This window comes from Anomaloglossus baeobatrachus, chromosome 5 (genome assembly GCF_048569485.1).
Source record: "Anomaloglossus baeobatrachus isolate aAnoBae1 chromosome 5, aAnoBae1.hap1, whole genome shotgun sequence".
In the NCBI taxonomy this organism is placed as follows: Eukaryota; Metazoa; Chordata; class Amphibia; order Anura; family Aromobatidae; genus Anomaloglossus; species Anomaloglossus baeobatrachus.
Window position 1 is genome coordinate 112,734,297 of NC_134357.1, and position 72,089 is coordinate 112,806,385.

A 72,089-nucleotide genomic window follows, 5' to 3' on the forward strand; every position below is an offset into this window, starting at 1 on the left:
AGGAAAGCTGTGAGGACATCATATTGTATGGGGGTCATTTTAGGGGAATAATGATATGAGAGGCATTAAACTGTGTAGGGGCTCAGCATCATAATTTGTGTGGGGTTTCTGTAGTATCAGCACACTGTCCATGTGTGAGGGAGTGTGGGGTGAATTTGTGGGGGGAATTCACTATGGGGGACCATGCATTATGAGAAGCATTTTTAAGGTGTTTTTGAAAGGCTGTGAAAGGGGTATAGTAGTGGTTGAAAACACTAATGGGCTTCAGCATTGGCATAATTACCATGTCCCTTTCCCTGATTTTAAAAGTATGGAGGGGTGACCCGGCTTACTCTGTTTTTTTGGGGTGTGTGGAGAATGGAAGGGGGGCAGTTAAACCTTAGCTATGGAGCCTCGCAGTGGCGTAAAAATAGTTTGATGGCCCAGTGATGCAAAATTTGCACCTGCTCCAATCATGCCACTTCCTATGACCCTGCAACTCCCTGGTAAGCTACATTCGGCCTATACGACAAATCTTAAGACTACAAAACGGACCCCCATTTTAACATTAAAAAATTTTTTTTTTTTCCTATTTTCCTCCTCTAAATTTAGGGTGCGTCTTATAGTCCTGTGCACCTTATAATCCAAAAAATACTGTAGATATGCACAAATACTCTCTGGCCAATATTACAAACATATACACACACTATGGCTCTGTCTCACCAAGACTGGTGTTGATCATGCCAGTCTTAAGGGCGTTTTACACGCAGCGACATCGCTAGCAATGTCGCTACCGAAAGCACCCGCCCACGTTGTTTGTGCATCACGGGCAAATCGCTGCCCGTGGCGAACAATATTGCCGGTACGCGTCACACATACTTACCTTCCTAGCGACGTCACTGTGGGCGGCGAACAACCTCTTTTTTAAGGAGGAGGTTTGTGCGCCGTCACAGCGACGTCACACAGCAGCCCGCCAATAGAAGCGGAGGGGCGGAGACCAGCCGCATTAATGACATGCCCACCTCGTTGCCGGCAGTACACAGGTACGTTGTTGTTCGTCATTCCCGGGGTGTCACACGTAGCGATGTGTGCTGCCTCAGGAACAACGAACAACCTGCGTCCAGCACCAGCAACGATATTTGGGAAATGAATGACGTGTCAATGATCAACAATTAGGTGAGTATTTTTGGTCGCTCATAGGTGTCACACGCAACGACGTCGCTAACGAGGCCGGATGTGCGTCACGAATTCCGTGACCCAAACGATATCTCGTTAGCGATGTCGTTGCGTGTGAAGCAGCCTTTACTCTTGATGAGGAGGCGTGCTAGTGTAAAAAAAAATGCCTTGAGTGAAAAAAAAAAGTTGCAAAAGCTGAAAATTGTAGTGTCATTATTTGTAACTTTTTTATGCCAATATTTGGCAAAAATATTTATTCTAGACGCTATAGGTTCAGCTGGAAATATCACACATCACAAGCACAAATGAAATGGAAAAAAGTAGATTCTAAAAAATCATTAGCCTAGATTAGATATAATGTGACTTGCTAACACGGTATCAAATATAATGAGCTTAGGGGTGCTTCACACATAGCGAGATCGCTACCGAAATCGCTGCTACGGCACGGTTTTGGTGACGCAACAGTGACCTCATTAGCGATCTCGCTGTGTGTGACACTGAGCAGCGATCTGGCCCCTGCTGCGAGATCGCTGCTCGTTACACACAGCCCTGGTTCGTTTTCTTCAAAGGCGCTCTCCCGCTGTGACACACAGATCGCTGTGTGTGACAGCGAGAGAGCGACGAAATGAAGCGAGCAGGGAGCAGGAGCTGGCATCTGACAGCTGCGGTAAGCTGTAACCAAGATAAACATCGGGTAACCAAGGTGGTTACCCGATATTTACCTTAGTTACCAGCCTCCGCAGCTCTCACGCTGCCTGTGCTGCCGGCTCCGGCTCTCTACACATGTAGCTGCAGCACACATCGGGTTAATTAACCCGATGTGTACTGTAGCTAGGAGAGCAAGGAGCCAGCGCTAAGCAATGTGCGCGGCTCCCTGCTCTCTGCACATGTAGCTGCAGTACACATCGGGTTAATTAACCCGATGTGTACTGTAGCTAGGAGAGCAAGGAGCCAGCGCTAAGCAGTGTGCACGGCTCCCTGCTCTCTGCACATGTAGCGATGTTATGATCGCTGCTGCGTCGCTGTGTTTGACAGCTAAGCAGCGATCATAACAGCGACTTACAAGGTCGCTGTTACGTCACAGAAAATGGTGACGTAACAGCGACATCGTTGTCGCTGTCGCTATGTGTGAAGCACCGCTTAGATGCACAGGCTCAGCAAAAGAGTATCAAACATGATAAGCTTAGATATACAAGCTCTATTATATTTATGAAAGGCCTAGATACCAAGGCTCGGCAGTTCAATTTTTACATTGCATCGGATTAGATATTTAGGCTTGCCATCACAATCTCAAACATGATAGACCTAAATATATTAGATAAGTAACACTATCTGTGTCATCATGAGGCTTGAGATAGCAGGTGAAGGGTGTTCCCATGATAGCAGATGTAATCCAATGGAAAAAATACCAAAGAAGTATCAGAAGAATATAAAAATAAAACAAAAAACTTTATTTAAAAACAGAATGTGTTTGGCTGTATCCAACCTTCTTCAGGTGTCTGGAGGTTGGTCAGTAAACTGGGATCATATATATGCACTCTTCACCTGGTATTTCAACCCTCATTACGCACTGTCTGGGCTCTTTGAGGCCTCTTTGACATGTTTTGCATGGTCCCTGGTATAGGTGCGTATGTGTGTCTGTGTGTCCGTGTGTGTGTTCAGCATGTGCTGTCAGTTGTGCTAGCCATGTAACATCTGCATAGCACATGGATAGCATGAATTTTTATACTTACCTGTCCATGGTGCTGATGTCTCCGTGGTGCTGCTGCTTCCGGTCCTCGGTGAATATGCGATGAGCATAATGAGTGGGGGCAGTAGCGGCAAAGACAGCAGTGCTGGGGAAGGTGAGTGTAGAAATTCATTTTATTTCAAAGAAACGTGATTTTCTTCGGTACATGTCACACTGATGTCACACGGATCTCATGTCTACACGTGGAGCACATGGACACATGTATGTTCCACATGGACACATGGTCCATGGGAAAACACGCACGTATGCGCGAACCCATTGATTTTAATGGGTCTACGTGTGCCCATGTCTCTGGTGCGTGTGAAAACAGACGTCACACGTAGCGGAGACACGGATGTGTGAAGGGGCCTTAGAGGAATTTCCTTCAGTACACCAGGTAGGCTGCACCTATTGGATTTATTTGATACATTTTCAGGAGTTCTGCCCAAATATCCACAACTCCATCAGGTGAGCAAATGCCGTTTTAGATTTTTATCTCTCTTTTTTAAACTTACTAAGTGCCATTGTCTCTCCTTTACATACAGAGTTCTCTATTTTGGTTCCTTTCAACTTTTTTTTAATTTCTTTCTGCTAAGTGGCAAGTCCGAACAGTAACACAGATTTCCCTGATAAGTCCATGTTTGGTGTGTGTGCACAGACACTAGGTGTCTGGTACGGAGCCTGAACTTTATAATTGGGGTTCGCCCACCACTAGTGATATTATTATTATTACTACATCTAATTATTACTAAACCATAATGGAATAGGACCATAGGATAACCCCTGCTATGTGCTGTGTAATGGCTGTGTCTGACTGTACAGGCACATGGTCTGATCATGCCACATCTCCTGTGCTTTAAATAAAGCTGCTTTGTTTTGGATACTTCCTAGTATTTGGCTTTGACAAAACGTTATTGATACACATAGGTGTGAATTACATGTAGTTGAATTACATGTAGTTTTTATGTGTTTCCATGGCAGAAAGACACTACGAACGCATATGCTTTTTTTACCTCCAGTTTTTTTTGCATCTAATGCAAGTGTACTGGGAAATCTGCACTAAAAAATTCAGTGTACCTGCAAAAGAAATTGACAAATTGAAGATTTGAAACACACCTGCAGATCAGTTTATGCTGAGCAAAAAAGTAACACAGTGGACAGGATATTTCTATAAATCCAATCAACTTTGCTGGAACTGTAAGATGCTACTTTCCCTTTTTTAATGCAGCAAAAATACACAGTGTCAAAAACATACCAAAAGCTCTTTGTGGGAACATAGCCGAAGGGGCACTTTGCACACTACGATATCGCAGCTGCGATGTCAGTGGGATCAAATTGAAAGTGACGTACATCCGGGAACACAGGCGATATCGTAGTGTGTAAATCCTTTATGATACGATTAACGAGCGCAAAAGCGTCCAAATCGTACCATCGGTGTAGCGTCGGTCATTTCCATGATTTCGGAAGGACCGATGTTACGATGTTGTTCCTCGTTCCTGCGGCAGCACACATCGCTGTGTGTGAAGCCGCAGGAGCGAGGAACATCTCCTACCTGCGTCCTGCGGCTCACACCGGCTATGCGGAAGGACGGAGGTAGGCGGGATGTTTACATCCCAGTCATATCCGCCCCTCCGCTTCTATTGGCCGCCTGCCGTGTGACATCGCTATGACGCCGCACGACCCGCCCCCTTAATAAGGAGGTGGTTCGCCGGCCAGAGCGACGTCGCAAGGCAGATAAGTGCATGTGAAGCTGCCGTAGCGATAATGTTCGCTACAGCAGCAATTACAAGATATCACATCTGCGACGGGGGCGGGGACTATCGCGCTCGGCATCGCAGCATTGGCTTGCGATGTCGTAGTGTGCAAAGTACCCCTAACAGTCTCCTGCACTGCCTCAATGACTAGATGTAAGACGTTGCAGAGAGAAAATAACTACACTTTCTCCCTGTAGCTGCTGTTATAGTTAAGCTGGCAGATGACCACAGTATTGGCAAGTAAATAACTTTTATATAGGTAACAGATTTCCTTCAAAGTATATTCAACCTTGATGCAAGGGTAGGTAACATGTTCTGTTTAACTGTCTTGTCAATATGACTTTTTAATGAAAAAAACCCAATATGGTTTTCTGCTAATTATTTTCCTCTAATTAGTCTAATCATTTTATTCTAGAAGTCTCATAGCAGAATATTTTAGTGTGAATTAACCACCTGTTTTCAGAAAATTCCATCTCTTTCAACAGATTCATTTTTTTAACAAAATCTGTGTTTAATATTTCTGTGAATCCTATGAATGGTATAAACAAGAATATCACAATAGCATATGAGAATAATTCAGCTTACCTCTGTAACATGCTGACCACTGAATAGACATGCTGAACCACACAAGTCCATTAAAACCAATGGATTACATATTGATTTCAAAAGGATGTGAAAAGAACAAGATGAACCATTCATATTTCCAAAAATAACATTTAATCTTGTTTTGAACCAGTCAGAGATTTCAGACCGAGAAGAAATGTCGAATAATACATAAAGCTGTAGCTTTTTTACATTTCTGCATTGTAATTGAGGTAGCTAGCTCCAACATACTTACTACCGTGTTTTTCCAAAAATAAGCCCCCCCCCCCAAAATAAGCCCTAGCAAGGATTTTCAGTATTTTCGGAGTAAGGCTTAAACATAAGCCCTCCCCCGAAAATAAGCCCTAGTCGCGGTTCAATAATGGAGTGTCCGTGCAGCTAACAAAAGTTACAGATACTACAGGACACTTCATTATAGAAAACGGGCAACCTGCAATCATACTCCCCAGATGCAAGAGCAGAGGACCTGCAGTGATCTCACACTCACACACACACACACACACACACACACACAGTCAGATTGCACACATCACATCACACACATACTCACTACATCCAGCGACACTGATTTCTTCTAGCTGGCAGAATCCTGAGAGGCTGTGCAGTGGAGCGCAAGGGCCTGCCGTAATGCTAGTGTGGTGCCCCTGAGGCTTCAGTCGCCACAGAGTATTCCACCTTATTTTAGGTTCGATATTCGCCTCGGGTAAGGAGGGGGTTAATCACCTCCTTCCACATTCACACCTTACATAAAGCTTAGAAGCCAGCCTTCTCACCTGGAACCGCAGCTACTGACTCGGACTCTTGATTACCGGCGCCACCGCCCCGCGCCTCGGCGCAAACTGCCATCACTACTCCCCTCATCATCCTCTCCGGGGCACGCTCCATCTGTAGAGAATGATACCATCTCTGGCTGCTACTACCATCCACTCGGAAGACAGCGACAGCAGCGGCGGCTAAATCCCTGGCCGCATACCACAGGTGGTGTCACGATATTCATCCTACTACTACCTCCACCATCTTCCTTCCTTATTGATGTACACCTCGAGACACAAAGCCACGACATCCCAGACCATCATACAAGCCCGGTGACGAATAACTCAGGTACGAGATTCCCCGTGCCTAACAACCCCTGCTCCCTGGGTGCTACACAAGCTTACAGGACCTGCGGACATGTGACTTCCTTCCATCATTCCCTGCGGCCAGAAGTATTCTGTAAAGCTTGATGTAATGTGTGTGTGTGTGTGTGTGTGTGTGTGTCAGTGTCAGTCAGCCAGAAGCAGTGGAGGACGGCATGCAGCACCCACCGGAGATCACAGGGAGGACCTGGGAGCCACGCAGACGTCCGGGTCTGTTAAGTATGAGTCTCCTGGGAAGTGGGGGGGTCTGCTTTTTTGGGGGGGTAAACTTACCCCCAACCATGTTTCTCCAAAAATAAGACCTCCTCCAAAAATAACCACTAGTGCTTTTTTGGGGGGCAAAAAAAGTATAAGACAGTGTCTTATTTTTGGAAAAACATGGTAGTATAGCTGTTGGTAAACTGGGCTCATTAGAACAGGGTAGGAATGCTCCCTCTTGAGTGACGTTGACACAACCCTGCTAAATTTCAGCTCGAACTATGCCTCAATTTACAGAAATTTCTGAACAGTTCTGAGACAGTTGTGAGAAATGTTGGATTGTTGTCTATTTACCTGCAGACCTATCAAAAACCACTGATTATGACTAAAGGGGGCTTTACACGCTGCGACATCGCTAATGCGGAGTCGTTGGGGTCACGGAATTTGTGACGCACATCCGGTCGCATTAGCGATGCCGTTGCGTGTGACACCGATAAGCGATTTTGCATCGTTGCAAAAACGTGCAAAATCGCTAATCGGCGACATGGGGGTCCATTCTTAAAAATCGTTACTGCAGTAGTAACGAAGTTGTTCCTCGTTCCTGCGGCAGCACACATCGCTGCGTGTGACGCCGCAGGAACGAGGAAGCTCCCCTTACCTGACTCCCGGCTGCTATGCAGAAGGAGGGAGGTGGGCGGGATGTTACGTCCCGCTCATCTCCGCCCCTCCGCTGCTATTGGGCGGCGGTTCAGTGACGCTTCAGTGACGTCGCTGTGACGTCGCACGGACCGCCCCCTTAGAAAGGAGGCGGTTCGCCGGTCACAGCGACGTCGCCGGACAGGTAAGTATGTGTGACGGCTCTGGGCAATGTTGTGCGGCACGGGCAGCGATTTGCCCGTGTCGCGCAACAGATGGGGGCAGGTACCCACACTAGCGATATCGGGACCGATATCGCAGTGTGTAAAGTAGCCTTAAGGCTATGTCCGCACTTTGCTTTTTACCTGCTTTTTTGCTGCTTTTTCAACTGCAGTGTTTAATGCCAAAATGGATGTGTTCTGCTTTTCAAGCAAAGTCTATGGGAATTTGGGTTTCTTGTCCGCACTATGCTGTTCAAAATGCTGCCTTTTTGTGGCAGAAATTTGAGCAAAAACTCTGCAGTTCAAAACGCAAATGGCAAAATCAATTGACATGTTGCTTCTTTGAAAAGCAGAGTTTTTGCCCAAATTTCTGCCACAAAAAGGCAGCATTTTGAACAGCATAGTGCGGACAAGAAACCCAAATTCCCATAGACTATGCTTGAAAAGCAGAACACATCCATTTTGGCATTAAACACTGCCTAAGGCTATGTTAACATGTTGCATTTTTGCGGCATTTTTTTCTGCAGCAAAACGGTCTCTCTTGGCAGTAAGAAAAGCTGCTTCCAAAAATCAGGTTTGCTGCATTTTTGGGTTGTCATTTGTCTACAGTACATGTTTAAATAAAGTTAGTTTAATTCAGCACAAAAGCAGTGACGTTTTTACACTTTTTCATTTCTTTAAGTGGTGAAAAATAGCTGCAAAAAGGCTGAAAGAATTGACATGCTGCTTCTGTTTCTGGAATCTCAAAGGTTTGCTGGTACTGTAAAAACCAGCTTTTACTTTGCATTAATTTGCGTAAAACTAGTGAAAAAAAAATGTAAAAAGAAAGCAGCAAAAAATGCAATATGTAAACAAAGCCTTTTGTGCACACGATGCAGATTTGGTGCAGAAATTTTCTGCATTAATACACCTTCTGACAGAAAAACGAAAAACACATGCGGCTTTGGTGCAGTTTTTTTTCCATGTGTTCTGTTTAGTCACGTCAATGGCTGGAAGGGATATAAAAGAACACCCCAACAATTGACATGATGCAGATTTTTTTTCTGCATCAAAATCTGCCCCAGAGTGTGCAAAGCAGTAATCAAAGCAAAATGTGGCTACTTTGAAGAACCTAGAATATAAGACATATTTTCAGCTGTTTCACACTTTTTTGTTAAGTATTTCATTCCACATGTGTTAATTCATAGTTTTGATGCTCTCAATGTGAATCTACAATTTTCAGAGTCATGAAAATAAAGAAAACTCTGTGAATGAGAAGGTGTGTCCAAACTTTTGGTCGATACTGTATATAATATTCTAATTTTCTGAGATAATGACTTTTGGTTTTCATTGGCTGTAAGCCATAATCATCAACATTAACAGAAATAAACACTTGAAATAGATCGCTCTGTGTGTAATGACTCTATATAATATGCGTTTCCCTTTTTGTTATGAATTACTGAAATAAATTCAATTTTATATGATATTTTATTTTATTGAGATGCACTTGTATATGCAAACTGCTGCCCCTGATTGAATAGTGCAAGGACTAGAAACTATGTAAAGTCAGGTCCCACCACAAACTCTATAGTAAACGGATTCACATTTTTGATATTTAAACCACTCAATATGTAATATTTCCATACCAAACATTTTTACAGCTTTGGATGGTTCTGTCATGGAACTAAGTGGGGAACAATATATTATACTGTATAAGGGCTTGTGTGCACGTTGCATAATTTCATGCGTTTACGCAGCGTCTAGCACTGCAGCGTAAGCACATGCGCCCTGCGACCCCACCACAATTTATGAAGATTGTGAATAATCAGTGCGCACGATGCTTTTTTGAACGCAGCGATTTGAGTTTCAAAAATGTGACAAAATCACTGCGTTTAAAAATGCAGCATGTCACTTATTTCGGACGCTTTGGATGCTGCTCCCACTCTGTCTATGGGAGAAGCAGCATCCAGAGCGCATGAATTCGGCATTTATTCTGCAGAAACACTCCATCTGTGCCACCCCATGCCAGCAGCCGGCACTGCTCGGATCCGGGCCTGCTGGGGTAGTGGCTCGAGGGTCTCCGGACTCGGGGGTCTCGCGGACACGCTGAATAAATGGGGGGACGTAGATAGACGGGCTAGGCCGTATTAAGTTCGTGACACCACCCACGGTGTGTGGTGAGCTGGGACACCACCGCTGCTGTTATGGGGCACCCGGGGGAGATGTATTGGCAGCTGGATGTTAACCACTGGGTAGGGATGGTTGCCCCGGGACCCAGGGTCTGTTGCAGGGCATAGCCACGGCAAGGGGGATGCTTCATTACTCACAGTCAATAAATCACACAAGTCTCTGGTAAACCAAGGTGCTGGTGGCCGGCGCCGCGGCCGGTTGCATTCGGATCCCCCACCCGGGCTGGTGGTCTCTATCCTTTTTCTCTGCACTGACTTTGTGTAAGGTGGACTTCCTAGTCTGGAACTCAGGAGTCTGCTCCCGGCTGGATGTGGCCTAAGGAGCCATGCCCGCAGACACTGGCCCGTGGGATCTATGGGCCTTGGCGGTGACCTCTTATCCCTATCGGTGGGCTGTTGTCTTCTATGAGGGACTTTGGGTGGGACAGAACCTTTAGTCCTGGCCTCAATCGGTTAATTAACCAGCCCACTTGTTTCCGGTCCTGGCTTCAGGGTCCGAGTACCCACCCTTTTTGCTCTGGTTTCTGAGTCGGTTCCCCGTGTCGGTACCGGTGGGCTACAACCCTGTCCCGGTCCACCTCGGTTCTGCCGAGCCGTCTTCCCATCTCCTGCTGACGGAGACCACCATCTGCCTCCTAGCCAAAGGCACCAGGGCGCCTACCCTGGCACCGTTCAACTAGAACTTTCTCTGCTGGAGCTACACTTAGCTCCAGCCTACACTCCTCTCCAAACTGAACTACAAACTGATCTGCTTGTTTTCCCGCCCCGGGCTGTCTAGAAACCTGGGTGGGCATGTCCTACCGCCTGGTCACGCCCACTGGTGTGTCTGTCTTTCCCTAAGGGGGGGTGACTAGGGTTTTAGGTTGGCTGTGTGTTTCCTAAGTGGGGGAAGGGTGTTATGCAGGGGCCTATCTGTGACTACCTGGTTTTGCCAGGGCATCACACATCCATTATACAGTGTTTCTGCAGCGATTTGAATCGCACATGAGTAGAGATGAGCCAGCCTCTAAAGGCTCGAGTTCGGTTCGGTTCGGCGAACTGTTCGACGAACCTCTCGAACTCCATTGAAAACAATGGGAGGGCAAACACAAACACATAAAAACACATTATAAATGTACACATACAGTTAATAAACATTGCCATAACACTTACAGGTCCCCGCAATGCGTACTATGCGCTTTTCCTTCTGATAATCGCTGCGTCCTCCCGGTAACTAGCACTGATGATAGGACCTTCCGTGATTTAAAAAAAAGCATGTGACCAGTCACGTGTCTATTATCTCATTGGCTACAGACTGGTCACATGGCTATGACGTCATGCTAGGTCCTGTCATTGCACTCTCTTGTACACGGTGATTGTTCCAGCATCTCCGTATACCAGCGAAATGCTCTGCCACATTGTCGACTCCCCGTTCTGCTTCCCCGTTCCGTTATTCACCAGCTACCACAGCCGGTCAATAACGGAGATCACCATTGCTATAGCAACCCGCCTGTCAGCGGTGACATCACCGCTTACAGCCTGCAGCCTCTGCTCAGTAACTGAGTGAATAGACTGCAGGGCACGGGGAGCAGCAGTGTCCTTCATTCCATGCAGCGCTGTCTGATGTAGCAGAGCTGTATGGGTTAAAGGAAAAAGAAGATAGAAGACCATGGATCGTGGAGGGGTGAGAGGGATTAATAAACATGGAGTCTCTAATGTGTCTGTGTATTTATTTCTATTAAAGTATTTTTTCTCTGTGTGGTGTCTTTTTTTTTAACCCTTTATTGGAGATTCTTAATGGCCGGGTAAAACTTGCCTGACATTAAGAATCTCTGACTTAATACTAGCTAGTAAAACAAAGCTAGTATTAACTCATTATTACCCAGCAAGACACCTGTCACCAGGGAAGCTGGAAGAGTTGGATACAGGGCCAGATGATGGCTCATCTATGAAACCGCCATTTTCTGGGGCGGCTGCGGACTGCAATTCGCAGCAGAGGGGCCCAGAAAGCTCGGGCTAACCTGTGCTGAAAATTCCAATCCCCAGCTGCCTAGTTGTACCTGGCAGGACACAAAAATGTGGCGAAGCTCATATCGATTTTTTTTTTAATTATTTCATGAAATTTTTTGAAATAATTAATAAAAGGGCTTCCCTATTTTTTTTGTTCCCAGTCGGGTACAAATAGGCAGCTGGGGGTTGGGGGCAGCCGTACCTGCCTGCTGTACCTCGCTAGCATACAAAAATATGGCGAAGCCCACGTCATTTTTTTGGTGGGCAAAAAACTCCTGCATACAGTCCTGGATGGAGTATGCTGATTCTTGTAGTTCTGCAGCTGCTGTCTCCTCTCCTGCATACACTAGTGAATGGAGCATGCTGAGCCTTGTAGTTCTACAGCTGCTGTCTGCTCTCCTCCATACAGACAGACAGCAGCTGCAGAACTACAAGGCTCAGCATACTCCATCCAGGACTGTATGCAGGAGTTTTTTGCCCCCCCCCAAAAATTACGTGGGCTTTGCCATGTTTTTGTATGCTAGCCAGGTACAGCAGGCAGCTACGGGCTGCCCCCAAACCCCAGCTGCCTATTTGTACCCAGCTGGGTACCAAAAATATAGGGAAGCCCTTTTTTTTAATTATTTCATGAATTTCATGAAATAATTAAAAAAAAAAATGACGTGGGCTTCGCCCAATTTTTGTGTCCAGCCAGGTACAACTAGGCAGCTGGGGATTTGAATCTTTCTGGGCACCCCTGCTGCGAATTGCAGTCCACAGCCGCCCCAGAAAAGGGCGCTTTCTTAGAAGCGCCATCTTCTGGCGCTGTATCGAACTCTTCCAGCTGCCCTGGTGATGGGTGGCTCGCTGGGTAATATTGGGGTTAGGGCAAGCTGTATATTATCAGCTGGCCCTAAGCCCGAAATTCATGGTGTCACGCCAATATTAGACATGGCCACCATGAATTTCTAGTACAGATAAAAAAAACACAACACACAGAAAAATATTTTTATTATAAATAAAACACAACACCATTAGTGACTCCATCTTTATTGAAATAAAGAACCCCCCTCCACAGTAATCCTGGGTCAAGGGTCCCGTGCCGTCCAATCCGGATCCAATATCATTTGATCGGTTTGCTGGAAGGCAAAGCGATCAGATGGTGTGTCAAGTTCAAGGACCTTAATCACATGACACAGCAGCTGATTGTATAAACAGCTTTCATACAATCAGATGATGCATCAGTGCAAACAAAAACCAAACAAACTACATACTTCTGTGTAGACTCCTGTCCGACAGCATCAGCTGATAGTTTAGCCGGCCGGGCGCTAAAAAGCCGGCTTCACTGCTCGACTTATAGTGTCAGCTTATTCCGTCAGGTGACCGCATCAGCTGATCATCGCCAGGTCTGAGAGAGAGAGAGAGAGAGAGAAAGAAGAGTGAGAGAAGACAGAGAGAAAAGAGAGAGAAAAAAGAGAGAGAAAAGAGAGAAAAGAGAAGAGAGAGAGAAGAGGAGAGAAGAGAGAGAGGGAAAGAGAGAGAAGAGGAGAGAAGAGAGAGGAGAGAGAGAAGAGGAGAGAAGAGAGAGAGGAGAGAGCGAAGAGAGAGAGGAGAGAGAGAAAGAAGAGAGAGAAGAGGAGAGAAAAGACAGAGGAGAAGAGAGAGAAGAGAGAGAGAAGTGAGATAAGAGAGAAGAGAGTGAGAAGAGAGAGGGGAGAAGAGGAGAGAAAGAAGAGAGAGGAGAGAGAGAAGAGAGGAGAGAGAGAGACTGACTGACTGAGACTGACTGACTGACTGAGACTAACTGACTGTGAGACTGACTAACTGACTGAGACTGACTGACTGACTAGCTGAGACTGACTAAGGCTGCTTTCACACTACGTTTTTTTAACATCCGTCATGAATGTTTTTTTAACGCAAAAACGGATCCAGTGCAAATGCGTTTTCATTTCAATGCATTTGCAATGGACTCGCGTTAACATGTTCACCTGCGTTTGCCACCGCACCAGGGCAATTCGGGATGAGCTGGGTGGAGTCCCGGGACTGTCGTACCTAATGCCTGCAGCAATGCCGGGCGGCTGCTGGGTGATATTGTTAGGGTGGTGGGCTCCCCATAATGTGGTGCTCTCCATCCTGACAATACCAGCCTCCAGCCGTGTGGATTTATCCTGGCTGGTATCAAATATGGGGGAACCGCATTTTTTTTATTATTATTTATTTATTTATTTTACTGCACGATATAGACCCGCCCGCCGGCGGCTACCATTGGTTGCAGTAAGACCGCTGTCACTCATCGTGGGGGCATGTCTGACTGCAACCAATCATGGGCGTCGATGGGCGGGGAAAGCACGGAATACCTGATTGAATAATGAAGCAGCAGCCATTTTCTAAAGAGGAAAAGACGCCGCAGATTTTTGACAGCCGTGCAGTGAGGCGCCCGTGATCGGTGAGTAGGAAAGAGAGAGGGATTGTGCTGGGGACGCAAGATGCATGCAGATAGCAACGTGTGCCCATAGCCTTACTGTGAAAAGCCACGCTTTTGTTGATCGAACCGTTCTCGAACCTAACTCAAACTGTCGAGCTCTTAGCAAAAAGCTCGAGTTCGAGCTCGAACACCCCCCAAAATCACTCGAACATGAAATTGGCGAACCTCGAACATCGAACATTGCTCAACTCTACACATGAGCTGTCAAATCACTGCAGAATTTTCTGCAGTGACACAACGCAACGTGCGCACAAGCCCTAATACAGTATTACATTTTGGAAAATTCAAAATCTAGTTAATTTCACATTTAAATATTTCAACATTCTTTTCATGAATTACAATTTTCAAATTAAACAAACAAGTAAAACATGATGGGGTTAGATTCATTTATTATGTTTATATCTTTTTTTAATTTCATGCTAATCTAGTCTAGATAGTCAAGTCATCATGACTTAAAAGACACCTGCACAGAGATGGGGCATATCATGATGAAGACACAATAGTGACAAAGTTCCAAGAATGAGCTTTCTATCTTTCTTTTATTGTTATTATACAGTGTGTGTCTGTATATAGAGCAGAGTGATGGAAAGTAACTTTCATCTTCAAGATCGTAACAAGGCCCAGGGAGGAAAATGGATACGTACGTCTTCAAAAGCAACAAATAAGCTACATATTAGATCTCTCTTATTTATTATGTCCCTCTGAAATTGCTGTGTGGGAAGGCTGGCTAGTTATATTTTTATCGCAGCTAATAATTTCTGAGGAGCGCTTTTCCTTTGCATTCGGTTTTATCTGTCCCGAAATTAATTTGTTCAAACATTTCTCGTAACAAGCACAGAAAACGTAAGCAGAAAGAAAATAATTTAGACAATAGTCAGAACAATTACAGGGTGAAGAGAGAAACTTGTGCCGTGGGTGTTTGCTGGATTGCTACCAAATGAGACCTCTCACAGGGAAACTTTTAGCAGTTCTCAGAATGTAGAAAGTTAGACGGAGGAACGTTCTGTTGCCAGCGTGTCATATATATTTACCATGTGGTTCTGTATGGAAATAAGTCAAGTGAATAATCTTTAAATACACAGCTCAAGAGCCAACATTTGTGTTGTTATGAACTGTAAATTATTTCTGGACATTAAAGCTGGTCTGTTACTGGGACCCTCATTGATAATAGGCGTTGTGTTCTTGTAATTCCCAGGCTCCCGCAACAGGCAAGCCTACGAGCCAGAAATTGTCCCAGGAAACTCAGTAGACTATCTACTAATTGTATTGCCACTGAAATGTGCTTGTTTGTAAGCTGATTACAATGTCAGAAAATAGAAGTTATTCTTCTACAATTAAATATAATTAATGTTGAGTAAGCATGTTCGGCACTGCTCAGTACCCAATCGAGCATCGGGGTACTCGGGTACTCGCAGGTGCTCTGATGTGTTGTCTATGAAACAACGACCACAAACCTGTGATGTCGAGCACTTAAGTGTAATGAGATGCTAGACCACTAGGAGTTGATAGATACCCTAGTATAGGGGATCTGCGGGGAAGTTGAACAAGCCAGGGGTCAGGAGTAGAGATGAGCGAACCGGTCCCGGTTCGGCTCGAGGTCGGTTTGCCGAACGGACGTCCCGTTCGAGTTCGGTTCATCGAACGTTCGACGAACCGAACTCGAACCGCATAGGAAACAATGGCAGGCATTCACAAACACAGAAAAACACCTAGAAAACACCCTCAAAGGTGTCCAAAAGGTGACAAACAACTCACAACACAACACAAACACATGGGAAAGTGACAAGACATATACTCATGCGAAAACAAAAGAGCTGGACAAGGAAAAAGAGGAGGACACACAGATATATGAGTATATGCAAGGAATCATCGATGCCATTACTGTGCAACTTGAGCCCTGCTCATTTTAGGCTTCCAATCTGGATAAATTACCTGAGATTGCCACGTACGCCTTGGGGATCTTGTCGTGTCCTGCAGCCAGCATTCTCTCGGAACCTGTCTTCAGTGCTGCTGGGGGTCTGCTGGCAGATAAGCACACGCGTATGTCCACTGACAATGTGGACATGGCTTTCAGAGGACTTGTCTTCCCCCGGGTCATCCAGGGGACGGGAAAGGCACACGTATTTTTGAGAGTGCTTCATGCAAAGCATCTTTTTCTTTTTCAAAAGGGGGGTCAACTGATGCCAGTCAAGTGGGGTGTGTGTGGCCCAATTAGTGGCAACGAGGGAGACTGTGGTTGGAGTCCCCTCTCTGTGTTTCTAAAAGAACCAAGATGAACAAGTCATGGCTCTCAGAGGACTTTTCTTCCCCTGGGTCAGCCAGGGGACGGGAAAGGCACGCGTATTTTTGAGAGTGCTTCATGCAAAGCATTTGTTTCATTTTTGAAAAGGGGGATCAAGTGATGCCAGTCAAGTGGGGTGTGTGTGGCCCAATTAGTGGAAACGAGGGAGACTGTGGTTGGAGTCCCCTCGCTGTGTTTCTAAAAGAACCAAAATGAACAAATCATGGCTCTCAGAGGACTTGTCTTCCCCTGGGTCATCCAGGGGACGGGAAAGGCACGCGTATTTTTGAGAGTGCTTCATGCAAAGCATCTGTTTCATTTTGAAAAGGGGGATCAACTGATGTCAGTCAAGTGGGGTGTGTGTGGCCCAATTAGTGGAAATGAGGGAGACTGTGGTTGGAGTCCCCTCGCTGTGTTTTACATGATTTTTGAAGGGCATGACATGCCTAAGAGGTTGAGTTTCATCATCTGCAACTTGTTGGCAACAGAAAGGCTGCCTTTACACCCTTTTGAGACCGAGGATTTTCGAGACCTTATGCCCATTGCAGTGCCCCAAGAGCCGATGGCCAGTCGTCACTCCTTCTCCAAGAAAGGCGTGCCCGCGCTACCACAGTAGGTCGTACACAACCTCACCGATTCCTTGAGAAACTCTGTGTCTGACAGGGTGCATTTCAACACAGATACTTGGACCAGTAAGCATGGACAGGGGAGTTACATGTTGCTGACTGGGCACTGGGTAACTATGGTGAGAGATGGAGAAGGGTTTGCTGTACAAGTCTTGCCGTCCCCACGACTTGTGTGTCAATCTTTCCTCTGTATGTACAAGTTCCTCCACTGCTTCTGCCTCCTCAACCTCGTGTGGGTCCTCCACCTCGGCCCAAACCCTGTGTGATCAGTCCACCCTTCCTTGTAACTGCGCCCAAGGAATCCCACACACCTCCTTACTATGCTGGCAGCACAGCTCAAGGCCATCAGGCAGTCAAATGTTTACTTTGAAATGTAGGGGAAATGTGAGACACCGCTGAGGAATTGTGGACGGTTACCTCTGGAGAGTGAGACCGAGTTTCATCAATGGTTGTCTCCACTCAACCAGCAGCCAGGGAAGGTCGGGTGCGACAATGATGCAAACCAGTCTGCGACCCTTCTTCAGGGCAATGTGGAACACGTGCCTTGTATGGCTCACGTGTTGAACCTGGTTGTCCAGCAATTTTTAAAATACCATCCCGGCCTACATGGCCTTGTGCAGCGGACACGCTGCTATGTGCTCACTTTCATCCTTCGCACCCAGCAGCTCAACAACTTTCATCGCTCCTGAAGTCTTAGGGTCTGGCGGTTAAACGCCGGAAATGCGATGTTCCGACACGCAGGAATTGGAATCTGCACATGTTGCAGCGTCTGTGGCAGCACCGCAGAGCCCTGCTGAAATACGGTATGATGTATACCCTGGGCTAACTTGATCCAGAGATGGTGCAGATCACGCTGCTGGAGTGGTGTCAGATCAAGGACCTATGCACCCTTCTACACAGTTTACAAATGTCGACGAAGATGTTTAGCACTAGCGATGCCATTCTCAGCGTGACAATTCTGGTCATCTACAAGATGGAGCACACTGTAAGCATTATTCAGAGTCAGGTGTTGGTCCAAGAGGAAGGGGAGGAAGTACAGGAGGAGTCATATGCAGAAGGGATAATAAGATGTACAAGGTCCATACGTTGAGCGGCACCTAGACGGCAGTCATGGTGGGGGATAGGGATTAACAAGGGCGCATAGTATCAGCAAAAATTGTTGAGGAAGGTGCAGGAGCCCATGAAGAAATGGAGGACGAACTGGCGATGGGCATGGAAGACTCAGCAGATGAGTGAGAGCTTGCTCACATTTCGGTTGTGCGAGGTTGGGGGGAGAGGGCAGAGGAAGGAGGCACGATTCTCACCTCTCTTCCACCAACACACCAAGGACTTGGTCCTCCTGGATGCACAAGACACATGAGCGCCTTCTTGCTGCACTACCTACAACATGACCCTCGGATTGTACGAATTCGAAGTAATGCTAACTACTGGGTTGCCACACTGTTAGATCCCCGGTACAAGACAAAATTTGGCGAAATAATTCCTGCCATAGAAAGGGACGCACGTACACAGGAGTATCTGCAGAAGGTGGTACGCAATCTTAGATCTGCTTTTCCACTAAACACCAGTGCTGCACAGAGTGAATCTCAATGCTTTGTCATGGATAGGAGGAAATGGTCTTTTACTTGTCCACATCTGAGGGACCGAGGGCTGGCTGCTGTGCTGAGATGGCGTTGAGTACGGTGTCCCTGCAGAGTTGCACTTTTGGTCATATACCAAATGAGTTGAAAAAGGACAAATGCTGGTGGAAAGGGGAACGGGTGTGTTGGAAAGGGGAAAAAAGTTTTTGTCCGTGGGTTTGGTGGTTAAGCAAAAGTAACATTTGATGAAGAAACACCATCTGTTACGGTGGGACTGGCAGATTTGGATAAGGTGGTATATACTATGTTACCGCTATATAACGAAAATTAATAAGAAAAGAAAGAGAAAGGTATATATCCCCATCAGCAGTCAATGTCCACCGTGCTCCCAGATGGAAAAGGAGAGGTTGGCAACTGGAAGGTTAGGTGGAGGATACAGATCTGTATGGCTATGAAACTAATAGTTGCCTGAACCGAGTTAGACGCCACTCGGATCTGGAGACTGGGAGCCCTGTTAGCGTCACAGGGTCCACACGCCCACCCAGCCCAGGAACTCCCTGTTAACATCACAGTGGCCATTCAGTACGCTGACCGTGTGCATTGGGGCCACACCTGTGGACAGCAGGCGCATCAGCAGCAGCAGGCCTGTTAATGCCACTGGGCTGCAGAAGCAGGACTTGTAGGACAGCAGCTGGTCTTAACCGTTCTGCGTTACCAACTGTGGTGGCCGCCTGCATCGACGACCTATCCCTGCCTACCTCTGGCCTAAAGCCGCAATGGGTTCAACACATGGAGGTGTGCTCTTTCGGAGCATAATAGAAGACTGTGCACCTCCTTGTTGGCTCCAGCCCGTTTTATAACCTGGGTCCGCCCCAAACCAGGGTGGACCACAATGCACCTCCTGGAGACAAAAGCAGAGTGACACGTCATGAGTGGCATAACTAGCGTCCTATTTGGAACCGCAACTTCAATAATGACCTCATGGCTGCCACGACACAAACACCTCACCAGTCATCGTCTGACCATCAATAATGAGGTGACAAGTCATAGGGGCGGGCCTCTGCAAGCCATTTGGGAGTGGCCTGGCCACATCGTCAGGACACCTGATGCCCTGTGGTCTATATGGGCCCCCCCACATCAGGGGCAGGGCCAAAGAGTTCATTACCGGACCTAGTTTCTGATGCAGTAAGTGCCTGAGCATGGTCAGTTGCATGAAATAGAGTCTCTGAAAAAAGACTATCAGCTTTAGCATGGTGTCTCGGCACAAAATAGGACTTAGACCCGGCACGGAATGCAAGTACCTGTGCAAAGAGGCTTTTCACACTAAGTGTGGGAGCATGCGCTGTATCCCGAAATGAAGACTTAGCCTCAGGAATGGCACAGTCAGGCTGAGCATACTCACTAGGCGAAACATTGTAGTTAGGCTGCAGCTGGGGTAAATCGGCACATGCATGCGCACTAGCTGCCTCTCCACACTTAGACGTGGAGGAGAAATTGCTCTTCGGGTCTGGACTTGGAGATGCTGTCTATGAACAGAAGGAAAAGCTAAAGAAAGCCTCACTTTCTATCCCTCCGAATTATCAAATGCAGCAATGAATTCCCTGAGTTTGCTATAACATTAGCGTAGCAAAATGTGCATGAGGGTGTCCTGCACAGGTGCTAGAAATAGCTTGGCACCAGTGGGGCACTAATGGAGTACAACATCCAGTTCTATGATGCCACTAAATGGCAGTATTTTTTGCTATCATTATAGCTTATTAAAAACAGAGCAGGAGGGTGTCATGCAGAGGTGCTAGAAATAGCTTGTCACCAGTGGGGCACTAATGGAATACAACAGCCAGTTCTATGATGCCACTAAATGGCAGTATTTTTTGCTATCATTATAGCTTATTAAAAACAGAGCAGGAGGGTGTCCTGCACAGGTGCTGCACATAGATTTGCACCAGTGGGGCACTAATGGAGTACAAAAGCCACTTCTTGTATGCCACTAAGTTCACTCAGTGTTTGCTAGTATAATGGCTTAGTAACAAGGAGTTTGAGTGTGCAATGCAGGCAGAGGTGCTGCAAATATTTTTGCGCTAGTGGGACAATACAGAAGTCCAACAGCCACTTTTAGGATGCCACTAGGTTCAATCAGTGTTTGCTAGTATAATTGCTTAGTAACAATGAGTTTGAGTGTGCAGTGCAGGCAGACGTGCTGCAAATATCTGTGCACTACTGGGGCAATACAGCAGTCTAACAGCCACGTTAAGGATGCCACTAAGTTCACTCAGTGTTTGCTAGTATAATGGCCTAGTAACAATGAGTTTGAGTGTGCAATGCAGGCAGACGTGCTGCAAATATCTGTGCACTACTGGGGCAATACAGCAGTCCAACAGCCACGTTTAGGATGCCACTAAGTTCACTCAGTGTTTGCTAGTATAATGGCTTAGTAACAATGAGTTGGAGTGTGCAATGCAGGCAGACGTGCTGCAAATATCTGTGCACTACTGGGACTATACAGAAGTACAATAGCCACGTTTAGGATGCCACTAAGTTCACTCAGTGTTTGCTAGTATAATGGCCTAGTAACAATGAGTTTGAGTGTGCAATGCAGGCAGACGTGCTGCAAATATCTGTGCACTACTGGGGCAATACAGCAGTCCAACAGCCACGTTTAGGATGCCACTAAGTTCACTCAGTGTTTGCTAGTATAATGGCTTAGTAACAATGAGTTGGAGTGTGCAATGCAGGCAGACGTGCTGCAAATATCTTTGCGCTAGTGGGACTATACAGAAGTCCAATAGCCACGTTTAGGATGCCACTAAGTTCACTCAGTGTTTGCTAGTATAATGGCTTAGTAACAATGAGTTTGAGTGTGCAATGCAGGCAGACGTGCTGCAAATATCTGTGCACTACTGGGACTATACAGAAGTCCAACAGCCACGTTAAGGATGCCACTAAGTTCAATCAGTGTTTGCTAGTATAATGGCTTAGTAACAATGAGTTTGAGTGTGCAATGCAGGCAGACGTGCTGCAAATATCTGTGCACTACTGGGACTATACAGAAGTCCAACAGCCACGTTAAGGATGCCACTAAGTTCACTCAGTGTTTGCTAGTATAATGGCTTAGTAACAATGAGTTTGAGTGTGCAATGCAGGCAGATGTGCTGCAAATATCTTTGCGCTAGTGGGACAATACAGAAGTCCAACAGCCACTTTTAGGATGCCACTAGGTTCAATCAGTGTTTGCTAGTATAATGGCTTAGTAACAATGAGTTTGAGTGTGCAATGCAGGCAGACATGCTGCAAATATCTGTGCACTACTAGGACTATACAGAAGTACAATAGCCACGTTTAGGATGCCACTAAGTTCACTCAGTGTTTGCTAGTATAATGGCCTAGTAACAATGAGTTTGAGTGTGCAATGCAGGCAGACGTGCTGCAAATATCTGTGCACTACTGGGGCAATACAGCAGTCCAACAGCCACGTTTAGGATGCCACTAAGTTCAATCAGTGTTTGCTAGTATAATGGCTTAGTAACAATGAGTTTGAGTGTGCAATGCAGGCAGACGTGCTGAAAATATCTTTGCGCTAGTGGGACTATACAGAAGTCCAATAGCCACGTTTAGGATGCCACTAAGTTCACTCAGTGTTTACTAGTATAATGGCTTAGTAACAATGAGTTTGAGTGTGCAATGCAGGCAGACGTGCTGCAAATATCTTTGCGCTAGTGGGACTATACAGAAGTCCAATAGCCACGTTTAGGATGCCACTAAGTTCACTCAGTGTTTGCTAGTATAATGGCTTAGTAACAATGAGTTTGAGTGTGCAATGCAGGCAGAAGTGCTGCAAATATCTGTGTACTACTGGGACTATACAGAAGTCCAACAGCCACGTCAAGGATGCCACTAAGTATACAGAAGTCCAACAGCCACGTTAAGGATGCCACTAAGTTCACTCAGTGTTTGCTAGTATAATGGCTTAGTAACAATGAGTTTGAGTGTGCAATGCAGGCAGACGTGCTGCAAATATCTGTGCACTACTGGGACAATACAGCAGTCCAACAGCCACGTTAAGGATGCCACTAAGTTCACTCAGTGTTTGCTAGTATATTGGCTTAGTAACAATGAGTTTGAGTGTGCAATGCAGGCAGACGTGCTGCAAATATCTTTGCGCTAGTGGGACAATACAGAAGTCCAACAGCCACTTTTAAAATGCCACTAGGTTCAATCAGTGTTTGCTAGTATAATGGCTTAGTAACAATGAGTTGGAGTGTGCAATGCAGGCAGACGTGCTGCAAATATCTGTGCACTACTGGGACTATACAGAAGTACAATAGCCACGTTTAGGATGCCACTAAGTTCACTCAGTGTTTGCTAGTATAATGGCTTAGTAACAATGAGTTGGAGTGTGCAATGCAGGCAGACGTGCTGTAAATATCTTTGCGCTAGTGGGACTATACAGAAGTCCAATAGCCACGTTTAGGATGCCACTAAGTTCACTCAGTGTTTGCTAGTATAATGGCTTAGTAACAATGAGTTTGAGTGTGCAATGCAGGCAGATGTGCTGCAAATATCTTTGCGCTAGTGGGACTATACAGAAGTCCAATAGCCACGTTTAGGATGCCACTAAGTTCACTCAGTGTTTGCTAGTATAATGGCTTAGTAACAATGAGTTTGAGTGTGCAATGCAGGCAGACGTGCTGCAAATATCTGTGCACTAAAGGGACTATACAGAAGTCCAACAGCCACGTTAAGGATGCCACTAAGTTCACTCAGTGTTTGCTAGTATAATGGCTTAGTAACAATGACTTTGAGTGTGCAATGCAGGCAGACGTGCTGCAAATATCTGTGCACTACTGGGACAATACAGCAGTCCAACAGCCACGTTAAGGATGCCACTAAGTTCATTCAGTGTTTGCTAGTATAATGGCTTAGTAACAATGAGTTTGAGTGTGCAATGCAGGCAGACGTGCTGCAAATATCTTTGCGCTAGTGGGACTATACAGAAGTCCAATAGCCACGTTTAGGATGCCACTAAGTTCACTCAGTGTTTGCTAGTATAATGGCTTAGTAACAATGAGTTTGAGTGTGCAATGCAGGCAGACGTGCTGCAAATATCTGTGCACTACTGGGACTATACAGAAGTCCAACAGCCACGTTAAGGATGCCACTAAGTTCACTCAGTGTTTGCTAGTATAATGGCTTAGTAACAATGAGTTTGAGTGTGCAATGCAGGCAGACGTGCTGCAAATATCTGTGCACTACTGGGACTATACAGAAGTACAATAGCCACGTTTAGGATGCCACTAAGTTCACTCAGTGTTTGCTAGTATAATGGCCTAGTAACAACGAGTTTGAGTGTGCAATGCAGGCAGACGTGCTGCAAATATCTTTGCGCTAGTGGGACTATACAGAAGTCCAATAGCCACGTTTAGGATGCCACTAAGTTCACTCAGTGTTTGCTAGTATAATGGCTTAGTAACAATGAGTTGGAGTGTGCAATGCAGGCAGACGTGCTGCAAATATCTTTGCGCTAGTGTGACTATACAGAAGTCCAATAGCCACGTTTAGGATGCCACTAAGTTCACTCAGTGTTTGCTAGTATAATGGCTTAGTAACAATGAGTTTGAGTGTGCAATGCAGGCAGACGTGCTGCAAATATCTTTGCGCTAGTGGGACTATAAAGAAGTCCAATAGCCACGTTTAGGATGCCACTAAGTTCACTCAGTGTTTGCTAGTATAATGGCTTAGTAACAATGAGTTTGAGTGTGCAATGGAGGCAGACGTGCTGCAAATATCTGTGCACTACTGTGACAATACAGCAGTCCAACAGCCACGTTAAGGATGCCACTAAGTTCACTCAGTGTTTGCTAGTATATTGGCTTAGTAACAATGAGTTTGAGTGTGCAATGCAGGCAGACGTGCTGCAAATATCTTTGCGCTAGTGGGACAATACAGAAGTCCAACAGCCACTTTTAGGATGCCACTAGGTTCAATCAGTGTTTGCTAGTATAATGGCTTAGTAACAATGAGTTTGAGTGTGCAATGCAGGCAGACGTGCTGCAAATATCTGTGCACTACTGGGACAATACAGCAGTCCAACAGCCACGTTTAGGATGCCACTAAGTTCACTCAGTGTTTGCTAGTATAATGGCTTAGCAACAATGAGTTTGAGTGTGCAATGCAGGCAGACATGCTGCAAATATCTTTGCGCTAGTGGGACTATACAGAAGTCCAATAGCCAGGTTTAGGATGCCACTAAGTTCACTCAGTGTTTGCTAGTATAATGGCTTAGTAACAATGAGTTTGAGTGTGCAATGCAGGCAGACGTGCTGCAAATGTCTGTGCACTACAGGGACTATACAGAAGTCCAACAGCTACGTTAAGGATGCCACTAAGTTCACTCAGTGTTTGCTAGTATAATGGCTTAGTAACAATGAGTTTGAGTGTGCAATGCAGGCAGACGTGCTGCAAATATATGTGCACTACTGGGACAATACAGCAGTCCAACAGCCACGTTAAGGATGCCACTAAGTTCATTCAGTGTTTGCTAGTATAATGGCTTAGTAACAATGAGTTTGAGTGTGCAATGCAGGCAGACGTGCTGCAAATATCTTTGCGCTAGTGGGACTATACAGAAGTCCAATAGCCACGTTTAGGATGCCACTAAGTTCACTCAGTGTTTGCTAGTATAATGGCTTAGTAACAATGAGTTTGAGTGTGCAATGCAGGCAGACGTGCTGCAAATATCTGTGCACTACTGGGACTATACAGAAGTCCAACAGCCACGTTAAGGATGCCACTAAGTTCACTCAGTGTTTGCTAGTATAATGGCTTAGTAACAATGAGTTTGAGTGTGCAATGCAGGCAGACGTGCTGCAAATATCTGTGCACTACTGGGACTATACAGAAGTACAATAGCCACGTTTAGGATGCCACTAAGTTCACTCAGTGTTTGCTAGTATAATGGCCTAGTAACAACGAGTTTGAGTGTGCAATGCAGGCAGACGTGCTGCAAATATCTTTGCGCTAGTGGGACTATACAGAAGTCCAATAGCCACGTTTAGGATGCCACTAAGTTCACTCAGTGTTTGCTAGTATAATGGCTTAGTAACAATGAGTTGGAGTGTGCAATGCAGGCAGACGTGCTGCAAATATCTTTGCGCTAGTGGGACTATACAGAAGTCCAATAGCCACGTTTAGGATGCCACTAAGTTCACTCAGTGTTTGCTAGTATAATGGCTTAGTAACAATGAGTTTGAGTGTGCAATGGAGGCAGACGTGCTGCAAATATCTGTGCACTACTGGGACAATACAGCAGTCCAACAGCCACGTTAAGGATGCCACTAAGTTCACTCAGTGTTTGCTAGTATATTGGCTTAGTAACAATGAGTTTGAGTGTGCAATGCAGGCAGACGTGCTGCAAATATCTTTGCGCTAGTGGGACAATACAGAAGTCCAACAGCCACTTTTAGGATGCCACTAGGTTCAATCAGTGTTTGCTAGTATAATGGCTTAGTAACAATGAGTTTGAGTGTGCAATGCAGGCAGACGTGCTGCAAATATCTGTGCACTACTGGGACAATACAGCAGTCCAACAGCCACGTTTAGGATGCCACTAAGTTCACTCAGTGTTTGCTAGTATAATAGCTTAGCAACAATGAGTTTGAGTGTGCAATGCAGGCAGACGTGCTGCAAATATCTTTGCGCTAGTGGGACTATACAGAAGTCCAATAGCCACGTTTAGGATGCCATTAAGTTCACTCAGTGTTTGCTAGTATAATGGCTTAGTAACAATGAGTTTGAGTGTGCAATGCAGGCAGACGTGCTGCAAATATCTGTGCACTACAGGGACTATACAGAAGTCCAACAGCCACGTTAAGGATGCCACTAAGTTCACTCAGTGTTTGCTAGTATAATGGCTTAGTAACAATGAGTTTGAGTGTGCAATGCAGGCAGACGTGCTGCAAATATCTGTGCACTACTGGGACAATACAGCAGTCCAACAGCCACGTTAAGGATGCCACTAAGTTCATTCAGTGTTTGCTAGTATAATGGCTTAGTAACAATGAGTTTGAGTGTGCAATGCAGGCAGACAAGCTGCAAATATCTTTGCGCTAGTGGGACAATACAGAAGTCTAACAGCCACTTTTATGATGCCACTAGGTTCAATCAGTGTTTGCTAGTATAATGGCTTAGTAACAATGAGTTTGAGTGTGCAATGCAGGCAGACGTGCTGCAAATATCTGTGCACTACTGGGGCAATACAGCAGTCCAACAGCCACGTTTAGGATGCCACTAAGTTCACTCAGTGTTTGCTAGTATAATGGCTTAGTAACAATGAGTTGGAGTGTGCAATGCAGGCAGACGTGCTGCAAATATCTTTGCGCTAGTGGGACTATACAGAAGTCCAATAGCCACGTTTAGGATGCCACTAAGTTCACTCAGTGTTTGCTAGTATAATGGCTTAGTAACAATGAGTTTGAGTGTGCAATGCAGGCAGACATGCTGCAAATATCTTTGCGCTAGTGGGACTATACATAAGTCCAATAGCCACGTTTAGGATGCCACTAAGTTCACTCAGTGTTTGCTAGTATAATGGCTTAGTAACAATGAGTTTGAGTGTGCAATGCAGGCAGACGTGCTGCAAATATCTGTGCACTACTGGGGCAATACAGCAGTCCAACAGCCACGTTTAGGATGCCACTAAGTTCACTCAGTGTTTGCTAGTATAATGGCTTAGTAACAATGAGTTTGAGTGTGCAATGCAGGCAGACGTGCTGCAAATATCTTTGCGCTAGTGGGACAATACAGAAGTCCAACAGCCACTTTTGGGATGCCACTAGGTTCAATCAGTGTTTGCTAGTATAATGGCTTAGTAACAATGAGTTTGAGTGTGCAATGCAGGCAGACGTGCTGCAAATATCTGTGCACTACTGGGACTATACAGAAGTCCAACAGCCACGTTAAGGATGCCACTAAGTTCACTCAGTGTTTGCTAGTATAATGGCCTAGTAACAATGAGTTTGAGTGTGCAATGCAGGCAGACAAGCTGCAAATATCTTTGCGCTAGTGGGACAATACATAAGTCTAACAGCCACTTTTATGATGCCACTAGGTTCAATCAGTGTTTGCTAGTATAATGGCTTAGTAACAATGAGTTTGAGTGTGCAATGCAGGCAGACGTGCTGCAAATATCTGTGCACTACTGGGGCAATACAGCAGTCCAACAGCCACGTTTAGGATGCCACTAAGTTCACTCAGTGTTTGCTAGTATAATGGCTTAGTAACAATGAGTTGGAGTGTGCAATGCAGGCAGACGTGCTGCAAATATCTTTGCGCTAGTGGGACTATACAGAAGTCCAATAGCCACGTTTAGGATGCCACTAAGTTCACTCAGTGTTTGCTAGTATAATGGCTTAGTAACAATGAGTTTGAGTGTGCAATGCAGGCAGACATGCTGCAAATATCTTTGCGCTAGTGGGACTATACAGAAGTCCAATAGCCACGTTTAGGATGCCACTAAGTTCACTCAGTGTTTGCTAGTATAATGGCTTAGTAACAATGAGTTTGAGTGTGCAATGCAGGCAGACGTGCTGCAAATATCTGTGCACTACTGGGGCAATACAGCAGTCCAACAGCCACGTTTAGGATGCCACTAAGTTCACTCAGTGTTTGCTAGTATAATGGCTTAGTAACAATGAGTTTGAGTGTGCAATGCAGGCAGACGTGCTGCAAATATCTTTGCGCTAGTGGGACAATACAGAAGTCCAACAGCCACTTTTGGGATGCCACTAGGTTCAATCAGTGTTTGCTAGTATAATGGCTTAGTAACAATGAGTTTGAGTGTGCAATGCAGGCAGACGTGCTGCAAATATCTGTGCACTACTGGGACTATACAGAAGTCCAACAGCCACGTTAAGGATGCCACTAAGTTCACTCAGTGTTTGCTAGTATAATGGCCTAGTAACAATGAGTTTGAGTGTGCAATGCAGGCAGTCTTGCTGCAAATATCTGTGCACTACTGGGACAATACAGCAGTCCAACAGCCACGTTAAGGATGCCACTAAGTTCACTCAGTGTTTGCTAGTATAATGGCTTAGTAACAATGAGTTTGAGTGTGCAATGCAGGCAGACAAGCTGCAAATATCTTTGCGCTAGTGGACAATACAGAAGTCTAACAGCCACTTTTAGGATGCCACTAGGTTCAATCAGTGTTTGCTAGTATAATGGCTTAGTAACAATGAGTTTGAGTGTGCAATGCAGGCAGACGTGCTGCAAATATCTGTGCACTACTGGGGCAATACAGCAGTCCAACAGCCACGTTTAGGATGCCACTAAGTTCACTCAGTGTTTGCTAGTATAATGGCTTAGTAACAATGAGTTTGAGTGTGCAATGCAGGCAGATGTGCTGCAAATATCTGTGCACTACTGGGACTATACAGAAGTCCAACAGCCACATTAAGGATGCCACTAAGTTAACTCAGTGTTTGCTAGTATAATGGCTTAGTAACAATGAGTTGGAGTGTGCAATGCAGGCAGACGTGCTGCAAATATCTTTGCGCTAGTGGGGCTATACAGAAGTCCAACAGCCTCTTTTAGGATGCCACTAGGTTCAATCAGTGTTTGCTAGTATAATGGCTTAGTAACAATGAGTTTGAGTGTGCAATGCAGGCAGACGTGCTGCAAATATCTTTGCGCTAGTGGGACAATACAGAAGTCCAACAGCCACTTTTAGGATGCCACTAGGTTCAATCAGTGTTTGCTAGTATAATGGCTTAGTAACAGTGAGTTTGAGTGTGCAATCCAGGCAGACGTGCTGCAAATATCTGTGCACTACTGAGGCAATACAGCAGTCCAACAGCCACGTTAAGGATGCCACTAAGTTCACTCAGTGTTTGCTAGTATAATGGGTTAGTAACAATGAGTTGGAGTGTGCAAAGGACAGGAGGGTACAGTGGCAGGGTTGTGGGTCTCTGGGTAGAGGAATGGAAGCCTGCCTTTCTATCCCTCCTAATGGGGAAATGCAGCGAGGAAATCCCTGACCTTAGCTACACAGACGCTGTCATCTTGTGTAGCTGTTAAACTCTGTTTTCAGGACCTGTCACCTATGGCTCTGACCCTGCCGGTATGATTCCTTAAAAGGACTGATAGAAAGTGCTATCCCTAAGCTGTCCAGCGCTGTGTATGGAGCATAATACAGCTGTATCGGCGATAGGAGCTGCGCCAGTGATGTCTGACACCAAGGACGCAGAAGGCAGATAATGGCGTGCTGGAGGAAAATGTCCGGTTTTATAATGCAGGGACATGTGACATGGACATCCTATCACACATGCCGTTGCTTCTCTGGCTAAAAGTACACTAAGCTGTGTGTGTGTCTGGGATTGGCTGACATGCTTGCCCACCCCACTACACGCGCGCGCTTAGGGAAGGAAGACAAGGGAAAAAAAAAAAAAATGGCGATCGCCATTATCCAAACAGCAGTGATCTGAATGCGCTGTTCCCGCACACTATACACTGAAATGTCATAATAGTGTGAGTCACAGAGTGACTTACACTATTACAGCGGAAAGCCAGCTATGAATTAGCTGTTTTTTTTGCTGCTAGAACCATTCTCGAATGTATCTAGAACTATCGAGCTTTTGCAAAAAGCTCGAGTTCTAGTTCGATCTAGAACAGCCCCCAAAATCACACGAGCCTCGAACTGGAGAACCTCGAACCTCGAACCGCGCTCAACTCTAGTCAGGAGCCGGGAGATCACATCAGTAATAGAGGGAGAGAGAGAAGCCAAGAGTAAGTTACCAAGAAGTCGCGTGACGTACCAGGAAGAGCACGGACCCTGGGGTCAGAATACAAGCCGAAGTTGGTAGCCACGATGACATGTCAGGTACATGGGAGAGAGTGGAGCCGGGGGTCAGGAACAAGTCGAAGGTCAGGGAAGTAGGGAGTCAAGACGGAGTAGGGAAGGAGACAGGATGGGGTACGAGGAACTAGGAAGCGGGACAAGATCAGGTCAGTCACTTACGGAAACCAGAGACGTGAACTGCTATACAGCACCTATCACTAGCGGTGTTCCGGGTGAACTGAATCCTGGATAAAGCAAAGCCATACCGTGAAAGGAGGCTTCAAAGAACAGACCCCTCCCACACCCACACCACACAGTACTTAGACCGGTAACAACAAATTCACTGGAGGAAAATATGAGGCCCAGTACAGGCTCTGCAGGAGAGCAGAGCACCACTCATCAGAATCATGACAAAACCACAAGCTCGCTTCACTGCATGATGTGTGCAGGCACCCCAGGAAAGGCCATTCACAGTCTCTGAATGGCTCTCACTGGGGTTAAAACAAGATTTTCGGATGTACTATGTTAAAAAAAACCCAACCTGCTCACCTTCCCCCGGAAATGCTATGTTTATGGCTGGCTGGATGTGAGTGGACAACCAAACTGACCAATCATTGCCTTCCATTATACTCGTTACTTGTGTTGAGCACTTTCAGAGCGTCTAACCTATTCGGCTCAAGTAACGAGCACCTGAGCATTTTAGTGCTCATCCATCTCTAAATATAATATAATTTAAAAAAATTCTGTATCAATACGTGACAGTTTTAAAAAAAATATTCCTTTTCATCATGCAATAAATAAAACCATAATATCCTATTAAAAAGTTTTTCGGGTGAAAATGGTTTTGATCTGTAGCTATCGTGTTATAGAGAAGGAGGAGTTTATTTTTATGGGAAATGTTCCAGTAAAACTTGCATTTTAGTCTTTGAAATCCTTGGTGTTTATCTGCATGAGTCCAGTGGGCAGTCTTATTTAGTGACTAACAACATTCCCTGTATGACTGTGCATGCAGATATACCTATCAATCACTAGCAGTACTGCCCACTAGACTCAAAGAGTGCCTTGAAAAAGTATTCATATCCTGTAAACTTTTCCACATTTTTTCATGTTCCACCCACAAACAATGTATTTATTGGGATTTATGGGATATACCAACGCAACACTTTGTTTTCTAAATATTTGAACTATATAAATCTAAAAATTGTGATGTGCCTTTGTATTCAACCCCCTGCAGTCTGTAACTCCTAAATATAACTCTGAGTGACCAATTGGCCTCCAGAAGTCAGCTAATTAGTAAAGTGAGTCCACATGTGTGTAATTTCTCAGTTTAACTACAGCTGTACTGTGAAGGCCTCAGAGGTTTATTTGAAAACATTAGAAATCAAACAGCAACATGAAAACCAAGGAACACACCAGGCAGATCAGGGATGCAGTTGTGGAGAAGAGTAATGCAGGGTTAGATTATAAAAAAAGTAGCGCAAGCTCTGAACATCCCACAGAACACTGTTCAATCCATCATCCAAAACTGGAATGTTTACGGCACAACTGCAAACTTACATGGCTGTCCAGCTAAACTGGCATCCCAAGCAAGGAGAGCACTAATTACTGTAGATATGCTGCTCATGGTAACTATGGAGGAGTTGAAGAGATCCATAGCTCAGGTAGGAGAATCTGTCTACAGGACAACTCCGAGTATTAGAGCTCGCTCAAACAGCGTCTAACACTGCTAAGTAGTGATGGGCGAACCCCCCGATGTTCGATGTTTGGGAGACTCGCCTGAACGTTTTGTAAAGTTCTAGTTCGGGTTTTGAAATAACACGAACTTGCGTCCGAACGCCGAACATGGACTATGCAATCATGGCGCACCAGGACCTTTGATGACGTCATACTCACATGACCAGTCTGTAACCAATGAAGTAATACAACATTCACACGTGACTGGTCATATGGGTATGACGTCACGGAAAGTCCTGTAACTCAGTGCTGGTTACCGGGCGGCACAGCAATGATCGGACGGACACAGAAGTGGCGGGAGACAGAGTCTGCAGGATGCGTCGCTGGACCTGTAAGTATGATCATAATGTTTTTTAATAATGTGCTTTTTTTTTACAGTCCCTGGACCTGAACTGGACCCAAACTGTAACATGAGCTTCCCAGGAAAGCTTGTGTTCGGGGTCGTGTGCACGAACTCCATTTGTTCGGTACGGACCCCGAACTTCACAGTTCAGGTTCGCCCATCCCTACTGTCGAGTACTATCTGATGATTTATCAGATAGCACTCAGCACAATGTTTTATTATGGGGCTGTGCCTTTTCTTTCTCATGCCAATTATGCAGTAAAAAAAATCAGCATTCTGCAAATGCATCTGATAACACACTTATACAAGTATATGGGTGTATGGTAATCACCAGAGTGCACTCGGATGTCATCTGAGTGTAGTCTGATAAACGCCAACACAGTCAATGGAGAAATTAATTTCTCGCTCTTCTCCTAAGCTGTGTTCCCATTCTCACAAGAGAATCGGATCACGGTAAAATGATATGTGACTCAGAGTTTGAGTCAAGTGTCATTAACATAATCGGGCTGATTCTCTCGCATTAGAGAATATACACTTGTATAAGCAAGCCCCTAGTCGTATACTCTAGAAATCTGGCCTTTATGGAAGAGTGTCAAGAAGAAAACCATTTTTTAAAGCAATAAGAAGTCCTGCTGGCAGTTTGCAAGAAGTCATGCAGGGGATACAGCTCACATGTGAAAGAAGGTGCTCTGGTCAGATAAGACCAAAGTAGAATAATTTTGGGGTTAAATGCAAAAATCTATTTGTGGCAGAAAATCAACACTTCATATCACCCCGAAAACACCATCCACACAGTCAAACATGGTGGTGCCAGCATCATGCTGTGGGGATGTTTTTCTTCAGCAGGGACAGAGAAGTTGGTCAGAGTTGATGGGAAGATGGATGGAGATACAATGCAATCCTGGAGGTAAATCTCTTGGAGGCCGCAAAAGACTTGAGCGTAGTTTCACTTTCCAACAGGAAAACAACCCTAAACATACTACCAGAGCTACAATGGATTAATTTAGATCAAAACCTATTTATTAGTGATGAGCGAGCATGCTTGTTACTACTCGGTACTCGCACGAGTATCACTGTACTCGGGCTACTCGGCGGGGACCGAGTAATCTCGCGATACTCGTGCTGTACTCGTGGTCTTCATCCCTGCATGTTGGCGCTCTTTTGAGAGCCAGCCCTCATGCAGGGATTGGCTGGCAGACCACTGCAATGCCACAGCCCTGTTAGTTGTGGAATTGCAGTGATTGGCCGGCCCGCACAGCGTGACCGAGCCTTTATACCGGCCGGCGCGCTGTGCTCTGCTCACAGCCATCCAGACAGTCAGTGCAGGGAGAGTGTCGCTGCTTCAGGGAAAGGTTTGCGGCCCTTTATAGCTATTTCCGTAGCAGGGCTGCAAACAGTGTGACCAAAAGTCCTTCTCAGGACTATTGTAGTTGTATACAGGCAGGCAGGGTATAGCCAGGTCGGAGTACAGTAGCAGAGTCCTTCTCAGGACTATTGTTGCTGTATACAGGCAGGGTATAGCCAGGTCGGAATACAGGCTGGTGACCAGAAGAGTCCTTGTCAGGACTATTGTAGCAGTATACAGGCAGGCAGGCAGGCAGGCAGGGTATATAGCCATTCCTAGTGGTGACCATATACCAGCCTTCATCATATCTGGGGCTGGTGTACACAGTCTAAAACAGTCCAGATAGTGTCAGACTTCTCAGTAATTGTCGCTCCTAAAAACCTGTTAGGTTCTTAGTGCGTCCGTGCTTGCATTTAAAAACCGCACGTGTGTGCCTGTCGGTGGCAGCGTACAGGTGCACTTGTGTGCGATTTTACCAAACTATTATATAACGCACAAGTGTAGTGTATAATACACGTCAGTCAGCAGTGGCTGATAGTGTCAGAGTTCTCATTAATTTTTGCTCCTAAAACCTGTTAGGTTCTTAGTGCGTCCGTGCTTGCATTTAAAAACCGCACGTGTGTGCCTGTCGGTGGCAGCGTACAGGTGCACTTGTGTGCGTTTTTACCAAACTATTATATAACGCACAAGTGTAGTGTATAATACACGTCAGTCAGCAGTGGCTGATAGTGTCAGAGTTCTCATTAATTTTTGCTCCTAAAACCTGTTAGGTTCTTAGTGCGTCCGTGCTTGCATTTAAAAACCGCACGTGTGTGCCTGTCGGTGGCAGCGTACAGGTGCACTTGTGTGCGTTTTTGCCAAACTATTATATAACGCACAAGTGTAGTGTATAATACACGTCAGTCAGCAGTGGCTGATAGTGTCAGAGTTCTCATTAATTTTTGCTCCTAAAACCTGTTAGGTTCTTAGTGCGTCCGTGCTTGCATTTAAAAACCGCACGTGTGTGCCTGTCGGTGGCAGCGTACAGGTGCACTTGTGTGCGTTTTTACCAAACTATTATATAACGCACAAGTGTAGTGTATAATACACGTCAGTCAGCAGTGGCTGATAGTGTCAGAGTTCTCATTAATTTTTGCTCCTAAAACCTGTTAGGTTCTTAGTGCGTCCGTGCTTGCATTTAAAAACCGCACGTGTGTGCCTGTCGGTGGCAGCGTACAGGTGCACGATTTGCACAAACTTGGATATAACGCCCAAGTCTAGTGAATACACGTCAGCACAGCATTGCAAAATGCGCAAGGGCGTTGGCAAGGAACAAGGAAGTGGACGTGATGGTGGTGCAGGCAGAGGCCGAGGTCGTGGGCAAGCTCTAATTTCGCCACAACAAAGGGCCACATCTAGTCACTCGCACGTCCTGTCCCAAATTCTTGGGGACCGCAGCAGTACACCGCTCTTGAACCAAGACCAGTGTCAACAGGTTGCTAGTTGGATAGCGGATAATGCTTCCAGTCAGATTGGCACCACCACAAACACTCTGTCTTCCACACGGTCAAGTGTCAGTAGCCGTGATACTGCACCGCACATTTCAGAACCTGATCCTCCTTCCTACCACAAGGCTGAGTACACGTCCTCGGACATTAATGATCCCACACTTGGACACTCGGAAGAGCTGTTCACGTTTCCATTCGCACATTCTGGCCTCTCGCCAGCTAATGTTGAAGTGGGTCATGAGGAGATCGTATGTACAGATGGCCAAATATTTGAGCAGCCACGTTCTCACGAAGTTGGCAACGTGTCTCAACAAGGGGTGGACGATGATGAGACACAATTGTCAGGAAGTCAGGAGGAGGAGCAGGGTGCGGAAGAGGAAGACGACGTGGTGGATGATCCAGTAACTGACCCAACCTGGCAGGAGGATATGCAGAGCGAGGACAGCAGTGCACAGGGGGAGGGAGGCGTAGCATCCCAACAGGCAGTAAGAAGCAGGGTGGTGGCTCCAGGCAGAAGTCAGGCAACCGTTCCCCGGAACAACAACACGACACAAGGTGCCTGTACAAATGTTAGGTCTTCCCGAGTCTGGCAGTTTTTTAAGTTGGCTCCAGATGATTCTAAAAAGGCCATTTGTAACACCTGCCGTGCCAGCATCAGCAGGGGTACCAAAACTAGCAGCCTGACCACCACCAGCATGATCAGGCACATGTCAGCCAAGCACCCGACTTTGTGGGAAGTACAACAGAGTCGAGGAGCAGTGCTTGCTGATGTCACTGCTACGTCTTCGCTGGTTGTGCATGCGAGCCAATCCCCTGTCCATGCTGCCTGCGAACAAGCCTCCTCCGGTCCTGCACCTGCAGTTGTCTACGCAGAAATAACACCATCATCAAGCACGTCCTTGTCCCAGCGCAGCGTTCAGTTATCCATTCAGCAAACCTTTGAACGCAGGCGCAAATACACTGCCAACACCCCACATGCCACAGTTCTAAATGCTAACATTTCGCGACTGCTTGCGCTGGAAATGTTGCCTTTTAGGCTGGTGGAGACAGAAGCATTCCGCGACCTGATGGCGGCAGCTGTCCCACGTTACTCGGTCCCCAGCCGCCACTATTTCTCCCGGTGTGCCGTCCCCGCGTTGCATAACCACGTGTCACAAAACATCACACGTGCCCTGAACAACGCTGTTTCACCCAAAGTCCACCTAACCACAGACACGTGGACAAGTGCTTGTGGGCAAGGCCGCTACATCTCGTTGACGGCACACTGGGTTAATATTGTGGAAGCTGGGACCCAGTCTGAGCGAGGGACGGAACACGTCCTTCCCACACCAAGGTTTGCAGGCCCTACCTCAGTCAGTGTTTCACCCACACTCTACAGCTCCGGAATGTCATGCTCTTCAGCCTCCTCCTCCTCCTGCGCATCCTCATCCACTGTACCCTCCACACCAGTCCCAAGCTGGAAGCACTGCAGCACTGCCTCGGCGAAGCGGCAACAGGCTGTGCTGAAGCTAATCTGCATAGGTGACAAACCCCACAATGCAGAAGAGGTGTGGACAGCTCTGAAACAGCAGGCAGATAACTGGCTCACACCTCTGAACCTAAAGCCAGGAAAGGTCGTGTGTGACAATGGCCGGAACCTGGTGGCGGCTTTGAGGCGAGGCCAGCTGACACATGTTCCATGCGTGGCCCATGTGCTCAACCTCGTGGTTCAGCGGTTTCTAAAGTCATACCCAGAGTTGTCTGATCTGCTGGTAAAAGTTCGCCGCCTGTCTGCACATTTTCGAAAGTCCTCTACTGCTTCAGCCGGCCTTGCCGGCTTTCAGCGCCGTTTGCATCTTCCGGCTCACAGACTGGTGTGTGATGTCCCCACGCGTTGGAATTCAACTCTGCACATGTTGGTCAGGATATGTGAGCAGAAGAGGGCAGTTGTTGAGTACCTGCATCACCTAAGCCGTCGGGAAATGGGTCAAACTCCACACATAACACCTGAGGAGTGGAGATGGATGTCCGACCTATGTACCATCCTCCAAAACTTTGAGGACTCCACCAAGATGGTGAGTGGTGATGACGCCATTATTAGCGTCACCATACCGCTACTCTGCCTTCTAAAATGGTCTCTGCTCAAAACCAAACATGATGCATTGCAGGCGGAGCGCGATGAGTTGCAGCAAGAAACAGTAGTGGGTGTGGGTGATAACACACAGCCCAGTCTCGTCTCATCACAACGTGCAGTGGAGGACTATGACGAGGAGGAGGATGAAGACATGGAGCAAATCTCCGGCCAAATTGAGGATATGACATGCACACCAGTCATATCCTCGGTTCAGCGTGGCTGGCCAGAGGACAGGGTAGATGAGGAGGAGAAGGAGGAGGAGGAGGAGGACAGCATGTTCAGTCATCGTGTTGGTCAGGCTACTGAAGTCCTGGCTGTTAAGAGTCTGGCGCACATGGCTGACTTTATGGTAAGCTGCCTGTCTCGTGACCCTCGCGTTAAGAACTTCTTGGCCGACAATCATTACTGGTTGGTAACACTGTTAGACCCACGCTACAAGGAGAACTTTATGTCTCTTATTCCCGAGGCGGAGAGGTCAACCAAAATGCAGCAGTTCTGGAAGGCCATAGTCACGGAAGTAGGCAAAGCATTCCCCTCACAAAACGCTAGCGGCATAGGTCAGGAATCAGTGGACAACCAAGGCGTACAGCCGAGAGAGGCACAAGTCCAATCCGCCAGAGGTAGGGGAACAGTCTTTAAGATGTGGGACAGTTTTCTCAGCCCCTCACGTACCACAGCCCCTGAGGTGCGGGGTAGTGCCACAAGAAATCCTAAGTTTGCCCAGATGCTCAAGGAGTACCTTGCAGATCGAACAACTGTACTCCGACACTCCTCTGTGCCTTACAATTATTGGGTATCCAAGGTGGACACGTGGCATGAATTGGCTCTCTACGCCTTGGAAGTCCTAGCCTGCCCTGCCGCTAGCGTTTTGTCAGAGCGTGTTTTTAGTGCCGCAGGTGGAATCATTACAGATAAACGCACCCGCCTGTCAACTGAAAATGCTGACAGGCTGACAACGTGGAGCCTCCCAATTTTTGGCTGCCCTGCCTAAGGGCTATACTACAATAGACCCACTTCCTTCCAATGGGCACTTCAGGTTTACAGGCCCTCATGCACGTCTGTATGCAGGGTCATTGGTGAACCTCCCAATTTTGGACTGCCCTGGCAAAGGAAAATACTACAAAGACTCAGTTCCTCAAAATGGGCACATTAGACTCAGAGGCCTTTATGTACGTCTCTTCTCAGGGACATCGGAGTGCCACACAATGTTTTACGTAAAATCTTTCATGTATTGATCTCAAAAAGTAACATACATTAGCTCTATCTCACTATTGGGTATGTGCCCTTAACATTGCCGCCATGAAAATTCATTTTGGTGTCATTTTGGAAGGTTTTCTGGTGAGTACGTAAAAATGGCGTAAAACGCGGACAAAATTGTTCACAGTTGTGACTTTTGAGTGATAAATGCTTCAAGGGGTCTTCCCCATGCTGTTGCCATCTCATTTGAGCACTCTTCTGAGACTTTTGTGCCATTTTTAGGGTTTCTACATGCTGCCGGTGGTCATTTCACAAAAATACTCGGGTCTCCCATAGGATAACATTGGGCTCGGTGCTCGGGCCGAGTACACGAGTATCTTGGGATGCTCGGCCCGAGCCTCGAGCACCCGAGCTTTTTAGTACTCGCTCATCACTACTATTTATGTGTGTGAATGACCCAGTCAAATTCTAAACCTAAATCCCATTGAACATCTGTGGCAAAACTTGAAGATTTCTGTTCAGACGCTCTCCATCCAATCTTTGTGAGCTAGAGCTATTTTACAAAGAAGAATTGAGAAAAATGTCAGCCTCTAGACATGCAAAACTGGTAGAGACATACCCCAAAAGAGTTGCAGCAGTAATTGCAGAAAAAGGTGGTCCTATAAAGTATTAACTCAGAAGGGCTGACAACAAATGCACGTCACAATTTTCATTTTTATATTTTTCAAATATTTAGAAAAATATGGATCCTTTCCTTTCTGCTTTACAAATACTTTCTACTTAGCATTGGTATATCATATAAAATCTCAATAAAAGGCATTTACATTTGAATAAAAAATGTGGAAAAGTTAATGGGGTATGAATACTTTTTCAAGGCTCTTTATGTATACAAAATGCAAGTTTTCTTAAAACTTTTCCAACAAACCTATATCTATTATTCTGTACAGCTTCTTCTCTACACAATTCTGTTCACAGATCGTTCTGCTTGTACAATGTGACAGGTTCCCTTTAATGTCTATTTTTCATAAATGAAATATTTGCTCTTTTCACGTCTTGTTTTTTACTTTCCATCTGAGCTGTATTTTCCCATAGAGTAAAATAAAAAGTATGCCGCTGCATATAGTGCTAACATATACCAAAGACGGGTGCAGTGGACTCTATGAATATTGCAGCTTACGTCTGATTTTGTAGCACATATACCATATTTACTAAAATAAAAAACTACATGTGAACCGGCCCTAAAACTTGCATGATGTCTTAATGTATAAATTATAAGAACATTTTCATATATAACCCCTGCTCTTGTTTCTTATTTATCTTACTCCTGAAATGTTTTCACAGCAGCTTCTCTTTCAGTAAGATTCTGTGTTTTCTGCTTCACTTTATGTGAATAGATGAGAATTGCAGCATGAGAAACGATTTCGGGAAATACAAGGAGGCGGCATAATCTGGGTTAACATCATTTTGCAGGGGAAATTAACAATAACAATCTAAATACAGAACTAATGATCATATTCCTGTCAGATGACCCCTGATGTGCCGTGACCCCAGGAATTATTCCAGTATCAGGCTACTTTCACACTTGCGTTGAACGGCATCCGTCACAATGCGTTGTGTGACGCATGTGACGGATGCGTTGTAAATAGTGTGATATAAAGGCAATGGATTCCTGTGAAATAACACATTGCATTAAGCTGAGAGAGAGCAAGTCCCCATCATCATCCCCGCACACACCACGGCACTACTGCACTCATCATCATCCCCGCACACACCTCGGACCTCCGCACTCATCATCATCATCACTGCACACACCCCGGCACTACCGCACTCATCATCATCACTGCACACACCCCGGCACTACCGCACTCATCATCATCAACACTGCACACACCCCGACACTACCGCACTCATCATCATCATCACTGCACACACCCCGGCACTACCGCACTCATCATCATCACTGCACACACCCCAGCACTACCGCACTCATCATCACAGCACACACGCAGGCACAACCGCACTTATCATTACCGCACACACGCAGGCACTACCTCACTCATCATCACCACACACATGCAGGCACTACCGCACTCATTATTACCGCACACACCACGGCACTACCGCACCCATCATCACCGCACATACACGGGCACTACCGCACTCATCATCACCGCACACATCCAGGCACTACCACCCCCATCATCACCGCACATGCAAGCACTACTGCACTCATCACCGCATACACACCGGCACTACCGCTTCTATCATCACCGCACACACTACCTCAGTGACGTCCCCGCTGACAGCGCGACTCACTTCAGTTGCTGCCTGTAGCTGACAAAGAGCGGCGGTGTTCTACGGCCGCTCCTGTCAGCTTCATGTAGCAGAGCTGGATGTGTCACAGCACCTCGTGTGGATTATGCTGGACCTGGAAGGGTGTTTGGGGATTAATAAAGTGGTGAAAGAAGGTGTTTTTTATCTTTTATTCCAAATAAAGTATTTTTTTGGGTGTATGTGTTTATTTACTTTCACTTACAGGTTAATCATTGTGGGTGTCTCATAGACGCCTGCCATGATTAACCTAGGACTAAGTGGCAGCTATGGGCTGCTGCCATTACCTCCTTATTACCTCAATTACCACCACACCAGGGCAATTGAGGATGAGCCGGGTAGAGTCCCGGGACTGTCGCATCTAATGGATGCGGCAATTCGGGGCAGCTGCTGGCTGATATTGTTAGGCTGGGGGGCTCCCCATAACATGGGGCTCTCTATCCTGAGAATACCAGCCTTCAGCCGTGTGACTTTACCTTGGCTGGTATCAAAATTAGGGGGGACCGCACGCCAGTTTTTTAAATTATTTACTTATTGTACTGCACGATATGGACCCGCCCACTGGCGGCTGTGATTGGTTGCAGTGAGACAGCTGTCACTCAGCGTGGGGGCGGGTCTGACTGCAACCAATTATAGGCGCCAGTGGGTGGGGGAAGCAGTGAATACTAGATGGAATAATGAGCTGCCGGCATTTTCAAAAGAGGAAAAGCCAGAGGTTTGTGACAACTGTGCAGCATCATGCCTGTGATCAGTGAGTATGAGAGAGGGGGTGACAGGGGGAAGAGAGACCAGGAGTGATTTTAAACGATTTAGATTATTCTGTTGGACATGCTAAGCATGCTCGGTAGAACGTGACGGAATTTATCAGTGGATTCCGCCGCTTAGCGCATAGCGGCAGAATCTGCCACCATAGACAATCATTAGACACCTTGGCGGATTCCAACGGAATCCATCAAGGTGCGTTATTTTAATGACCCAAAAAACGCTACATGTAGCAATCCCTCCGCGCGATGCTGCATCAAAATAATGACGCAGCGTCGTCCGGTGGATGAATCGCAGACACTTGCGTTACAGTGCGTCGTCAATATAAGTCTATGGAGAATAGCGCAGTGCGTTAACAGACTGTGCTATTTTCCATAGCGGCGGATTGTGCTGAACGCAAGTGTTAAAGTGGCCCTATTCTTTTGAAATTGGAGGCACACTTTAAGCCCTTTACCCGGGGCTAATTTTCCATTTTTCGTTTTTGTTTTTTCCCTCCTTTTTCCAAGAGCCGTAACTTTTTTATTTTTCAGTCAATCTTGCCATATGAGAGCTTATTTTTTATGGGACGAGTTTTACTTTTGAATAAAACCATTAGTTTTACCATATAGTGTACTGGAAATCAGGGAAAAAATTCCAAGTGCAAAAAAAGTCCAATCGCATGATTGTTTTTGGGATATTTTATTCACCGTATTCACTATATAGTAAAACTAATGTGTCGTTGTGATGCCTCATGTCGGTATGAGTTTATAGATACCAAACATGTATAGTTTTATTTTTATCTAAGTGGTTAAACAAAATTCTGAAGTTTGTCCAAAAAAAGAATTGTGCAATTGGTGCCTTTTTCTGAGATTCGTAGCGTCTCATTTTTCGGGATCTGCAGCTCAGTGATGGCTTATTTTTTGCGTCTTGCGTGTATATTTTAAAAAAAAAAGCAATTTTGGCGTTTGGATTTTTTTCTCACCGCGCCATGTACAAATCAGATTATTTGATTTTATATTTTGATAGATTGGGCATTTCTAAATGCGTCAATACTAAATGTGTATATTTTTTATTTTTTTAACTGCTTTATTTTTAATGGGATGGATGGGAGGTGATTAGAACTTTTAGGTTTGTTTTTTTTTCTTCATAATTTTAAAAACTTTTTTTTACATTTTTTATTTATTTCAATTGTCTCTCCAGGAAAGTAGATAAACTCTAGAGCTACCTATTGGAAGTAGCAATTCTAAAAGTCAAAAGTGGCCTTTTAACAAGCCTTTTCATATGATCTAGGATATATGCCAGATCAGAATCCCAATTTGCAAACACTCTGTTTTGGGGTGATTGCCCCTCGTCAGTGCAAAGTGTGGGTAACTTATTTTTTTTTTTAATCCCCCTAGGGGACTTTATGGATCAGCAGTCTGATCGCCTGTGCATTTCTGTTGATCAGAGCTGCACAGCTCTGATCAGCAGAAATGCAGTGTTCATATTAAAGCCAGCGCTCTGTTGGCTCTAAGAGGAAATGCATCATGATATCGACGGGGGTCATCACATGACCTTTCACTACCATGGCAACCATTGGCTCCCCGTGATCTCGTCATGGGGTCTCCAGTGGCAGCCAGAAACTGGCCAATTAAATTGCGCTGTCACATTTTGACAGCGCGATCTAAGGGATTAACAGGCACAGGTGGATCACGGATTTCCCCGCTCCAGTTAGAGCCACATGTTTGCTGTTCAAATCAGCAGCGATTTTGCTTGTAAATATCAGCCTTAATGAATGAGGTTTTATGTGTTTTATAGTTTTTAATTAATAAGGCCATTTTTGAAGATTTGATTTGGTTTCAAAATAAAACATCAGACATGATATTGTGTATATCTTAGTTACCAGTATTATATATCGAATACTGGCTATGATAAAAATGCAGCAGCCGGCGGTGATTACAGTTACGTTCTTGGTCGTAAAGGGGTTAAAATTCTCTTCAAAAGTGTAATCTATTAAGACATGCAAACGAAAATAAACTTTAACAAAGGATAAGTCACCAGATACAATTTTGCAGGTTGTGTTTTACTAAATGCACACAGTGTAGCATTTTTAAATAGGGTCTAAAATTCCAAATTTGTCTAAGCTGCACTTTTATTATCAGGAATCCAATTAATCGATCCTTTTTAATATGGTTATATAATTTTGCTTGTAAATATCAGCCTTAATGAATGAGGTTTTATGTGTTTTATAGTTTTTAATTCTGATTTCTAGAGATTCTGTGCTTGGATTATCAAGAATTCCCGACAAGTCATGCAGTGACACACAATAACCATGAATTATTAACAACTGTTCAACTTATGTGTACTTGTCTAATCCTCTGTTTGTCAATATCCATGAATAATGCGTTTGAAATATACGCTGCCAGATAAAAGGGATTATTTCCAGCTGCTTCCTAAGCCATTTTTATCATAGCCAGTATTCGATATATAATACTGGTAACTAAGATATACACAATATCATGTCTGATGTTTTATTTTGAAACCAAATCAAATCTCCAAAAATAGCCTTTTATTTGGCATAATTCACTCTCCCTCTATAGATATAACAGCAACCTATCTGTCTTGGTACAAGGATGTTTCCGTTTGTAAATGGAATGATTCCTATGGAAGATGTGTATGTTAGGCCTGCGCCACACATCCGTGTCTCCGGTACGTTTTTGGCATTTTTTACACGTACCGGAGACACGTGCTGATGTTGACACATTATTTGTAATATAAAAAGCCTCACGTCAGTGTTTGCGCACGGAGCGTGTGTCCGTTCCGTGCGTACGTATGAGCGTGCCGAAAAAGCGCTGACATGTCCGTTTTCCACCGGCATAACGTCCTCACGGATCCATTAAATCCTATGGGTCCGTGTTTACACGTACGTGATACGGATGGCCTCCGTATGCTATCCGTGTGGTCCGTGTCCGTGTTTTCATTAGAAAGGTTGTTACAATCTCAAATACTTTCAGGTGGCGTAGCTAACATATTTTTTTTGCACAAAACTAACTATGCATTTGCAGAAGGAGTGAGCAAGCAAGCAGTTGTAGTTCTGTGTATTGAAAGATATATTTTGAGCAAAATTTCGCCTACGAAATATAATAATGGCACCACGGGTGGACACGGAGAAACTGATAACAGCTGTCGAGACTCACCCACCATTATGGGATACACGTGTTGATGGTTACCATGACCGACTGACAGTTGACCGCCATTGGAATCAAGTAGCTGAGGAAGTGTACCCCAATAATGCATGGGCTAGATGTTCGCCTGCAAAGCGTGCTAAATATGGTAAGTTGTTGTATGTTTTTATATTTTTTTATTTAATATATATATTAGGATTTTTAAAATAATTACAAACTGTGAATGTGTTGTTATAGTTATGTTGTCTTTTAGTTAAAAAATCTTTGTGAAGAATTGGTATATGTCCTACTCTATATATTGAGTTCATGTTAAATTTTTAAAAAGGTAACCAAACATTTCATAACTGACAAAAATCAAAGTATACTTATTTTTGTAATCTGCCTTTGAATTCTTCATGAAGTTAATTAACTAACTGATTAAACTGTCATGTGTTTTTAATTTCCCTGTTTTATGAGTCTAAGTTTCGTATCACAATTTCAAATCATGTTTTTTTATTTTTAATATTTTTTTTTTATTTAGTTAAATGACATTTCAATATCATGACCTACATGAATAAAATAATATTTCTAGGACTTGTTTTGCCAAATGTTATTGGACAAAAAAAAAAAAAGGAAATTTTTAATATATATGACAATTACTTCAAAGATAATTTAACAGAAATATTATTTTGTTATGTGTGAATGTCTAAAAATGGTTTTGAATGAAGAATATATTCCAAAAATTTTTGTCCTCAAAAGTATTTGGCCAACATGATTTGGTTAAATAGTATATTACATTTAGCAAACATTATTTTAATTAATGTGTGCAGATTTATGGTGAATGTTGCAAGTGACATATTTTTAAAAATTACACAGTTGACTTGGTGAAAAGGCGTTGGCGTTCTGCACGTGATCAGTACCGAAGGGAGTACAACCCTATACCATCCTCATCCAGCCAAGGCCGCAAACGCAGATATGTTTATTATCAACAAATAAGCTTCCTAGCACCCATCTTAGAAGTAACACAGTAAGTTTTTTTTTTTTTTAAAAAAAAAAAAAGAAAAAAAAAGATTCATTTACTTCATGAAGATAATTGTACAAATATAAATGTTAAGATTGTAATATGTTGTCTCTTTTCTTATAGAACGGAGGATAATCTAGACGATTCAGATGATCAACCAACAGCTGGTCCCTCTGCTACAGCCACCTCAGCATCAGAACAAGAACCTGGCAGAGAAGACAGTGAAAATCCAGAGATTCAACAAGATGCAGCAACTGAATCACATGAGGGTGGGACAGAGAGTGCACAAACCAACACCCAAGCCTCATCAACACAACAAACAACCACACCAGCTACACAATCAACACAAACAAATGTACTTCCACGTTTTGCACCACAACCTCTACGTGCAAGAAGAATCCGCAGACCTGAGGAAATGAGATCCTTACCGGAAATAATTGACACACGCATTATTCACATAATGAACACTCTGATTCCTGAAACAGATGCCGAGCGCTTTTGTCGGTCTTTATCTTCTAGCCTAACCAAAATTCCATCCGATAGGCAGGAACGTGTACGTGCTGCTATGCTGACCCTACTTTCAGCTAGTCAGGCAGAACAGGAACCAGTGAGAGTATATGAGGCCATAGAAAATTGGCGTACCATTATGCAACAACATACAGTCCCAAACACAACAGACAATCAAAATCCAATTTCAACACAAACAACAATGGCAACTGTAATAGTCAATAATCCAGTATTACAACAATCTGGTCAACCTTCAATTGCTTCAAGTACGTTATTCCCAACACCAATTAGACAAGGGTATGTTGCAACCAATACTGGTGCCTTAAGCACTGTACAAAGTGCAACCTCACAGCAACCCATCAACTATATGAATTTACAACCCACTCCAAGTACTAGTTACTTTACTCAACCCACAAATATTGGTGGTTTACCTAACTTGTTTCCTGGTTCAACATACCCACAATCATTCATGATGCCTCATTATCCAATCACAACTATGTTACCTACACCACACTTACAAACATCAGTCAACTATCCTCAAGGTCAACAACATACACACACACAATACCCAATTACCCATGTAGATCCACAGGTGTACTCAACATCAGGCAATGTGTTGGGACAAACAAGCATGCAACAGACTGTTCCACACAATACTGTAGTTAGTAATAGGAATGTTGTTCAGCAAACAACTGCTTCCATTCCAGAAAATACCATTTCTGAGGCCACACAAAACAACATACTCAGCAACACTCAGGTTACTTCACTAGAAGATCTTGTTGACTTATGATACACATTTTTGGTAATCTTGACATTCAAAAAAAAAATATGATGAATGAGTCAAAATTTCTAAAAAGAGGGATTTCCAAAAATGTGTCAACTCTGAGTTTAAAAAAAAATTAAAACATGTGTGATTATATTTAGTGACGGATCACATATATGTTTGATGGCATGGTTGTTTTTTTAGTTTTAGGAACACATTTGTACCCAACCAATTTGATGGTTAGATTACTTCTTATATTCTCAAAACACAGTTTACATTTATTATGTCTATGTCAATGTCCAACATGAGACCAACTTAATTGGTCGTCAATTGTACAACATTGTAACCAATGGACACATTTTTGAAAATTTACTCTTGTAAGTAAATTATATTTTTAATTTTCGAAAGAATACCATAAAAATTTTCATTTTGTAAAATTTAACAGAAGATGAACAATATGTTCATTTATTATTTTTATGTGACAAAAGAACAGCATTACTTTATGGATTAATATGCTTATTATTAATAAAAAAATATGTTTGTGAAAAAAACTATCATGTTTATTATTTAAATTTAAAAATAATATTGCATTTTTTCTATAGACGTTTAACATTATTAATGTTGTAAGTTTCAAATAACAAAAAAAACATGATAGTAACACAGAAATTTACAAAAACATACATACAACATTCAGAAATCCATGTTGTTAACATAAATGTCAGTTGATGATTAACGCATTTTCACTTTAATACAAGTAAGATTTAAGCTCTTAGATGTTTAGAAATAATTACACATTTTCGTATAAGAAAAAATAATAAATTGTTATCTAAATAAATCCAAGACAATCTTAACATACATCACTATTATTGTTATCATCAAAACAATTAAAGTAATCAGTAAATAAATTTCTAATTTGTAAACCAGATGTCACGGAATTATGAGACATAGGTTCACCTGTTGGATTAACAACATGGTTTATCTGAAATTCATCATCCACATAAGTTCCTCCTTCATGTATCCGACAGAAATTGTGAAGCACTATGGTAGCCTTGAGGACAGATGTGACAAAGTTTGGGTGCAACTGAATAGTTGTCTGATAAATGCGCCATTTGTTAGCTAAAATACCAAATGCACACTCCACATAACGTCTTGCTTTAGTTAGCCGATTATTAAAGTACTGTTTCCTGTCATCAATGGATCTCCTTGGATATGGTCGCATAACATGTTTGGATAATGCAAATCCTGCATCTGCTACCATCACATATGGTGCCAACGGTCCAGATGTACCAGGTAGGGCAACTGGTGGGGGGATCAATAATGCATTTTCTTGCAGGCGTTGGGCTAATCTTGATGAACGGAAAATACGGGCATCTGAGGCACTACCATAGGCCCCAATGTCTGCATAAATAAAACGGTATTCTGTGTCAACCAATGCCAAAATAACAACGGAAAAAAACCTATGAAAATTGAAATAACGTGACCCAGAGTTTGGTGGCTTTTTAACTCTGAAATGCTTGCCATCCAAAGCTCCTATGCAGTTAGGAAAGTCAACAGAGTCCTTGAAGCCCTTAGAGATTTTCAACCAATCTTCTCTGTTTGGCTGAGGCATCATTTGTTCTTTTAAATGTTGCCATATCATGTCGCATGTGTGACGTACTATAACGGCAATGGTTGATCTCCCCAACAAAAAATCAAAATGTAAAGCACTAAAAGATTGACCAGTCGCCAAGAATCTATGAAAACAAGACAAACAATGATTTACAATTAACAACAATATGTTATTTCAAATAAAACCAATCAAAATAAAACACAAACATTGATTCTACACAGATATTAGATCAATAAAGATCAATTACACATTTCAATGTGAAAAATAACACATTTAAAAACAATTTAAAAAAAAAAAAAATATACCTCAGAGTCACCATGAATCTCTCCTCTGGGGAAATGGAAAGCCGCATCCAAGTGTCCTGATGTTGCAAATGAGGTCGTAAAATATTTAGTAAGTAATCAAAACTCTCAACTGACAAACGGCAGTATGAAAAAAACTTATCTGGGAAATTCCGTAACTCAAAAAATAAAGTATGGAAATGACCATGCATAGGTCGCATCATCATTAGTGGATGCACCCACAATCTGGTTCTTCTTACATTATCATAATGCAATATGTGCCGTCTAACGCCAAAACGACGAGATATAATCCAACATAAAAACACTAAGGCCTCCGTGGATAATGGCATTGCGACAATTTTTGTCTCAACACATAGGTGCTCCAAGGCAAAATACAAGCAGGAAACAGTTTATAGTTAACTTATATTTATGTCCTAATCACATACACCTATGTGTCATTTAATTCCAAGTAATCACCATTATCTCAATGTGTGAAACATGTTAAACACGCACAAAAAACGGACTGCACACGGAACACACACTGACGTATTTCACGCACACGAAAACGCACACACGTACACACGTATGACACACGATATGCATACTGACACTACACGGAGGGGAAAAACGGACTGCAAATACGGAACACGGACACAAAAAACGGACTACAGCAAACGTACGTTTTTTACACGTGAGTGTGGCAGAGGCCTTAGTGAGTGTTATTTACTGTGCAGTCTATAGGTGTGTTTATACACTCCGACTGGCCCACTGGGGCTCTCTGTGCTGGAGTGAGCCACTTACTCCCAAATATGAGCAGTATTTGGCCCCATTACATTATTCACTATGTACAGAAAAAAGCAGCATCTCATCATTCACTCAACAAACTACCCGATGCATTATTACATGGAAGTACAGATATATGTGTGAATGAGGCTAATGTAATATTTGCATGTACCTGAACAGTGGACCCCAGAGTCAGTGTTACTGGTGGTACCGTGGCAGCTCAGTCCGACACTGTACAGTGTTCACACAGTTTTGTAATGTGAATTTTGAATGGATTCTTTAAAAAAATTCATATGAAAAATTGACTTCAAATACTCTATGAATTCTTTTTAATATGGATACTGAAGCGGATCAACAAACCTCATAGGTGTAACTGAAAACGCATCTTAAGCATAACTTGAAACTCCTGGATCACTGTGGAAATATTTGTCAGGGTTCCCGTCTATCATTTGCTTTTGTTAAACTGGTGTGTCCTTGGCAGATTGGCATTTGGGCACTGCACTAGAGCAATGACTTGGCTGTTATTTCCTAAAGGGAATATGTGTTATGGTGGGCTCTCTGCATTAAGAGACTTCTGACAGGTTTAGGCCGGAGTGTCATAGTGGTCTGAGACTCTCTATATTCAACATGTTCCTTTGTTTTGGTGTGTCAAGGGTTAATGTCAGTTTTCCTTGACAGCAGCCTCTCATTACCTCTCCTCAGGTGCATCCAGTTTGTAACCACTCCCATCCAGTATATAGGGTCACATCTCTCAGTATAAGGTGCCAGTTATTCTGAATCCACTCTAAAGTTAGGCCTGGAGGTGGAAGGAGCTGCTGGAGTCCTTATCATTGTAAGCGGTGTAGGCTGCAATCCTGGTGTCTGACTGCAGCCATGAATTGGATCTTATCCTTTTGTTGATTCCCCTGTCTGTCTTTCCTTCCCTTCCTTGTTGATTATTGCAGTGGTGGGACTAGTGACTCTCACTGGCCATCTCATTAGCCAGGGTGTTTGCAGGGCTAGTGAAGGATTAGGTATCTGGCTTGCCAACAGGTTGAAACACCCCATATAGGGACACTAGGGAGTTCAGGGAACAGCTTGAGGTGAGTTCAGGTGTCGCCTCACCCCTCTCCCTAGCTGCAGGGCCCACCGTTGTTATTGTGTCACCAGTATACCCCTTTTTTGTTGGGTGTACCGCTCTGCGCCGGACATCCCCTGGTCCATGAGTGACAATATGTCACTTAATTTTTTCCGTCAATCTGAACTAATGACCAAGACCCTGATTCTATTACTGAGTCAATTACTTTTTTTCTTGAAGTACTTTTTTGTAATCATTATTTATTAATTGTAGTGGGAGCCACGTGTGGAAGCAGTGAGCATTGGGCTAATTCCATCCTGTCATCTTTGATTGACAGTTTCACTCATAGGGCTCAATCAGACGTCCAATTCATTCTGATTAAAATCAGACATGTCTCCGAGATTTTTTCATGAAAACAATGGATATCATTCGCGAAGATAGTACGTGTGAATGAGACCTTACATTGTGCAGAGGTAGAAAGCTGTCAATCAGAAGCAGATGTGCGGGAAACTGTTGCTCATGTACTGTAGATCAAGAACTCCATGCATATAGTTCGGAGGACCCGGGCTGCAGGTAATAAAAAGTGATTTTATGAGAATACTGCAAGAAAGAAAGTGAGTCAGGATTGGAATCATGGTCTCACCGGAGATTAATCATAAAATTTCACATTTCTTTATCTTCTGATAAAAATACAGTGTCGTTTATGCAGCAAAGGGCGTATTTCTAGCAAATGAAGAATAAAATGTCATGTCATTTTTCATTGTCAGTGGTTTATTATATTTCTCAGACAATGGGGCACATTTTTAAGAAAACATTAAGCTAAAAATCACTTTTACAGTTGCAATATTGATGGCCAAGATGCTGTGCAGCTGAACTGCGACAGCCGTATTGTGGGTCAGATGGTAAGGAAAGAGCAGCAGTAAAACATGTCTTTTACACTGGGGATTTCATTCATAGTTGGAGATGAGGAGATACTATGAAGATGCTTAGGAATCTTGGTGAGCGACAGTGAAAATCAGTCTCCAAGTCAGACCTGAGACTATAGCTATAGACACATTGACGATAGAAGTATGAGAATTATGCTGCTAACTGGGGCCCTGTAGATGTAAAGGGGGTCATTAATGCTGTATAGATCATGGATAGTGGGGGAGGCACTGTAATTGTCAAGCGGCTCAGTCTAGCAAGCACAGGAGCTTTGTACACTCAAGTGAGTCTTGAAGAAACCAATTTCCTGAGGAAATACAGTTACCACTGTAATTGTCAGATGGGGCATTCTAGCAAGCAAGGGAGCATTGTGGCCCATAATTTGGTCCTGAGGAGGCCAATGTGACACAATGGGTGGAATTTGTCAATGAATGTTGGTTGGAATGGGGATAAAGTGACTGGCAAGGGGGTATTGGGCACGTAAGCTGGGTCTCTGTAGCTAGCAATTGGTGCATTGTGGCTTACAATAGAGTCTTTTGGATGGCAGAGTAGCAGTGCAAATATCTGTTGGGACTAGGACAAGTTCTTAATATCTCCGAAAATGGGAACATTGGGGCTAACATGAAAGGTTACGGCCCCAGGCCGCACTGGCACCTCACTCCTTCACCAAGGAGACTTTGTGTGCAGATCTGATTTCAGGTGGGGTGCATGACACTTTCTGGTTTCTTCAGGCCGGTGTCCATCACCCCGTTGGCAGTTGCCGTCGTGGACAATCAGTAACACACGCAACACCAGAATCATTCATTTTTATTCTTCACATCATTATGACAGACATGGCCTTCCTTTCCTTACTTCCTCTCCATGTGGGGTACTGCTCCTCGTATTCCCCTCGCTATCTTTAATCTCATCCTTAAGCTCCGGGGTCTGTGTCTCCTTCCCCCCCAACTTGTTCACTTTCATCCAATTCTGGGCCCCGTCAGCTCTCTAGCTGCACGACTCTCTAAGCTCGCCAGAGTGAGCCTTAGGCTCCGGACCTCTTAAGGTTACCTCAGGTTTCCCTTACTGGCCCTAGCACTGAGACCATTTCTTCTCAAACTTGAACCCGATCCTCTACTACTCCACTCTGGAGACTTCACTCCTGTTCATTTTTCTGCCATCTGTCACTCCTCCTTTCCACTACGTTAACCCTATCTTTTCTAACTATCTATTCTAACGGCAACTAGCTGCTAGATGGCAGCTGTTGATACAAACATATACATCCTATAATATTCAACAGTCTATAAAACACAGAACAAGTACAATGTGGGGCGGAGACCCCTACTACAATAATTTGGGCATTTTGTCTGGCAGTGGAATGTGAATTCTGAGATTTCAATGAAGAGACCCTATCTAGAAATGGGGCACTGTGACTGATAAAAATTAAGGGTTTTGATACTGTCTCTGACACACCCAGGAGTATTTATTGAAGTAAAGATCTGTTGTACTTTAAGATAATTTCAACACTCTGTAGAGAAATGGTCTTGACATCCTGCAAAGCTATGAATATGACCTCTTAGATATTGTCTGAAAAGGCAACATACTGGAAAAACATAACATATAACAAGTAAAAGACCGGGATATTCATTGCACATTAAAATTAATTCTGAATGAAATTAGTAATTAAATTATTGTGATCCAGAATATACAGTAGTATGGAAATTTTGATTATTTTGTACATTAAAGCAGTCTATCAATATGAAACGTGTAATGGTAATTTCCTACAAATGATAATTGGAGTGTTAAAAGCTGTAACAAAAACAAATTTATAATGCAAACATAACTACAGTCATATTGATTATGATCGTTAAGTACATCTAACAACTGTCTCCAGGATGACATCTTCCAGAAATATGATTGATGAGGACACCAGCCTGTCTCAACAGGGAAGGGATCACATATTTATAATGGTTTTTAGTAGGCTGGCTGGGTTTTCTCTTTGCATTAGGTTGTAAAATCAGCGGGAGGGAGGTAGAATACTGTAAGGTTTGCATTTTTCAGTGCTTCTTTGAATTTTCTATACTTAACATATACTGTATTTTGCTCTTTGCCAGTGTGGTATAATAGAAATACTTATGTTTAATGCAAAAACATAATGCTTGATACATTAAATAGCAGTTATGGGTTTTTGATTCAAGTTGTATGCCAAGATGTTCCTATCCTATAAAGAATTGCACTTGTTATTTCTGTAAATCAAAGATTAACTCTAGGGTTCCAGAGAATCCCCAAGGGTGCCCAGGGTCTAACACAATAATGGATCTTAAAATACCAACAAATAAGTAACCCCATTTGGAGCTCATTTAATATTGATCAATCAATAGCCACAAAGGTCTTTGGTCCTAGGGGTAGATTATTTCCCTATAGAGGCCCAACTGGAGTATTTTGGGCGATAGGTCAAATTTTGGACCTGATCTCTCCTGACCAGGGGCAGATTTTTCACAAAATGTTGCATGACACGTCTTGGAGTCCAGAACTTTTATTGAAAAAATGATTAGAATTGCCTAAAAAGGATTAAGGACATTTCATCTGTATTTGGTAGTATACAAATTAGGAAAGTTCTTTTGTATTGAAAACATTTTTATAAAGTGTTTGTAGCATATTAAAGGGAATCTATCAGCAGGTTTATGCTAACTCATCTGACAGCAACATAATGTAGGCAAGGAGATTCTGAATTCAACGGTGTATCACATAGATTAATGGCTGAAGCCATTCTGAAACTATCAAAGAATTTAGATTCAGGAGCACAGCTGAGCTGCCTATGCCAACACCAGGCTCTCAATAGATACTGTGCATTGACTGTGAGGTGTCAATTAGAGCAGGAGGCGTGCTCATGAGTTTCTAGTCCTGTAATGGTAATCACAGGCTAATAAACCCTTTAGTTTATGCAAACAAATGCACACACACTGATAAGAGAAGCACAGTTGCTTTTTGTTTTTCTAACTCTTACAGCATGCTGTGTTCAGCTTACATAGCAAAAACCTGCTGACAGATTACTTTTAGTGCCATTTGTAGTGCATTTGTAGTGCATTGTAGTGCATTTCTTTCTTTTTTTTGCTATGTTTCTTGGATAGAAAGAATCCATGTATATACTCATATCTTGGACTCCTTTTTATTACATTTCATAGAATTTTTTTTGAATGTGCAGATTTTCAGATGCATGGCCCAAGTGCTGTTGGGATCGGGACATCCCCCTTAATTAATGTTTTTCACTTGATGCCAATAACAACGGTATATAAAATCATGCACCTAGCCATGCAGTCTGCCATTACAGACAGTTGTGAAAGAACAGGTGATTCTAAATAACACGCCACACCCAAGCATGATACTGGATGCCACCTTTGAAACTAGTCAGTTTGTGAAATATTTTCCCCTCAACATATTATTGAACAGCTGAAACATTTAATAACCACAAATTAAAGAGTGGTTTGCTATGTCCTGAGGCACCGTTTCAGACGGGTCTCAACAGTCTTACTATCACAGAGCAAAATGCCCAGCATTGGCATAGCGTCATCATCACTGAACTGGGGAGCAGTGGAAATGTTTAGTGTGGAGTGACCAATCATACTTCTCTATCTTGGAGGCTGACAGTAAAGTGTCAGCAGTACATTTTGGAGGAGGAAGGATAATGTTGTGGGGTTGTTTTTCCAAGTTCTGCGTAAGTCTTTTAGTTCCAAAGAAATCTTAATATATTAGCATACAAGACATACATTTGCACAATTATCTGCTTCCACCTTTATGGGAATAGTTTAGTGGAAAGTCCTTTTTGGTTCTTCATGGCTGTGCCACAGTGCACAATGCAAGGTCCATAAAGACATAGTTGAGTTAGTTTGTCATACAAGAATTTGACTGGCCACACAGAGTTGTGTCACGCTAGAACATACAAATGCTCAGCGAGCAGCGCAATCCAAGGGTGACAAGAAGGATGGTATAGAAGGAAGGCCCTGGCGATAGGGAGCTGGAAGAGGGGACACTTCTTACAACTCTCTGTACACTAAGCTCCCTATAAGGGCCCTTTCCACCGTTGCCATCACAAGCCTAGGCCCTGGCTTGCCCTGGCTATAGAGAAGGCCGACGAGAGCACTAGTCTCACCACTACAAAATTACAATACAAGGTAAGAGAGTCAGAGGGAAAAAGACACAAAAAGGAAAACACTCCAAGCTTCTTCACTCCAGCAAAACACTGCAGCTGCAATAGTCACAACTCCTCAGCTTCTTCCAGAAACAGGCTCCTTCCAAAGTGGACAGTAATAGAATGAGAATGTATAACTGGCATTAGATGATAAGTCATGTGGCTTTTTATAGTGAAGGGGAGTGGTCACAAAACAGTTGCACCTGTAATTAACATTAAGTCTACAAAGAAGAGCGAGATAGAAAAGACTCCTTAACTCATGCAGCACTTAAGGAAAGTAGATACATTTGAATACCAGTTGTAGACCTGTGAAGAATAAGGCATTGTGACCTCCTGGTCCCAGACTCACCAGAATTCTCTCCAGACTGGGATACCCTCATGACAAGTTCTAAACTCATCTCATTCAAACAACTTTAGAATGAAATAGAACGGACATTGCAAACTAGCTCCTCTCTTCCAACATGAGTTTATGACCGCACAAATACACTTGTGGATGAACCGGGGAAATCCCACAGAGGACCAACTTCATGTTAATGCCTGTTGATTTTGAATAGGATGTAATAAAAGCTTCTATAGGTTCAATATAAATATATCCCTCCCCAAACTTTTGTCCACATAGTGTATAATATATACACCTGCCATGTCTGAGCTACCACCACCTCCATGCTGCCACGTCTAAGCTACCACCACTTCCATGCTGCCATGTCTGAGCTTCCAACAGCTTTAAGCCGCCATGTCTTTGCCACCCCATCTGTACCTCAGAGTCTCTCTCGTCCGTAAGAGCCAATAACACTGGTCCTGGCAGTCGTACATTTAGGCCACCTGGGGCTGCGCCTGACAATCCCTTTATAGGTGTTGACTCGAGGTTAGCTCCTCCAGGGAAGTCTGTTGCATGGCTCAGTGGGTCCACTCCCGGACGTTCGCCACTCCTTGGCAACCGCAACACCTATGTTATTTGCTTATTTGTGATGTTAAGTTTTTTGTTTTTTTTTTTTCAAAAAAGCTAATTAAATATGTCATTATTGTAATTTTTTTTTCCTAATTTTTAGTCATTTTATATGAAGAAAAAAAAATCTCTATTATTCTTCCTCTAGAATACAGGTACACAGAAATACACTGCTCTGTACAATGGATCTCTCTATATACCAGCATAATCTGCATATGTAGTCAGAGTCTGCACTGCAGCTTCAAGATTACAAAATTCTGCCAGTGACATCAGCTGAGCCTGTGGCTCATAAATGTGGTTCCTGCCTGTAATTGTACAAGTTGTGCGCACAAGTACCAGGGAGAGTAACAAATGTAAAAAAAACATTTGTGAAATTAGAAAGAAATTTACATTTTTGCCATTTTCTTTATTAGTTTTTAGTAATTGTATTGGAACTAAACAGTTTTATTATTTCTATACTTTTAGAATACAGGGACATAGAAATACACTGATATATATATATATATATATATATATATATATATATATATATATATATATATATACAGACATATCTCTATGTACCTGTATAATCTGTTTATGGGTGAATATTGTTAGTCTTGATGAATTGGGGTTTTAAAGCTAGACCTAAAAGCAAACAAATCCCAAAAGGTACAGCTTCTAGAAGTCTAACAGAACCATTTTATGTTGAATACCCGTTCAGGTTATAATGGCTTCTCCTAGCCATTATAAATCAGAATTGCATCAGTATGATATTAGATTTATTTTATTATTAACTTTACTATACCCTTTTATTATGTGAAAAAAAGTTAGGACAAAAATATTAATATGGGATTTACAAGCTTTAGCAGTGGGAGAATTTCGAGAGCAATATGCGAAAATGAAGGCAATTTTAAATTTCCTACTGTTACCCTCTAGATGTTTTATAACCCCCCGTTCCTTCAGTCCATTAGCGGAACACAGCCTGGAATCTCCCATATAATCGCACACTGCAGCTCAAACCAGTGATTCCTATTATGTCAGAGATTCACTGTGTATTCTATCCCTCAATTTATTCCAAAAATGACTCCAAACAGGACACTTGGACGTGTTATTTCAATAGTGTCATTAAAGCGTTAACACATTTCCAACAGCGATCTGTACAAATGTTATGAAAGTGAAAAAAACTGGATGTGAAGTTTGTTCAGACCCGGGGAATCTCTGTGAAAACCAATGTAAGTATGCATAAGAGAGAATCTATGTGGGAGATGTAATAATGCAGTGCTATTTATAAGGCCATTTCTATGTACTAAAGCAGCTGCAATTACTTAGTCGCTGGCTCCTGGTAGTAAAAAGCTTTCAATGCTATCAATAGCTTGTAAGAAGACTTCTGCTAGCAGAGGGGCTCCCACAACACAGCTGCTGCAGCCGGGTGTGTCATAGTGTTTAATAAATGAACCATTGGCATCTCCAGGGATATTTTAGATCCATTTGGCACCTGTAAGTTGTTTATACAGAGTTTATCTATTTTCCCCTGGCATATTTCTAGTTAAATATAATAAAAGAAAATTATATTAAAAGGATCATAGAATGAGCGTCTACAGCTACAGGTCTTCACGACAGGCCATATAATTCCAATGCTGAGAGTTGTCCCTGTATTTGCATGTGCTGTACTTTGTATATAGAATAATACAACTCGACACGCGATTTATTTATCGTTTTCTCGACACGCGATTTATTATTGGATTTGCTCCTGATTTTTGCAGTTTTTAGGTTTTTGAGTTGTTTTTTGTATGCACCATAGTTATCATTGCATTTGCTCCTTTTTTGAAGGCTATGTCATTTCTTTTTCATGTTTGCTAAAGTGGGTGAGTTTCCAGATGATATTGCCTGATTCATCTTCCGAATGTTTCATAAACTCACAAAATTTGTTGCATATGTACCCCAGTGCACCACCTCCTGAAGGAATTGAGGGTGCTACTTTTTGTGCTAATAAGATGTAAAAATAGTTATAGGCAGAAAAAAACCCTTTTTGACTGTTGGGAAAATTCATGACGTGCGTGCGCCACAAAACTAAAATAGAATGGGGACTTTAAAAAAAGCAAATGGTGAATGGGACCCTACGTATATATATATATATATATATATACACACAGCTTAAAATATTTATACACACACACGTATGTATATACTGTATATATACTGCTCAAAAAAATAAAGGGAACACAAACAACAGAATGGTATTTTAGTGTTCCCTCTATTTTTTGGAGCAGTATATACAGTGTGTGTATATATATTACATATACATAATTTTGTTTTACTAGATGAGTATTTATAATGAGTATATGGTTAGTTTACGATGTGGCAGCATTTTTGTACCCATTAGGTCACTTGTGTTTTTTGTTTATATGTGATTGTTTTTAATCCATTTTTTACACTGCAGTTTTTATCTCTTTTTAGTATATCATGTCTTAAATTAAGTTACTTTGTTTTTGATACTTTCTTTATTGATACAGTCATGCTTAGATAACATACATTGTTAGTACATTTCTACTATTTTATATGTATAGGTTATAGGGTATTCCGCATCTAATGCAATCTTACAGGAGAAAATCTTGACGTGAAACTAAGCATACCCGCAAAAGAATTTGGCATGTTGTGGATTTAGAGACGTACCCCAGGTCAGTTTTTTTGCACAGTGAAAATACATAGAAACAAAAATTCATTGTGTGAATGTAAGGGATCTGGACAGCAGAAGACACACTGAAGTGACATCTCACAGTGTCTGCAGGGGAACATTGCCATCTGCTAGCCAGAGGAGACAGGTGAAGGTCTGCCTAATGGAGAGTGACAGCAATAGAATGGGTGAGAACCTGGATGAAACTAGAGAGACAGCCAGAAGAGACCCCACCTTGTCTGAGGTGGAGCTGTACAACTGGCTGCCGAGGAATCAGCGGGATGGTGCCATTTTGTGAGGAGACGTTGGAGCAACAATGACTGCAACCTGCAAGCCCCAGAGTTAGCTCAACTCTGAGAGTAAGGTAAATAAAGCTGTATTCACCAAGAGGATGCAAAGCTTGAATGACTCTAATACAAGAAAATGGACACTGGACTTTTGATACCGTTTCAATGGGAAGGGTTGAAGGGGCTCACCCACTGGGTAGAGGATCCCTCACCAGTAACATTCTTCAGGAGACACAACTGGGTGGCTCAGCGGAGAGGATAATTCAATCCCTGGAGCCTGCATTTGAGCCGGAAGCTGAGGCCTACGCTTCAGGTTGCTTTTCCACCTGGAGACAGCCTGCACATTTAGAGGTGGTACGGGCCCAGTTGCTAGTGAGTAGAGTTGAGCGCGGTTCGTGGTTCGTGGTTCTCCAGTTCGCGGTTTGAGTGATTTTGGGGGCTGTTCTAGATCGAACTAGAACTCGAGCTTTTTGCTAAAGCTCGATAGTTCTAGTTACGTTCGAGAACGGTTCTAGCAGCAAAAAGCCAAGCTAATTACGAGCTGGCTTTCCGCTGTAATAGTGTAAGTCACTCTGTGACTCACACTATTATGAAATTTCAGCGTATAGTGTGCGGGAACAGCGCATTCAGATCACTGCTGCTGGGATAATGGCGAACTCCATTTTTTTTTTTCCTTGTCTTCCTACCCTAAGCATGCGCGTGTAGTGGGGCGGGCCAGCATGTCAGCCAATCCCAGACACACACAGCTAAGTGGACTTTTAGCCAGAGAAGCAATGGCATGTATGATAGGATGTCCATGTCACATGTCCCTGCATTATAAAAACGGGTATCTGCCCGTCAGGACACCATTATCTGGCTTCTGCGTCTGGGTGTCAGTCACCGCTGGCGTAGCTCCTGCCTCTGATACTGCTGTGTACGCTCTACACACAGCGCTATACAGAATAGGGATAGAAGTTTCTTTTAGCCCTTGTAAGGGCTAATAACAGCAGGCTCAGAGCCATAGGTGACAGTCAGGTCCGTGGAAAGAGATTTTAACAGCTTCAGATAAGAGCGTCTGTGTAGCTAAGGTCAGGGACTTCCTCGCTGCATTTCACCATTAGGAGGGATATAGAGTGAGGCTTCCTTTCCTCTACACAGACCCACAACCCTGCCACTGTACCCTCCAGCCCTTTGCACACTCAAGCTCATTGTTACTAAGCCATTATACTAGCAAACACTGAGGAAACTTAGTGGCATCCTAAAAGTGGCTGTTGTACTCCATTTGTGCCCCACTGGTTCCAAGCTATTTGCAGCACCACTGTATTGCACACTCAAACTCATTTTTACTAAGCCATTATACTAGAAAACACTGAGGAAACTTAGTGGCATCCTAAAAGTGGCTGTTGGACTTCCATTAGTGTCCCACTAGTGCAAATCTATTTGCAGCACCTCTGCATTGCACACTCAAACTCATTGTTACTAAGTCATTATACTAGCATAGCAAACACTGAGTAAACTTAGTGGCATCTTAAAAGTGGCTGTTGGACTTCCATTAGTGTCCCACTGGTGCAAAGCTATTTACAGTACCACTGCATTGCACACTCAAACTCATTTTTAGTAAGCCATTATACTAGCAAACACTGAGTAAACTTAGTGGCATCCTAAAAGTGGCTGTTGGACTTCCATTAGTGTCCCACTAGTGCAAATCTATTTGCAGCACCTCTGCATTGCACACTCAAGCTCATTGTTACTAAGCCATTATAATACCAAACACTGAGGAAACTTAGTGGCATCCTAAAAGTGGCTGTTGGACTTCATTAGTGTCCCACTGGTGCAAATCTATTTGCAGCACCTCTGCATTGCACACTCAAGCTCATTTTTACTAAGCTATTATACTAGCAAACACTGAGGAAACTTAGTGGCATCCTAAAAGTGGCTGTTGGACTTCATTATTGTCCCACTGGTGCAAAGCTATTTGCAGCACCACTGTATTGCACACTCAAACTCATTTTTACTAAGCCATTATACTAGAAAACACTGAGTAAACTTAGTGGCATCCTAAAAGTGGCTGTTGGACTTCCATTAGTGTCCCACTAGTGCAAATCTATTTGCAGCACCTCTGCATTGCACACTGAAGCTCATTTTTACTAAGCCATTATACTAGCAAACACTGAGTAAACTTAGTGGCATCCTAAAAGTGGCTGTTGGACTTCCATTAGTGTCCCACTAGTACAAATCTATTTGCAGAACCTCTGCATTGCACACTGAAACTCATTGTTACTAAGCCATTCTAATAGCAAACTATGCTGCCAGTTTAAGGGCCGTAGTTGCATTGTCAGGGATAGTTATTGTTGTTTATTCTGCTGTTAATAAAGCTAGACCACCGCTGCAATCTACACCACCTCTCAATTTTTACTACCACATTATAAGTGCACAATCTTGTCGCAATCAAAATGAGTGTCAAAATGACAGATGCTGGTGGAAAGGGGAAGAGGCGTGTTGGAAAAGGAAAAAAAGGGTTTGTCCGTGGGGAAGGTGGCAAAGCTCCATTAATATCTGCTGAAGATAGACCATCTTCCAGCAAAAGTAAGATGTCTACTACTTACCGTGGACAATCCGATGTGCTCCCTTTTTTACGGACACAAACAACTGGAACAAAGGTAGATGATGGCCAACAACAACAAGTGAACAATGAACAAGTGCCCTCTCCGCCACCTCAACTACCGCATCCAAAAAACACCAGTCCTCTGAGTTGTCATCCCAATCACACTTGCTTTCTCTCAGCTCTGAAGTCTCCATCCGCCCTGCACAGTATGGTGGAACTGAGATGGCTGAGTCTGCAGAGCTGTTCAGTCACACTATAGCCTGGGAATCAGAGGTCTGCTCCCAAGCTACAGTGAGTACAGACCAGGAAATGGTCTGTAGTGATGCCCAGAACCTTTGTGACTCTGATTCAGGCCATGAGGACCAAGTTTCTGAGCATAATGTTGACTCTTATTCACAAACTGTAACACCTGTTGTTATAGACAATGAGGAACATACTGATGACGATGAGACGCAGATACCAGATTGGGATGACAACTTAAATATTGGTTCACGTCAGGAAGAGGCTCAGTCTGAGGGTGAGGGGAGTGCAAACACAATGCTTGATGAGGAAGTTCTAGATCCCACCTACTGTCAGCCCACAGTCAGGCACTCTAGGAGGTCAACAGAGGCGGTGGAGGAGGATGCTGCTGACGACGAAGTTACCTTGCGCCTTCCTGGACAGAGGAGTAGTACTGGTAGCACGTCTACAACTGAATCCTCAGCCACCACTCTGCCTCTGAGCACTAGTCGGGGGGGCTCAGCAGGTCGCATGCCCTGTAAGCCTTGCCTAGCCTGGACCTTTTTTGACATAGCAAAAGATCGCCCAAATCATGTGATATGTAAAATTTGTCGTGATTCTGTTAGTAGAGGGCATAACCTCAGGAGTTTGACAACTTCTTTGACGAATCTTCACATGAATAAATATCATATGTCCCAGTGGGAAGCTCACCGTGCTGCAGTGCGGTCTAGCGGAGCGAACCATCCACAGCCTGCCCCTTCAAAAGCATCCGCGCGCTTTTCATCTTCTAGGACTGTGGGGACAGCTGTCACACCTGGTTTTCCACGCACAACTTCCACCACTGTAACCGCAACAGGCAGTTTGCTTGGCAGGTCGTCAGTTGGTTTGGAAGGGGAAACAAGTGCTTGTGTACAGCTCTCTCAGACATCGATAGCATCAACGTTGGATGAAGGCAACATCATGTCTACGCCTGCACTTTCCTCACAAACCTGCATTTTTTCAGGGACACCCTACTCACCACCGTCTACACACAGCAGCCAGATCTCTGTCCCTCAGATGTGGACAAATAAAAGGCCATTTCCTGCGACCCATGACAAAGCTAAGAGGTTGACTTTATCCCTCTGTAAGCTCTTGGCTACCGAAATGCTGCCTTTCCGCCAGGTGAACACACAGGATTTTAGAGACCTTATGTCTGTCGCTGTGCCCCAGTACCAGATGCCCAGTCGCCACTACTTCTCTAAGAAAGGTGTGCCTGCGCTACACTAGCATGTCGCACACAACAGCACCGCTTCCTTGAGAAACTCTGTGTGTGAACTGGTGCATTTCACCACTGATACTTGGACCAGTAAGCATGGACAGGGATGTTACATGTCGCTGACTGGGCACTGGGTAACTATGGTGATAGATGGTGAAGGGTCTGCTGCACAAGTCTTGCCGTCCCCACGACTTGTGTGTCAATCCTCTGTCTGTCCATGTTCCGCCACTGCTTCTGCCTCCTCCACCTTGTCTGGGTCCTCCACCTCCGCCCCAAGCCTGCCTGGTCAGGCCACCAGCATTCTAAATGCGTAGAAGGAATCACGCACCCCTCATTACTATGCTGGCAGCAGAGCGCAATGGCATCAGGTGGTCTTTAGCTTGAAATGTCTTGGAAATAGGAGTCACACAGCGGCTGAGTTGTGGGCTGCTCTGGAGACTGAGTTTAATAAATGGTTGTCTGCACTCAACCTGCAGCCTGGTAAGGCCGTGTGTGACAATGCTGCAAACCTGGGTGCGGCCCTTCGCCTGGGCAAGGGGACACACGTGCCTTGTATGGCTCACGTGTTGAACCTTGTTGTCCAGCAATTTTTAACACACTATCCCGGCCTAGATGGCCTTCTGAACAGGGCACAAAAACTGTTTGCTCACTTCCGCCGTTCAACCACCGCTGCTGAGCGACTTGCATCGCTCCAGAAGTCTTTCGGCCTGCCGGTTCATCGCCTGAAATGCGATGTGCCGACACGCTGGAATTCGACTCTCCACATGTTACAGCGACTTTGTCAGCACCGTCGAGCCCTGGTGCAATACGTCATGACGTATAGCCTGGGCCAACGAGATGAAGAGGTGGGGCAGATCACCCTGATGGAGTGGTCTCAGATCAAGGACCTATGCACCCTTTTGCACAGTTTCGACATGGCGACGAATATGTTTAGCTCTGACAATGCCATTATCAGCATGACAATTCCAGTCATTTACATACTGGAGCACACGCTAAACACTATTCGGAGTCAGGGGGTGGGACAACAGGAAGGGGAGGAACTACAGGAGGATTAATATGCGCAAGAGACAAAAACATCACCAAGGTCCAGACGTTCATCATCACCAACTCGGCAGGCATGGGACCATGGGGGACAGGGATCAACAAGGGCGCATGGTAGCAGGCGAAATGTTGAGGAAGGTGCAGGAGAACATGAAGAAATGGAGGACGAACTGTCCATGGACATGGAAGACTCAGCGGATGAGGGAGACCTTGGTCAAATTGAAAGAGGTTGGGGGGAGATGTCAAAGGAAGAAAGAACGGTTAGCACCTCTATGCCACAAACACAGCGTGAACTTGGTCCGCATGGCTGCGCAAGACACATGAGCGCCTTCTTGCTGCACTATCTCGCACATGATCCTCGTATTGTCAAAATTAGAGGTGATGATGACTACTGGCTTGCCACACTATTAGATCCCCGGTACAAGTCCAAATTTTGTGACATAATTCCAGCCATAGAAAGGGACGCACGTATGCAGGAGTATCAGAAAAAGCTGTTACTCAATCTTAGCTCGGCTTTTTCACCAAACAACCATGCAGGTGCAGGGAGTGTAACTTGACAAACATGGAACGGTCTCGTCATCTTCAACAGTCTACCAGTACCAGCAGCACCGTATCTGGTGCTAGTAACAGCAATTTTATTGAATCTTTTCATAATTTTTTTAGACCCTCCTTTGCAAGGCCACCAGAGACAACAAGTCTGACACATAGTCAACGGCTGGAGAGGATGATACAGGAGTATCTCCAAATGAACATCGATGCCATGACTTTGCAAATGGAGCCTTGCTTATTTTGGGCTTCAAATCTTGAAAAATGGCCAGAGCTCTCCATTTACGCCTTGGAGATTTTGTCGTGTCCAGCTGCCAGCGTTGTCTCTGAATGTGTCTTCAGTGCTGCTGGGTGTGTGCTGACAGATAAGCGCACGCGTCTATCCAGTGACAATGTGGACAGACTAACGTTCATCAAAATGAACAAGTCATGGATCCGCAAGGACTTTACTACCCCTGTGTCATCCTGGGGAGAGTAAATGCTTGTGGATTTGGAATGTGCTTGATGCAAATCTACCTGTGAAGTGTACAACTGGGGCACAAGTGCTGCCACTGAAGGGGTGGGTGTGTGTGTGGCCCAATTTTTGGCAAAATGGGAGACTCCGCTTTGAGTAACCCTTGCTTACATTGTTTTTAAAAATGATCCAAGATGAACAGAGCTGGGATCAGCAAAGACTTTGCTACCTACCCCGGTGTCATCCTGGGGACGTTTAAGTATGGCATTTTTTTGAATGTGCTTGATGCCAATCTACCTGTGAAGTGTACAACTGGAGCACAAGTGCTGCCACTGAAGGGGTGGGTGTCTGTGTGGCCCAATTTTTGGATAAAAAGGGAGACTCCGCTTGGAGTAACCCTTGCTTACACTGTTTCTAAAAATGATCCAAGATGAACAGATCTGGGATTAGCAAAGACTTTGCTACCTACCCCAGTGTCATCCTGGGGACGGTTAAGTATGGCGTATTTTTGAATGTGCTTGATGCAAATCTACCTGTGAAGTGTACAACTGGGACACAAGTGCTGCCACTGAAGGGGTGGGTGTCTGTGTGGCCCAATTTTTGGGAAAAAAAGGGAGACTCCGCTTGGAGTAACCCTTACGGTGTTTTGCATGATTTTAGAAGGGCATGCCATGCCTATATCTGTGTCTCATCCTCTCTTTCCTCTTCAAGCTGTTTTTTTTTTCGCATGAGAATTTGTTCTTGTCACTTTCCCATGTGTTTGTGTTGTGAGTTGTTTGTCACCTTTTGGACACCTTTTGAGGGTGTTTTCAAGGTGTTTTTATGTGGTTGTGATTGCCTCCCATTGTTTCCTATGCGGTTCGAGTGGTTCACCGAACCGAACTCGAACGAGACCTTCGTTCGGCGAACCGAACTCGAGCCGAACCACTGCCGGTTCGCTCTTCTCTATTAGTGAGTTCCACATCAACTTTGCCCTGAGCTCCGACCGTTGACGGAGAACCAGAAAAAAGGTGTGTAGTTGAGGACATTGGCGACAAGAACTTTTCAGCTGCTGACTGAACAGGAGCTGATGTGCAGGAGATAGGCCAGGAAGCATTTTCAGTTACTCAAGAGACTGCTATGGTTGTGGTGGCACAGGAGCCAGTTGTTTTTGTCTGTGGGTAATGCATATCTGTAACACCAGAGCTGAATGACCTGTGGAGCTACTCGGGTGGGAAGAGACAAAGTCAGATGCCTGGAGATCTACATTGCGCCAGTTGCACCATAGACAGAGACAGTTCTTAACTCTTACATCTGGTACTCCTTGTTGTTGGTCACGGACAGCCAAAGGTTTTGTTGTGCTTTCTCCTGTTGAACTGCGGCACTTTAAGGCGCAAGACAGTTCTACACTTTTTGCCCTGGACTTTTCCCAAACAACTATGGATTTTACTCCCAAATAAAGCATCCTACCTGAGAAATGCCCTGAAGGAATTTTACTTTATAACCCCAAGATAAGCTTTCTGGAGGTAGGTGTGGAAACTAGGGTTCGAAAGTAAGAGGTGCCAGCTTTGATAGACATGGTTTTGTGGAAAGTAGTCACCTCAGGGCTGCCTCAGGTTAGGCCAGGTTGGACTCGTGAAATACGGCACAAGATATGAGAAATCAGAGAACTAAGCAAGATTCAAAGAACCCTTACCACTATCGCAGAGCTGAACCCTACAATACCATCGTTTTAGAGGTAGAGCACACATGTCCAGGAGTTTCCCCACCAGAGAAAACCAACAGCAAAGGGAAAGTCCTGCCCATTGTGGGCATTGAAGAAGAGAAAGGGCCCCACAAATTCACCCAACCCTCTACTGGTTATGCCCACTGGGGCTAGTGGCATATCTGATTCATCGTGAGGGATGTCCACACCCATAGGATAAGGTGGGAAAAAGGGGTCTTGTCTGTTGTGACCATAGACAATGGGTGGAGACCTGGAGAAAATGGGATGATGATTAGTCTTAAGAGACCCCAATCTGTCTGAGGCGGATCCATGGTGCAGAAGGCTGAGGAGTGAGAGAGATAATATCCTTTGTCTGTGGGAAGATGTCTGCATTTCCGTGGCACCCAAAATTAACTCAGGGGAAGTTTGTCTGCGCCACGAAATTTAAAGATGATAAAGTTAAACTCCAGAGAAGAGACAGTGCTTTGACTCCCATGTGACACACAGTCTGGTGTTAGAGATGGTCAACTGACTCAGCTGAAAAAGGTACTGTGTACGAAGGGAAAACTCGATAACCTAGTGTATAAAGTCCACCCCAAAGAAAACTGAAACCATGAGGTTATCAGAAGCTGCTGTGCCATGGGGGGTTGATAATGGTGAGGATAAGTGTTTTTTGATGCATGCAGGTTTTGGGGAGGCAACACCTTTACCCCAAGCTAGACCGGAAGATGGGGCTGAACCTAAACCACCTGTGAAGTGTCAGAGGATGCAGAAGCAACGTTCACTTCCAGTGGATCCAGAAGGTGGGTTGGAAGCTGAATCAACACAGGAAGCACCCGAAATATCAAACATCCCTGTTGAGAGGAGATGACAGCTGTTACCGATGAGATTCTATATAGATAGAAGAGGGAGGAGGAGCTCTGCCTCTAGCTCCTCCCTTCTCCAATCGTCATAGGACATTGCAGTTCTGATGAGATGCTGATGAGATGCTATCTCAGTAATAGGAAAGTCGTCACTGAATACAGATCATACCTCAGACTTGAGAATTTTGATAATGACTGATCAATTCTGGCAGAGAAAGAGGCAGATTTATCTGATAAAATATATTACAAAGTTGCTTATTTTCATCTGTGCTATTGATTTATCAAATAAAAATTAAAATGATGTTTACTTTTTAAAACAAGAGTGGGAAATCGATGTATTGAGTGGTCTCTGAGTGCACTGAGGAGTCAGGTGTTCAGCTGAGTGGCTCAATTGGGAACCTTTGTACAGAATAAGCATGGGGAGATTACCAGTCTCATGTTCAGGGGTGCCAACTTGACTTTTTACTTTTTCTTGACATTCTATTAAAAAAATCATGGATAGACAATATTTTTTAAGGACACATTGAAAAACTATAATAATTAGGATGATAAGTATGCATATCTTCAGCCCATAATTCTGAAATTAGGACATGATTTCCATTTACTGTAAACTGTGAAATGATAATTGCAGTCAAAATAATCTGTATAAGTTACCTTAATTTATTTCATGGACAGGGCAAAAAGTGCACTATATTTACCGACTGTTTTGGAATTTCTGGGCAGTTGTCAACTCTGCTCATTGTCCAGTGCAGACCATTGTTAAGAATTCACCAATGTTAATACAGTCAGTCTTAGTAGTGATATGATACCAGAAGAAGAGGAGCTAGAGCATACAGAGGGAAAGGGCACCTTGTTTATGGAGAGACTAACTACAGAAGAAGAAAGTATACGCAAACACCCAGAACATAATTGTAGACTTGAACTAGACAATTGGGAATTTTTTCATGTCACTCACACCCCAATACAATTAAATAATAAAAATAAATATAGTGTGTGTGTATATATATATATATATATATATATATATATATATATATATATATATATATATTAATTATACAGTTGAAGCCACAAGTTTACATGCTATCTAAAAAGACAAGTAGTCAGAATAAACCTTTCCCGTTTTATGTCAGCTAGGATTACCAAAATTATTTATATTTGCCAAATGCCAGAGTAATGATAGAGAGAATGTTTTAAGACAATTTTATTGCTTTCTATACAATGAAAAGTTTACACACATTTCATTACTATTTGGTGCTATTGCCCTTAAACTGTGTGATTTTGGTCAAATGTTTTGGATATCCTTCCACAAGCTTCTCAAAAAAGTTGGTAGGAATTTGGGTCCATTGCTCCTGATAGAATTGGTGTAACTGAGCCATGGTTGTAGGTCGCCTTGCTCGCACCTGAACTTTTAGCTTTGCCCACAAATTTTCAATAGGATTAAGATCAGGGTTCTGTGATGGACACTCGAAAACATTAACTTTATTATTCATAGGGCTGGTTCACACTAAGCGACAGCGACAACGAGGTCGCTGTTACGTCACCATTTTCTGTGACGTAACAGCGACCTTGTAAGTTTTAAATTTTAGCCTGTCTTCTTCATTGTGAGCGTGAGTGAGCAAAGTGTGAGCAAAAGTAAGTGTGAGTAGAATTGTTTGTATTTAGTTGTTTAATTACTTAACATTTGTTTAGTGCTATCCCCATTAGAAAATGTGCTCCACTATTGCTAATGCGATCCAGTGTACATCTTGTCTCATGTATGCAGTCCTTGAAAAGCCGTTCGAGGGTGCATACTGTTGTTCGAGATGTGCGCAAGTTGCACATTTGGAAGCCCAGATACTGGATCTAAATGAGCAGCTGGCAACTCTGAGATGCATTAGCAATATGGAAAGGAGTGTGCTGCTCACTGAGCAGCAGCTTGCTGGGTCAGATGTGGGGTAGGATCGTAGTAGGGAGCGGCAGGACGGTGAGGTAGGTAGCTGGGTGACAGTTAGAAAGGGGGGTAAAGGGAAAAGTGCTAGGAAGGCTAGTCCTGAACTGACACACCCCAATAGGTTTGCAAACTTGGCAGATGAGGGGGATTTCATTACAGGGGTAGCATTGCTGCAGCAAGGCATGACCTCTGAACGCCAGAGGAGTGTCTGCTCCAGTAAGGGGGGGAATAGGAGTACAGGGCAGGCAAGACAGATACTGGTAGTGGGGGACTCAATTATTAGGGGGACAGATAGGGCAATCTGTCACAAAGACAGGGATCGCCAAACAGTGTGTTGTCTTCCTGGCGCTCGAGTTCGGCACATCGCTGATCGGGTTGACAGATTACTGGGAGGGGCTGGGGAGGACCCAGCGGTCATTGTACACATTGGCACAAATGACAAAGTTAGAGGTAGGTGGAAGGTCCTTAAAGATGATTTCAGGGAATTAGGTTGTAAGCTTAAAGCATGGACCTCAAAGGTAGTATTTTCAGAAATACTACCTGTGCCACGAGCCACACCAGAGAGGCAAAGAGAGATCAGGGAGGTTAACAGGTGGCTCAGGAATTGGTGTAGGAAAGAGGGTTTTGGGTTCCTGGAGAATTGGGCCGACTTTTCAGTTGGCTACAGATTCTATGCTAGGGATGGGCTGCATCTTAATGGGGAAGGTGCAGCTCTGCTGGGGCAGAAAATGGCTAGAAGGTTGGAGGAGTGTTTAAACTAGGAATGGGGGGCGAGGGTATTCACTTTATAGAAGGGGAATGTAGTGCAGATAGTGACCAGGGCACAAGTAATGAAATTGGGGGTGGTACGGGGGGAAGGGTTAGGACAGTTAATACAGTAAGCAGGAATACAGGTACAGAGTCATACGTAACGTGCATGTACACTAATGCCCGTAGCCTCACAAATAAGGTGGAGGAATTAGAATTAATATTGTTGGAAGAAAATTATGATATAGTGGGGATATCAGAGACATGGCTGGATGAGAGCTATGACTGGGCTGTTAATTTACAGGGTTATAGCGTATTCAGGAATGACCGTACAAATAAGCGAGGGGGAGGTGTGTCTATATGTAAAATCATCCTTAAAACCCATCCTGCGTGACAACATATGTGAGGGTACTGAGAATGTAGAGTCCCTATGGGTGGAGATAAGGGGGGGAGAATGAATAATAAAATACTGATAGGGGTGTGTTATAAGACGCCGAATATTATGGAAGAGGTAGAGAATCTCCTCATAAAGCAAATTGATAAAGCAGCGAGTCTCGGAGAGGTAATTATTATAGGGGACTTTAACTATCCTGATATAAATTGGGGAACAGAAACTTGCAGTTCCAGCAAAGGAAATAGATTTTTGATAACAATGAAAGATAATTACCTTTCACAAATGGTACAGGACCCCACAAGAGGGGGAGCACTACTAGACCTTGTATTAACCAATAGGCCAGACCGCATATCAAATATACAAGTTGGGGGTTACTTGGGGAATAGTGATCACAAAATAATAAGTTTTCATGTATTCTTTAGTAAGATGTCTAGTAGAGGGGCTACAAGGACACTAAACTTTAGGAAAGCAAATTTTAAACAGTTGAGAGATGATCTTAGTGCAATAAACTGGGATGATGTACTAAGTAATAAAAGTACACAAAGCAAATGGGAGACTTTTATGAG

General features: G+C 43.9%; 1 protein-coding gene across 1 annotated transcript; it reads left to right on the forward strand.

Moving 5' to 3' along the window:
* The first annotated feature begins 2,956 nt into the window (after positions 1-2,956).
* On the forward strand, positions 2,957-59,463 carry LOC142312676 (uncharacterized). The gene is made up of 5 exons (XM_075351671.1): positions 2,957-2,999; positions 44,824-44,973; positions 45,681-45,831; positions 45,949-46,543; positions 59,410-59,463. Exons 1-5 carry the CDS (start codon positions 2,957-2,959, stop codon positions 59,461-59,463), a joined length of 993 nt encoding a protein of 330 aa, XP_075207786.1.
* Positions 59,464-72,089: the final 12,626 nt, after the last annotated feature.

Coding starts and splice junctions, on each gene's coding strand:
- LOC142312676 (XM_075351671.1), top strand. CDS start 2,957: ATGAGTGGGGGCAGTAGCGGCAAAGACAGCAGTGCTGGGGAAG. Junction 3,000..44,823: donor AGACAGCAGTGCTGGGGAAG/GTGAGTGTAGAA, acceptor AACTGATAACAG/CTGTCGAGACTCACCCACCA. Junction 44,974..45,680: donor TGCAAAGCGTGCTAAATATG/GTAAGTTGTTGT, acceptor AAAATTACACAG/TTGACTTGGTGAAAAGGCGT.